General features: G+C 30.9%; 1 long non-coding RNA gene across 1 annotated transcript; it reads left to right on the forward strand.

The window, feature by feature from the left end:
* The first annotated feature begins 18993 nt into the window (after positions 1–18993).
* Positions 18994–44337, forward strand: LOC143237609 (uncharacterized). Its single transcript, XR_013020162.1, has 4 exons — positions 18994–19389; positions 23674–23808; positions 38329–38426; positions 43416–44337. It is a non-coding gene; the product is annotated as an uncharacterized LOC143237609 (long non-coding RNA).
* The last annotated feature ends 27752 nt before the right edge of the window (positions 44338–72089 follow it).

Consider the following 72089-nt stretch of genomic DNA (forward strand, 5'->3'; position numbering starts at 1 on the left):
GACAAATTATACTAAATACTAGATATAATACACTCACTACTAGTTGAAATACATTAAATACCTGACATAATACATTAAATTGCAGATATATTACATTAAACACCAGATATAATATATTAAATACTAAATATAATTCGTTAACTGCTAGATATAATTCATTAAATAATAGATATATTAAATACGAGATGAAATACATTAAATGATAGATATAGTACATTAAATTATACATAAAACATCAAATACTAGATAAAATACATGAAATACTAGATATAATACATTAAGTACTAGATAAAATTTATTAAACAATAGATGATAAAGATACTTAAAGATGCTAGATAAAGTCCGTAAAATAATAGATGTAATACATGAAATACTAGATAAATATTTTAAATACTAGATAAAATATATTAAACACTAGATGATGATGATACTTAAAGATGCTAGATAAAGTCCGTAAAAGAATAGATGTAATACATGAAATACTAGATAAATATTTTAAATACTAGATAAAATATATTACATGCTAGATATTATACATTAAATACTATATAAAGTACATTAGATACTAAATATAATATATTAAATACCTAATACAAATACATTAAGAACCTGATACAATATTTAAAATACTTGACATAATACCTCAAATACTAGAAAAAAATACTTTAAATTCAAGATGAAAAACAATAAATACTACATCAAATACATTACTTGCTGGATAAAAAATAATCAAATACTGGACATAATACATTCAATACCGGATAAAATACCTTAAATACTGGATCAAATACATTACATACTAGATGAGAAACATTAAATACTAGATATATACATTGAAACCTAGATAAAATACATTAAACACAAGATATAATACATTAAATACAACAAAAAACATTTTAACTACTAAATAAAATATATTAAATACAAGATGAAATACATTAAATACTAGGTAGAATATATTAAATACTAGATCAAATACATTTTGTACTGATATAATAGATTAAAGACTAGAAATAATAAATTAAATACTACATATAGTACATTAAACACCTGATATAATACACTGAGTAAAATACAATAAATACCAGATAAATTTGTAAAATACCAGATATGATACATTAAATAATAGATATATATATTAAACACGAGATGCTATACATTACGTAATAGATATAATACATTAAATAGTAGATAAATACATTAAATAGAAGATGTAATATATTAAATAGTAGACACAATCCATTAAATATTACATGTAATACATTAAATACTAAATAAAATACAAAATACTTGTTATAATACATTAAATACTAGATATAACACATTAAATATTAGATAAAATACAATAAATATTAGACAAAATACATTACATACTTTATATAAAACATTATATACCAGATAAAACACCTTAAGTATTATACGAGGGCTGTTCAAAAAAATACGCGGACTGACGTCATAAAACAAAATGTACTTTATTTAGAAGTTACAGGTCTGGAACCCCTTCAAAGTACTCTCCTCCCCAACGCACACATCCCAACGGTGTTTCCACTTGTTGAAACAGTCCTGGTAAGGTTCTTTTGTAATGTCCTCCAGCTCCTTCGTCGTATTTGCCTTAATCTCGGGAATCGTCTTAAATTTTCTTCCTTCCAAGGGTCTTTTGAGTTTGGGGTACAAGAAAAAATCGCAAGGAGCAAGGTCAGGTGAGTAGGGGGGTGGGGAAGAACAGTGATCGAGTGTTTGGCCAAAAACTCACGAGTTCTGAGGCACATATTTCGCAGCAACGCGGTGCATCTTCAATTTTTCGGTCAAAATCTCGTAACAAGATCCAACTGATATCCCACACTCTTCAGCAAGCTCCCTGACAGTCAGACGTCGATTTGCCCGCACCAGGGTGTTGATTTTGTCGACGTGTGGGTCGTCAGTTGACGTGGAAGGACGTCCAGAACGCTCATAATCTTCAATGGACTGTCGACCATTCTTAAAACGTTCATGCCACTTAAAACATGCCGTACGCTTTATAGCAACATCACCGTAAGCCGTGTTAAGCATAGCAAAAGTTTCAGTCGTAGATTTTTCAAGTTTAACACAAAATTTCACAGCAAGTCGTTGCACCTTCAGGTCATTCATTCTGAAATTCGCCAAACGAAAAAATCGCACTTCACTTAAAACCGCGTAGCTAATACACAAATGAAGATATCTGCAATCGGGAAATGACGTCGTAATCAACTGATCTGTGCGAATCTAGCGACACCAAGCGGATTCCCCTGGAACCAACTGGAGCCGCGCAATTAAAACAGTCCGCGTATTTTTTGAATAGACCTCGTATATATAACATTAAATACTAGATATAATACATTAACTACTAGACGAAACACAATAGATACTATACATAATAAATTAAATAATAGATACAATACATTACATACTACATATAATGCATTAAGTTCTAGATTAAACATATTAAATAGTAGATAAAATACATTAAATACCTGATATAGTACATTAAATACCAGATATAAAAATTTAAATACGTAATATAATACATTAATTACTACATAAAATAAATTAAATACTAGAAGAGATACATTAAACACCAGACATAATACATTAAATACTAGACGTAATAAGTTAAATACTGAATAAAATACAAAAATTACTAGATAAAACACATTATGTACTAGATAAAATACATTAAACACCATATATAATACATTTAATATAAGGTAAAATACATTAAATAACTAATATAATACATTGAACATCCCACATAATACAAATATACTATATAAAGTTCGTTAAATAATGGATATAATACATTAAATACTATATAAAGTACACTATATACTAGATATAATATATTAAATACCTCATTATAATCCATTAACAACCTGATACAATATAGAAAATACTAGATGAAATACATTAAACACTAGATCAAAAATTTTTTTCCAGATATAAAGCATTATATACCCAATAAAATACATTAAATACAAAATAACATACTACAAATTCTAGATGAAATACAATAAATACCAGAAGAAATACAATAAATACTAGATGAAATAAATAAATACTAGATCAAATACATTTCTTACTAGATATGAAACATTAAATACTAGATAAAAGACATTAAATACTCGAAAAAACATTAAATTCTAGATATAATACATTAAATATTAGATAAAATACTTTAACTAGTAGATCAAATACATTAATACTAGATATAATACAATACATACTATATGAAAAACATTAAATACTAGATACATACATTGAATATTAGGTAAAATAACTGATTTAATACATTAAACATTTGATATAATAAATTAAATAAAATACAAATTCTGTTAAATAATATATTTAATACAAAAAAACTTTATAGATATATTAAATACTAGATAAAAGACACGTTTGCTAATAGATGTAATACATTAACTACCAGGTAAAATGCATTACATAGTACATAAAATACATTAGACACCTGATAAAATATATTAAATACTACGTAAAATACATTAAATACCTAATGTGATACATTAATTACAAGACAAAATATATTAACTACGTTATATAATACATTAATTACCAAATAAAATATATTAACTACGTTATATAATACATTAATTACCAGACAAAATATATTAACTACCAGATATAATACATTAATTACCAGATAAAATACATTAAATACCTGATATAATACATTAATTACCAGATAAAATATATTAACTACGTTATATAATACATTAATTACCAGATAAAATATATTAATTACAAAACGTAATACATTAATTACCAGATAAAATATATTAACTACTAGATATAATACATTAATTACCAGATAAAATATATTAACTACGTTATATAATACATTAATTACCAGATAAAATACATTAAATACCTGATATAATACATTAATTACCAGATAAAATATATTAACTACGTTATATAATACATTAATTACCAGATAAAATATATTAACTACTAGATATAATACATCAATTACCAGATAAAATATATTAACTACGTTACATAACACATTAAATTCCTGATTGCGCACTAATACTCAGATAATGTATAATTGTCACGTGACTACTTTATATGAGCTGTTATATGAGATTTGTGCATTAAGCCCAGGACTGTATGATAGTGATTAATTACTCTAAGCGATAGCTATCTGTCACAGTGGTATAATTTATAATTTATTTAAATTACATGTCAACATTTTATATTGATAACAAAAGAAACAAAAAAAGAAGCAAATGTTATCTGTTTGGTAGACTGGAAGTTTTCGGAAATTAAGATATTTTGTTTCCTGTTAATGTTTTCAAATTAATTATGAATAAATAAAGATTTTTCAAGCAAAAGGGTAGCAATCGAAAACGAACAAAAATCGAGTACTTCACTTGCTGGACGCCTGCCAAAAGAACATAGCAAAACCACGTTATACAAAATAAATATCTCCCCTTGTTGTTTAGATTTTCCGTGCGATTCACCATTTGGACGAATTTAATAGAGTTGTTTCTTCTGTATCACTGAGTTTTAATCTTAACCTAACGAGCCACAATCTGATTGAAAGCTTACATCTCGTGAAAGACGCCTGGTTAGCTCGGTCCTAGTTTTTCCTTACGGTTTCACCTCCACCTGCTGACGCTTAGAGCCACTAGGCCTAATCATAATGGATGGCCGTGTAAAGGCTGCATTCTGCGCATTAAATCTGTCAACATGCGACATTCTCTATAAAGTTAACTGACTTCAGATTAATCATTGAAATACTTACTCTTTTTTAACAGAAAAGAAGGAAATGTACCAAATAGCTGAATGTTAAAACTAATTAATTTTGAACTACTCCCTATCACGCCTTGTTAGATTATCTTCGTTTAAGAGATGAAGGTGGGGTTCTCCTTTAACTGAGAACTGTATACCAAGTAGCCAATGAATCGAAAGCACGCGGGCTAATCTCGAGAAACACGTGTCACTCCACACAAATGGATAAGAGATTACCTTGAATAATGCTCACTTCTCCTGTGACTAGAACTCATTTTAACACTTTCTTTATTGTTTTATAAACCAATGTTGACTGGTGATTAAGAAGTCATGTTAACTCTTTCAACGAGAGCCAAACATAAAAGAAACACGTGAAAAGATGAAACAGCACACAATCAAATTTAAAGTTAGCTCACAAAGAAAATCCCAGAGGTTAGTATGTTCTAAACAATAAAAAAAAAAAAAATCCCAGAGGTTAGTATGTTCTAAACCGTTAAAGAAAATCCCAGAGGATAGTATATTCCTAACCGTACAAAGAAAATCCCACAGGTTAGTATGTTCTAAACCGTACAAAGAAAACATTAGAAGCAAATACGTTATAAATCGTAAAAGAAAATTCCAGAGGTCAGTAGATCTTAAACCGTGAAAAAAACACAACACAGAGTATAGTAAGTTATAAACATTGAAAAGAACTTTAAAGAGGTTCATACTTTCCACCCAGTATAAACTAAAGTCCAGTGGCTAAATGTGACGATAACTGTACTAAGAGTATCAGCCATGAAGACGTTAAGACAAGTATATATAAACAAACTATTATTATTAGGTGAAGACATCAGATGAGACAAGTATATATAAACAAACTATTATTATTAGGTGAAGACATCAGATGAGACAAGTATATATAAACAAACTATTATTATTAGGCGAAGACATCAGATGAGACAAGTATATATAAACAAACTATTATTATTAGGTGAAGACATCAGATAAGACAAGTATATATAAACAAACTATTATTATTAGGTGAAGATATCAGTTGAGAAAAGTATATATAAACAAACTATTATTATCAGGTGAAGACATCAGATGAGACAAGTATATATAAACAAACTATTATTATTAGGTGAAGACATCAGATGAGACAATTATATATAAACAAACCATTATTATTAGGTGAAGACATCAGATGAGACAAGTATATATAAACAAACTATTATTATTAGGTGAAGACATCAGATGAGACAAGTATATATAAACAAACCATTATTATTAGGTGAAGACATCAGATGAGACAAGTATATATAAACAAACTATTATTATTAGGTTAAGACATCAGATGAGACAAGTATATATAAACAAACTATTATTATCAGGTGAAGACATCAGATGAGACAATTATATATAAACAAACTATTATTATTAGGTGAAGACATCAGATGAGACAAGTATATATAAACAAACTATTATTATTAGGTGAAGACATCAGATGAGACAAGTATATATAAACAAACTATTATTATCAGGTGAATACATCAGATGAGACAAGTATATATAAACAAACTATTATTATTAGGTGAAGACATCAGATGAGACAAGTATATATAAACAAACTATTATTATTAGGTGAAGACATCAGATGAGACAAGTATATATAAACAAACTATTATTATCAGGTGAATACATCAGATGAGACAAGTATATATAAACAAACTATTATTATTAGGTTAAGACATCAGATGAGAGAAGTATATATAAACAAACTATTATTATCAGGTGAAGACATCAAATGAGACAATTATATATAAACAAACTATTGTTATTAGGTGAAGACATCAGATGAGACAAGTATATATAAACAAACTATTATTATCAGGTGAATACATCAGATGAGACAAGTATATATAAACAAACCAATATTATTAGGTGAAGACATCAGATGAGACAAGTATATATAAACAAACTATTATTATTAGGTAAAGATATCAGATGAGACAAGTATATATAAACAAACTAATATTATTAGGTGAAGACATCAGATGAGACAAGTATATATAAACAAACTATTATTATTAGGTTAAGACATCAGATGAGACAAGTATATATAAACAAACTATTATTATTAGGTGAAGATATCAGTTGAGACAAGTATATATAAACAAACTATTATTATCAGGTGAAGACATCAGATGAGACAAGTATATATAAACAAACTATTATTATTAGGTGAAGACATCAGATGAGACAAGTATATATAAACAAACCATTATTATTAGGTGAAGACATCAGATGAGACAAGTATATATAAACAAACCAATATTATTAGGTGAAGACATCAGATGAGACAAGTATATATAAACAAACTATTATTATTAGGTGAAGATATCAGTTGAGACAAGTATATATAAACAAACTATTATTATCAGGTGAAGATATCAGTTGAGACAAGTATATATAAACAAACTATTATTATCAGGTGAAGACATCAGATGAGACAAGTATATATAAACAAACTATTATTATTAGGTGAAGACATCAGATGATACAAGTATATATAAACAAACTATTATTATTAGGTGAAGACATCAGATGAGACAAGTATATATAAACAAACTATTATTATCAGGTGAATACATCAGATGAGACAAGTATATATAAACAAACTATTATTATTAGGTGAAGACATCAGATGAGACAAGTATATATAAACAAACTATTATTATTAGGTGAAGACATCAGATGAGACAAGTATATATAAACAAACTATTATTATCAGGTGAATACATCAGATGAGACAAGTACATATATACAAACTATTATTATTAGGTTAAGACATCAGATGAGACAAGTATATATAAACAAACTATTATTATCAGGTGAAGACATCAGATGAGACAATTATATATAAACAAACTATTGTTATTAGGTGAAGACATCAGATGGGACAAGTATATATAAACAAACTATTATTATCAGGTGAATACATCAGATGAGACAAGTATATATAAACAAACCAATATTATTAGGTGAAGACATCAGATGAGACAAGTATATATAAACAAACTATTATTATTAGGTAAAGATATCAGATGAGACAAGTATATATAAACAAACTAATATTATTAGGTGAAGACATCAGATGAGACAAGTATATATAAACAAACTATTATTATTAGGTTAAGACATCAGATGAGACGAGTATATATAAACAAACTATTATTATTAGGTGAAGATATCAGTTGAGACAAGTATATATAAACAAACTATTATTATCAGGTGAAGACATCAGATGAGACAAGTATATATAAACAAACCATTATTATTAGGTGAAGACATCAGATGAGACAAGTATATATAAACAAACCAATATTATTAGGTGAAGACATCAGATGAGACAAGTATATATAAACAAACTATTATTATTAGGTGAAGATATCAGTTGAGACAAGTATATATAAACAAACTATTATTATCAGGTGAAGACATCAGATGAGACAAGTATATATAAACAAACCAATATTATTAGGTGAAGACATCAGATGAGACAAGTATATATAAACAAACTATTATTATTAGGTTAAGACATCAGATGAGACAAGTATATATAAACAAACTATTATTATTAGGTGAAGATATCAGTTGAGACAAGTATATATAAACAAACTATTATTATCAGGTGAAGACATCAGATGAGACAAGTATATATAAACAAACTATTATTATTAGGTGAAGACATCAGATGATACAAGTATATATAAACAAACCATTATTATTAGGTGAAGACATCAGATGAGACAAGTATATATAAAGAAACCATTATTATTAGGTGAAGACATCAGATGAGACAAGTATATATAAACAAACCAATATTATTAGGTGAAGACATCAGATGAGACAAGTATATACAAACAAACTATTATTATTAGGTGAAGATATCAGATGAGACAAGTATATATAAACAAACCATTATTATTAGGTGAAGACATCAGATGAGACAAGTATATATAAACAAACCATTATTATTAGGTGAAGACATCAGATGAGACAAGTATATATAAACAAACTATTATTATTAGGTTAAGACATCAGATGAGACAAGTATATATAAACAAACTATTATTATTAGGTGAAGACATCAGATGAGACAAGTATATATAAACAAACTATTATTATTAGGTGAAGACATCAGATGAGACAAGTATATATAAACAAACTATTATTATCAGGTGAATACATCAGATGAGACAAGTATATATAAACAAACTATTATTATCAGGTGAGAAACAAACAATTATTTAAAACCAAGATTTCATTATCAGTAAAAACTTGGAACGGAGCAGGGCCGTAGATCCTGGGGGGATGGGGTATACATCCTTCATTTTAGGTGGGGGGTATGGTGCATACAATCATCCCCCCTACAGTTTAGTCTGTTGAATTGTTTTATTGCATCACAGGCCTACAAATTATGTCTTTGTTCTTGTGATTTTCGTGTTCTTACCAATCGAATTACATAATTAGGCCTAGATGTAGGCTTTTTCAGTAGCCGAAAGGTACATCTTTAATATAGGCGTGCTTCTAAGCTTTTCGACCTAAAACAGGGGTCACCAAACTACGGCCCTCGAGATCATTTTGTCTGGGTCGCCAGCAGCTAGCCACTTGGAAATAAAAAGTGACATTTCATCAAATGTCCGACTGTCATAACAAAATAAATCACACCGATGGTTGCTTTAAGCTGGCAAACTTAAGACGCTGTGATAAAAAGAAACAAGGCTGTCACGCGCATTTTTAATCAATAGGAAAATTCTTCTTTCGTCCTTGCTGCCCGTTTATTCATATCAAGGCACATATCTATGAAAGCATTAGGATTTCGAAAACAAGTACATATTTAACCCTCGTCCTATCGACTTGTCTTGTAAATTCAGCGGCCTAAGATTACCGCTTCAGCAAGCTAATTTCTCTTAGTAGTCGGGTTATGCGCTTTTCGTAACTAGTTCTTAGGTAAGTGTCGTGGCAAATGTACGTTTCAATATATTTTGTTTGTGCGTTCTTGGACCAGTACAATACTTTTCTCACAGCGTTCTGTGATTTTCATTTACAGATCCTGTTTTTTTCACCCACCGTTATGGCTGCTTTTAAAAATAAGAAAAGTGGACTCTGAGTGTCGTGAAGAATGGGGAGAAAAGTACTTCTTTGTGGAAACCAGAAAGCTACTTGTGTGATATGCACCGAAAGTGTTGCCGTTTTGAAAGAGTACAATCTTATGAAACAAAACATCTATCACATATTTGAAAGTTTCAGGAAAGTTCCGTTCTGAGAAATTTGAATCCATGATACGTGTTTTTGAATCTCAAAAGAATCTCTTCACGAGAAAGTTTGCTGAAAATGAATCTGTCACTCGTACAAGTTACAAAATAGTGCATAGGATGGCAGAGCGAGGAAAACCTTTTACTGACGGCAACTTCATCAAAGAGTGTATGATGGAAGCAGCAAATGAACTGTGTCCTGAAAAAGCCAATTTCTTTGAAAGTATCAGTTTTTAAGCAACTTCAGTTGTACGGAGAGCAAAAGAACTTGGAGAGAACATCGCATTACAGATACGCCATAAAGCTAGAAACTTCCTACGGTATTCTCTGACACTGGATGAGTCTACTGATCTCTCGAGTACGTCAAACTTCTCGTGCTCATTCGTGGAGTTAATTTGGACTTTCAGATTACGGAAGAGTTTGCATCAGTTTGCAGAATGCACGGAAGAACAACTGGAGAAGACATTTTCATGGAAGTGCATAAAACTTTGCAAGACTATAACCTTCAGTGGAATCAGCTTAGAGGTGTAACAGTTGATGGAGGAAAAAAACATGGCTGGAGTAAAGAAGGGTTTGATGGGGCTGATCAGGAAACAGTTGGAAGATTTTCAACTCCCAAGCGCTCTGTTCATACACTGCATCATACATCAGCAAGCACTCTGTGGAAAAGACTTAGATATTTCTTGTGTATTGAAACCAGTCATTTCTACAGTGAACTTCATTCGGGGTCATGCACTTATTCATCGCCAGTTCAAGGCGTTTCTTGAAGAAATTGATTCGGATTTCTGTGACTTGCCTTATCACACGGCGGTGAGGTGGCTCAAATGCGGTAAAGTCTTGTCTCGTTTTTATAAGCTGAGAAGAGAAATAGATATATTTCTTATCGAGAAATATAGAGCCGATCCACTTCTGTCGGATCCAACGTAGTTGGCAAAGTTGTCATTTTTGGTTGACATCACATCCCACATGAATGAATTGAACTTGAAACTTCAGGGGAAGAATAACCTTGTCTGTGATCTCTATAGAATCATTAAAGGATTTCGTTATTTGAAGCACATTTGGAAGGAAACCTCTCTCATTTTCAGTGTTTCAATGAGTTTCATGCTGGAATCACAAAAGATGTCAACCTGGAGTTTCAGAAAAAGATTATTGGTGATTACAGAATCGAAAGTGACATTCTCCTTTTTCAGAATCATTTTGATTGTGTCATTGATGACGTACCAGTGGAACTTCAGCTGGAGGTCATCGATTTGCAAGGAAATGACTTGTTGAAAGTAAAACACAGAGAGGGGCAGCTTATTGAATTTTACAGCTGCATACCTGAAGATGATTTTCCAAAGCTGAAGCTGTTCGCATCTGGTATAGCATCAATGTTCGGAACAACTTATGTCTGTGAACAAGCATTTTCAAAAATGAAATATGTGAAGTCGGTACAGCGATCAAGGTTGACTGATGAACATTTGAAAGCAATTCTAATGATTGGATGCAGCAATTCAAAACTGAACATTGAAGATATTTTGAAAGTCAAAGGCCAATTTCATAAATCTCACTAACTTTTTTGCGGCTTAGTAAAATTCAGATATGTTCTCACCATGTGCGATGTGACAATTGTTTTTGGTAATGTCACCTTCTTTGATAACCTTTTGGTAAATAAAAATGTTGGTTGTATTTCAGTTTGTTTTTTATTATATTATTGTATAATTAGAACACAAATGGGGCGATTTCCACAGCCTGAAGCCTCTACTCGGATTGTATTGCTAGTTATTGTTTAGGTGTTTTTATTTAATAGACATGGTTATAGATATTATATCACAACGTGTTTGATGAGCTTTAACACGAATATAATATATTTGTGATTGTTTAAGTATTTTTTGATAAACTTACAATTACTTGTGTTGTAACTAGCACACATTATTGTCCCAGCGATGCCCAGGCGGTCAGTCGGCTCGGTAGTCACTGTGAGGTTCGCGCGTTCGACTTAAATACATTGTACAGTTCAGTCCTACTTTCATTCTGTTCTATCTTTATTCGTTGTACGTTAGAGTTTTTCAATAAAGACTGTATTTTAGCCTGTTGAGTCATCTGGGAAACAAATTCCAATTATGACAAGCAACGTCTGAAACTTTCCAATATTAGACAGTTCTGCAAGCCACTTACTAGTACTACAAGTGACAATGCAAATAATCCAACAACCTCAAGCAAAGGAATAGAAACTTCCCATACAGAGGAAATACCATGTTCATCAGAGGATGAGTCTGAAAATGCTTGTGCAACTACTGCACATCATGAACTACCAGATAGTTGTGAAAGAAGTTTGTGCAGTAATGAAAAACCTGGCACTCCACAGATACAGTGTGGAAAGCCATATCATCCAGACGTACAACTAATAACAGGACAGAAAGCAAAATCTCAAAATATCAACTTCCAGGACAAGTGGTTTGATGAATTCCCGTGGCTACACTTTGACAGTCAGACTCAAAAAGTCATATGCTTTCATTGTGCCAAGGCAAAAAATAGAGGTCTTTTTACAGGGAAATTGGAGAGGCCAGTGGAGTATACCATCATATCCACCGGTTTTTGCAACTGGAAAAAGGCAAAACAGAAATTCAACGAACACCAATCCTCCTCTTTTGCTGGACAGATTTGACAAAGGAAAGACATTTTTAGGATTGTTGATGGCTCAGGATCCATTAGCTGCATTAGAGGAACTAAACCGTGCATTCCAAGCAAAATCAGTGACAGTATCTGGCATGATTGAAGCATCTGCAATGACAGTTGAGAAGTTATGGGTATTGCGAAGAGAAGAAAATTACAACAAGATATTTGATGAAGCTGAGAAAAAGGTAACTTCCCTAGATCTGGTGCCTATTGAACTACCACGCATTTGCAAACCCCCCAGAAGGATCACAGGTGATGGCTCAGCACACCATTTGCAACAGCTATAAATTACTACAAAGTCAATATTTTGACTTTGTGGACACAGTCATAGAACATCTGACCACTAGATTCAATGCAGACAACAATGACTTGAGGCAATATCTGGCACTTGAGAACATGATCACATCGGGCAAGACTGACAACTCGGTTATAAACTTCTCTCCAGAAATCTCTACACAACGGCTCGAGTTTCAGTTGCCCTTGTTCAAAGGAACAACAAAAGCAGTATCTCTGAAAGGTGCGAAGGATGCTTACTGTAAAATGCATGAAACAATCCAGCAGATGTTTAGTGAAGTGTTTCTTCTCATGAAAATTTTGCTTGTATGTCCAGTAACCAGCTGCGCATGTGAACGTGGCTTTTCTGCATTAAGACGTGGTTAAGGTCAACTATGTCTCAGTGCCGCCTCAACCATGTGGCAGTTTGTCACACTCACAAAGATGAGGTCGACAAGATAAATATAGAAGAGCTTATGAAAGAATTCATAAACAGATCATCACAAAGGAGGTCTACGTTTGGGAACATTTAGACTAGAGGACTAAATGAATCTTACTTCAATGAAAAGTATGAATAATTATGTGCTACATTGTATTGATGTGTAATTTTCAAGAGTTCGCAAAGACATTTTAATTATTTTTATCAAACAACATGAACAGTTTTTCAGTAGATATAAACTTAACAAGGGTAATTACTAATTTTATTAATATTTGAAAACGTAATTCATGCAATGAAAGTTATTAGTAACCTTGTAAAGTATAATGGTCATACTATGCAGTGTGCAGGAACAAATTCATGTGGCAGTTAATTTATGACACATTTGTCTTTATTCTATTAACATTTTGAAAACTGTTCACAACACCTCACTTATACAAACCTACATGGAAACCTTGAAGTATCGTGGCAACAAGATTACTCTGTGACTGCATGTTTACAGCTTTCAGGTTTACGTAATCAGAGATTACCAATTTGTAAATTGAACAGTGCACATAAGTGGTTACAAAAATCATCCCCTCATCGGGTGTAAAAAATCTACGCCCCTGAAACAGATATATAAAATATTTGTAATATGAGTTTTAAAATATAAAATTTTCAAGTCGAGAGTTTCTACCAAAAGAAATTTCACAATACTTTCTTCAGGGAATTAGTTTGTATCTTCTGTATAAGACAACCACCAATACTGTCTTCAGTGAATTAGTTTATTTCTTCTATATAAGCCAACCAACAATACTGTCTTAAGATAACTAGTTTGTATTTTCTAGACAAGACTACCACGAATACTCTCTTCAGTCAATTAGACTGTGTTTACCAGATAAGAAAACCAACAATACTATCTTCAGTCAATTAGTTTGAACTTTCAAGATAAGAAAAAACAAAACAAAACTGTCTTATGTGAATTAGTTTGTATCTTTTATACAAGACAGTAAAACAATATTGTCTTCAGTGGGTTAGTTTGTATCTTCCATATAAGGCAAACAACAATACTGTCTTCAGTGGGTTAGTTTGTATCTTCTATATAAGGCAAACAACAATACTGTCTTCAGTGGGTTAGTTTGTGTCTTATAGACAAGACTACAAAGAAAACAGCCTTCAATGAAATAGTTTCTATCTTCTAGATAAGACTACCACGGTTACTGTCTTCAGTGAATTAGTGTTATCTTTGTGAAATGTCTAGCAACAGTACTGCCTTCATTTAATTAGTCTGAATTTTCTGAATGGGAAAACCAACAATACTCTCTTCAATGAATTAGAATGTATCTTATAGGTAAGACAACCAAAAATACTGTCTTCAGTGATTCAGTTTCTATATTATGGATAATACTACGTAAAATACTGTATTCACTGCTTTTAGTGAATTATTTTGTATCATCTATATAATGTAATCTAGAATAGTTTTATCAGGGATTTAGCCTGGATAAAACAACCAACAAAACTTTCTTCAGTGCATTAGTTTGTAACTTCTATACAACACAACCTAAAATTATGCATTTAGTGAATTAGTCTGTATCTTCTACATGTGATAACCAACTATACTGTCTTCAGTGAATTAGTTTGTATTCCCCATATAAGAGAACCAACAATACTGTTTTTAGTGAATTAGTTTGTATATTCTATGAGTGTACAGCACAGTTGGATATTGTATAGGATTTTGGTGCACCTTGTACAACACAGTTAGAGATTCTACATGAGTTTGGTGCACCTTGTACAACACAGTTAGAGATTCTACATGAGTTTGGTGCACCTTGTACAACACAGTTAGAGATTCTACATGAGTTTGGTGCACCTTGTACAACACAGAGATTCTATATGAGTGTGGTGCATCGTGTACAACACAGTTAGAGATTCTACATGAGTGTGGTACACTTTGCACAACACAGAGATTCTATATGAGTGTGGTACACCTTGTACAACACAGAGATTCTACATGTGTGTGGTACACCTTGTACAACACAGAGATTCTATATGAGTGTGGTGCACCTTGTACAACACAGTTAGAGATTCTACATGAGTGTGGTACACCTTGTGCAACACAGAGATTCTACATGAGTTTGGTACACCTTGTACAACACAGATTCTACATGAGTGTAGTACACCTTGTACAACACAGAGATTCTATATGAGTGTGGTGCACCTTGTACAACACAGTTAGAGATTCTACATGAGTTTGGTACACCTTGTACAACACAGATTCTACATGAGTGTTGTATACCTTGTACAACACAGAGATTCTATATGAGTGTGGTACACCTTGTACAACACAGAGATTCTATATGAGTGTGGCACACCTTGTACAACACAGAGATTCTACATGAGTGTGGTACACCTTGTACAACACAGAGATTCTATATGAGTGTGGTGCACCTTGTACAACACAGTTAGAGATTCTATATGAGTGTGGTATACCTTGTACAACACAAATAATGATGTTACAGGACTGGATGATGGCGACCCATGTTCACAGTTATATCGCATCTGTTTCTAACAGGTTTATTATGCTGTTTAATGAATATGTATTAAAGAACAAACCTAAAATGTAGATATGAACACCATTGTTGTATAAAACCACCATGATCCAGGTCAGAATATTGATACTGATCAAACAGTATTCTGAGACTTCATATCTGGTTTGTACTGAGATGTCACCTTACTTAGAGAAGTATTTCTTGACACAGGATGTAGACGTTACATTTGTTCGTATGTTCAAACCAAAATGAATGAAATTTTCTTTAAAACTTGTTAGGAAAACGTGAAATACAAAACTTTACTATAGTCAGTTGACTTTATCTGAGAGTTTCTGTGTACACAACATCTTCATCATCATGGGTGTATGAGTCACACATCAACCATCTGTCATGGGTGAGCGAATTCATGCACGTATCTTCTTTAGAATTGTGTCAGTCACACACCCAACACCATCAGGATTGAGTGAAACAGTGACGTAGTATTCCAACGTTTAGATCTTTTTTCCTATCTTGCATAGAAGTAAACTTCAAGGACTAACAATTGACATAACAATGCTGCTGTCTAGTTATCAAACTTCAAGGACTAACAATTGGCATAACAGTGCTGCTGTCTAGTTATCAAACTTCAAGGACTAACAATTGACATAACAATGCTGCTGTCTAGTTATCAAACTTCAAGGACTAACAATTGACATAACAATGCTGCTGTCTAGTTATCAAACTTCAAGGACTAACAATTGACATAACAATGCTGCTGTCTAGTTATCAAACTTCAAGGACTAACAATTGACATAACAATGCTGCTGTCTAGTTATCAAACTTCAAGGACTAACAATTGACATAACAATGCTGCTGTCTAGTTATCAAACTTCAAGGACTAACTGACATAACTGTCTGTCTAGTTATCAAACTTCAAGGACTAACAATTGACATAACAATGCTGCTGTCTAGTTATCAAACTTCAAGGACTAACAATTGACATAACAATGCTGCTGTCTAGTTATCAAACTTCAAGGACTAACAATTGACATAACAATGCTGCTGTCTAGTTATCAAAGCAGAGTATCTGTTTGAAGTTAACTTTGGATATTTAAATATCTCTAGTCATTCTACTGCATTTTGTTTGTGTTTAATGTTAGAATATTTCACCAATTTAACATTGTTTTAATTAACATTGTGAGAAAGTGGGTTGTTTTCTATATGTTCAGTTGCAGCTGGATTAATAATTACAAACCTTTTCTTGTTCATAAAAAACATTATCAAACATTAAATACTTATTGTTAACATAACGGTGCTACCAAACTAAACCACTAAAATACTATTAGGTGTTGAAGCTTATGATCGCATACCACTCGAACTTCTGATCATTAATCATTCGTTCAAACAATGGCCATAACGTATGGTTTCTTTTCTCAACAATATTGACTTCCACAGCTCATTAGATATTTTTATGATAACACAGTTAGTGAGAAATGATTCATTAAAAACCACGTCAATAAAATCTCAAAGTATTCAGTTTGGTTCTCTACTCCAAGTTATTGGTTCCTAGAAGGTTCTGGATTATAATCATTACGTCACTGTACCACCAAGACTGACTTTATCTTTGCTATATTTAACTTTCTTCTCAAATATTCCTTTAGAATAATTTATTTATTTCTATTATTCAGAAAATCTATTACATCATTCCAAAAGATGTTTTATTTCTTTAATTTAACCAGTGAGATAATTTCATTCATAAATGCAGTTCTTACGTCCTTTGAACAAACTATACTCAGGACATAAACAGTCAACGGTTCTATCCAATATATGATATTTAAATATTTACTATTCTTATAGTTTCATTGTTATTTAAATTATTTTATCTTCTTACAAAGCCGATCCCTGTTAACTACTGACAGAGTTGTTTGTTGTTATCTACTGATAGAACAAGGTTATACAGGTCTGTTTGTTGTTACCTACTAACAAAACAAAGTTATGTAGGACTGTTTGTTGTTATCTGTTGACAGAACAAGTTTATACAGAGTTGTTTGTTGTTATCTATTGACAGAACAAGGTTATACAGGGCTGTTTATTGTTACCTACTGACAGAACAAGGTTATACAGGTCTGTTTGTTGTTACCTACTAACAAAACAAAGTTATATAGGACTGTTTGTTGTTATCTGTTGACAGAACAAGTTTATACAGAGTTGTTTATTGTTACCTACTGACAGAACACGGTTATACAGGTCTGTTTGTTGTTATTTACTGACAGAAAAAGGTGATACAGGTCTGTTTGTTGTTACCTACTAACAAAACAAAGTTATATAGGACTGTTTGTTGTTATCTGTTGACAGAACAAGTTTATACAGAGTTGTTTATTGTTACCTACTGACAGAACACGGTTATACATGTCTGTTTGTTGTTATTTACTGACAGAAAAAGGTGATACAGGTCTGTTTGTTGTTACCTACTGACAGAACAAAGTTATACAGGGTTGCCTGTTGTAAACTCCTGAGAGAACAAGGTTATACAAGACTTCTTTGTTTTGAATGTAATTTTATTATGACACTAGTCTTTTTTATGTAAAAAAATGTAGAACGTTAGTAAACCATAACGTTTGACAATATTCACGAGTCTAAGCTGAATAATAATGTATTAGAAATTGGTGCGCCTAGATAACTATCTCACGATATAAATGTTCTCAAGTTGTAAGGTTCAGAATAAGTTTAATCTTAGAAACGTTCAGAAAGACGAAAACTGGTCTTAAATATGTCTTTTCTTAGTGAGATTCTGTCCGTTTCTTTTGATTAGTTTGTTCTACTTGACACTGTAGGGAAGAGAAAGGAAGTGATCAGAAAGTAACACGTGTCTTTATTTCCTGTCACGATTTCTTAACTTTGAGAAATCCGGAAGAATTTTCCGCTGTAACTGTAATCTCGGTCGGTTCTAGTTCTGATTAAAACTGTGTCTTGTGAGATGGACTACTTTGTAAATATGTAGTGACAAGTTCAGGAAATAAGTTTTTGTATGTGTTGCCCTCGTGTTGGGTGGGCACATGCTTGAATAACATGAACGAGATTATATTCATTATTCTGTAGTTGACATATAGGATGGATGTGAATACAAAATAACCTCTCTTATTAAGCATGGATGTAGAATATAAATATAGAATACAGTTAAGCTTGGATGTGGAATATAATTATAGAATACCGTTAAAATTGGATGTGGAATATAAATACAGAATACAGCTCAGTATCCGATATCCTCACGTGACACCAATGTCGCATTGCAGAGAGTCACGTGACATTTTGAAACATATCGATCAGACTTCATCTGTTGCAAAGAGAGGAAGCTCGTGCGGTGGGGTCGGTGGGTGGGTTTCCGCTGGGTGATTCGGAGTTGATTACAAAGTGGTTAACACCAGAAAGATCAAATACCCGTAAAAAGGTAAAGAAACGACACAGTAAGAGTCACTTGGAGAGTTTTATCTGCTAAAAAACAACTATAACCTCTTCCTTCCAGTCTTACTTGTAAATTGTAAATGAGGATTATCTCCACACATTTTATTATTATTACAATGGAGTTTAATATCACATATTTTATTATTATTACAATGGAGTTTAAAATCACACATTTTATTATCATTGAAATGTAGTTTAATATGACATATTTTATTATCATTGAAATGTGATTTAGTATCACATATTTTATTATTATTACAATGGAGTTTAATATCACGTTTTATTATCATTGATATATAGTTTAATATCACATATTTTATTATCGTTGAAATGGAATTTAATATCACATATTTTATTGTTATTACAATGTAGTTTAATATCACATATTTTATTATAGTTGAAATGCAGTTTAATATCACATAGTTTACTATTATTACAATGGAGTTTAATATCACATATTTTATTATTATTACAACGGAGTTTAATATCATGTTTTATTATCATTAATATATAGTTTAATATCACATATTTTATTATCGTTGAAATGGAATTTAATATCACATATTTTATTGTTATTACAATGTAGTTTAATATTACATATTTTATTGTTATTACAGTGGAGTTTAATATCACATATTTTATTATTATTACAATGGAGTTTAATATCACATATTTTATTATCATTGAAATGTTGTTTAATATCACATATTTTAGTGTTATTACAGTGGAGTTTAATATCACATATTTTATTATCATTGAAAAGTAGTTTAATTCCACATATTGTGTTATTATTACAATGGAGCTAAACTAATATTCTTTTATTATTACAATGTAGTTTAACACCACATTTTTTATCATTAGTACATTGTATTTTAACTGTACGTATTTCATCATTGTTACAATATAGTTTAAACTCAAATATTTTATTATTATTATAATATAGATTAAGTCCACGAACTTATTAATTATTACAATGTAGTTTAACTTCATACATGTTATTATTACTATCACTATGTGGTTTGACTCATATTTTATTTTTATAACTACGTAGTTTAATTCCGCGTATTTTATCATTCTTACAAAGTAGTTCTACTCCAGATATTTTATTGTTATTACAATGAAATTTAACTGAAATGTTGTTATTATTAGAATATAGTTTAACTTCATATATGTTATTATTTTTATTACAATGTAGTTTCATTTTACATATTTTATTTCCATTACAATGCGGATTAACTCTGTATATTTTATTATTATTATAGTGTAGTTTAAGTGATATTTTGCCACCCAGTGACTTAACGGTATATCTGCGGACTTACAAAACTAAAAACCGGGTTTCGATACCCGTGCTGGGCAGAGCACAGATAGCCCATTGTGTAGCTTTGTACTTAATTCAAAACAACAATTGATATTTTATTATTACTACAACGTATTTTAACTTCACATATTTTATTATTATTACAATGTAGTTTAACTACACTTATTGTAACATTATTACAATGTAATTTAACTGATACTTTATTCCTATTATACGTAATTTAACTCATATTTTATGATTATTACAATGTAGTTTAACTCCACATAGTTTAACACTATTACAACGTGGTTTAACTGATATTTTATTATTATTACAATGCAGTTTAACTCCGCACACTTCATTGTTATTACAATGTTGTTTAACTCCATATATGATATTATTACTACTGCAATGTAGCTTAACTGATATTTTATAATATTATAAGTTAGTGTAACTCCAGTTCTTATATTATTATTACAATGTAAATCAATTAAAATTTTATCACTATTACAATGTAGTTTAAGTAATATTTTGTTATTATTGCAAAGTACTTTAATTTCTCATATTTTATCAGTATTACAGCGTAGTTTAACTCTGCACATTTTATTAATATTACAATGCAGTTCAATTCCACATATTTTCTAATTACTACTATGTAGTTTAACGCCACATATTTTATTATTATTACAATAGTTTAACTAATATTTTATTATTATTACAATGTACTTTAACTCCAAATATTTTATTAACACAAAAATTTAGATTAATTCCTCATATTTTATTATGATTACAGTGTGGGTTCACTGATATTTTAATACTATTACAATAATCTTTAACTGAAAATTTATTATTATTACGATGTATTTTAACGCAATATATGTTATTAATATTATTACCATGTAGTTTGACAAGTATTTTACTATTATAACTATGTAGATTAATTCCACCAACTTTATTTTTATTACAAATTAGTTGAAGAACATATCTGTTTTTATTATTATTACAATATAGTTTAACTCCACGTATTTTATTTTTATTGGAATGTAGTTTAACTCCACATATTTTATTATTATGACAATATAGTTTATCTCCATATATGTTATTTTCTCTACAATGTTGTCAAACTTGTATTTTATTATTGTCACTACGAAGTTTAATTATACATATTCCATTATTATTATAATGGAGATTAACTCATATTTTATTATTATTGAAATTTAGTTTAACTGAAATGTATTTACTACAAGGTAACTTGATACCGCATATATTATTATTATTATAATGTAGTTAAACTGCACATATTTTATTATTAGTACAATGCAGTTTAACTCCACGTATTTTAATATTATTACGATGTAGTTTAATTCCACATATTTTATTATTATTATTAGATGGTGGTTTAACTGATATTTTAACATTATTACAATGTGTTTTAAGTGATATTTTGTTATTACTACAATGTGTTTAACTCCACATATATTATCATTACCATAATGTAGTTTAAACCCACATATTGTAGTGTTAGTAGAATGTAGTTTAACTCCATATATGTTATTATTACTATAATATAATTTAACACATCTTTTATTATCATGACATATTATTTCCACATATTTTATTATTATTACAATGTAGGCCCGGCATGGCCAAGCGTGTTAAGGCGTGCGACTCGTAATCTGAGGGTCGCGGGTTCGCATCCCCGTCGCGTCAAACATGCTCGCCCTTTCAGCCATGGGGGCGTTATAATGTAACGGTCAATCCCACTATTCGTTGGTAAAAGAGTAGCCCAAAAGTTGGCGGTGAGTGGTGATGACTAGCTGCCTTCCCTCTAGTCTTACACTGCTAAATTAGAGACGGCTAGCACAGATAGCTCTCGAGTAGCTTTGTGCGAAATTCAAAAACAAACAAATTACAATGTAGTTTAACTACTCTAATTTTAATATTACTACAAGGTAATTTAACTGATATTTTTTACTATTGCACGTAATGTAACTCATATTTTTATTATTATAATATACTTAAAGTTTACATACATAAATATTATTACACGTAATTTAACTTCACATATATTAACATTCTTACAATGTAGTTCAACTTATATTTTACTATTATTACAATATAGTTAAAGTGATATTTTATTATTATTAGAGTATACTTTAACTCCATGTATTATATTATTGTTAGTACAATGTAGTTTAACTGACAGTTTATTAATATTATAAAGTACCGTAACTCCACATATTTCATTATTGTTACATTATATTTAGCTCTATATATGTTACTCTTATCTTTACAATGTAGTTTGATTCATATTTTGTATTTTAACTATGTAGTTTAATTCCACATATTTGATCATTATTAGAATGTACTTTAACTCTACACATATTATTTTTGTTGCAATGTAGTTTAACTGATAGTTTATTATTATTAAAATACAGTTTAACTTATATTTTATTATTACTGAAAGTAGTTTATATCCTTAAGGTAATTTAACTGATATTTTTAATATTACACTTAATTTAACTCGTATTTTATTATTATTATAATGTGGACTTAAAAGTACATACATTTTCTTATTTTTACAATGTAGTTAACCGACACATATTTTATTATTATTACCAAGTAGTTTAACTGATATTTCATTATTAGTACATTGTAGTTTAACTCCACATATTTTAATATTATTATGATGTAGTTTTATTCCACACATGTTATTATTATCAGACGTTGGTTTAACTGATATATTAATGTTATTACAATGTGCTGTATCTGATATTTTGTTACTATTACAAAGTGTTTATCTCCAAATATTTTATCATTACTACAATGTCGTTTAACTCCATATATGTTATTTTTATGACTACAATGTAATTTAACTCATCTTTTATTATCATTACAATGCAGTTTAACTGATATTATATTACTATTATGATGTAGCTTAACTACATATATTTTATTATTCTTACAATGTAGACCCCCGCTAGTACAGCGGTATGTCTCTGGATTTACAACGCTAAAATCAGGGATTTGATTCCCTTCGGTGGGCTCAGCAGATTGCCAGATGTGACTTTGCTATAAGAAAACACACTACAAACACACATTTACAATGTAGGTCAACTCATATTTTGTTATTATTAGAATGTATTTTAATTTCACATACTTTATTATTATTACACTATAGTTTAACTCGAGATATTTTTTATTATTAGAATATAGAATAATTTAAATATTTTAGTATTATTACAATGGAGTTTAACTCCTATATATTGTTGTTATAGTGTGGCCTAACTCCACATATTTTATTATTGTGACAAAGCAGGTTAACTCCATATATTTTATTGTTATTACAGTGTAGTTTAGGTCCACATATTTCACTATTATTACAGAGTAATTTAACTGATATTTTACAATTATTACAATGTAGTTAACTAAACATATTTTACTATTATTACAATGTAGTTTAACTGAAAATTTTCAATTATTGCAATATAGTTTAACTTCACATATTTTAACATTATAACAATGTTGTGTAACTGATATTTTATTATTAATAAAAGGTAGTTTAACTCAACATAATTTATTTCTGCTACAATCAAAATAACTCAATGTATTTTATTATTATTACAATGTGGTTTAACTCCATATATTTTACTCTTATTATATGTAGTTTAACTGATATTTTCTTATTATTACAATGTAGTTTAACTCAACATATTAAATATTATTATAGTTCAGTTCAATTCCACAGATTTTATAACTATCAGAAAGTAGTTGAACTCCACATATTTTGATAGAGTTAAAATATGATTTTTTATTGTTATTACAATGTAATCTAACTCCCCATATTTATTTATTATTACAAAATAATTATCTCCACATACTTTATAACTATTAAACTGTAATTTCATTGATGTTTTATTATTATTAGAGTGTAGTTGAACACATTTTTATTATTATTACATTGTAGTTTAAGTACACATATTTTTATTGTTACAATGCAGAATAACACAATGCTTTTTTCATTATTCCAATGTAGGTTAGCTCCACATATTTTAATATTATTACAGTGTAGTTTAACTGATATTTTATCATTAACACAATGTACATTTACTCATATTTTATTATTACTAGAATGTTCTTTTTCTCCACATATTATAATATTATTACAACGTATTTTAACTGGTATTTTATTATTATTTATTGTAGTTTAAGTCCACATATTTTATTATTACTACAATGTAGATAAACTGATGCTTTATTATTATTACAATGTAATTTAAAACCACATATTTTATTATTATTACAATGTAGTTTCATTTAACATATTTTAATATCATTACAAAGTCACGTAACGTAACTCTTATATTATTATTATTACAATGTAGTCCAACTCTGCATATTTTAACATTATTACAATGTAATTTAACTGATATTTTATTATCATTGGAATGTAGTTTAGTATCACATATGTTATTATTATTACAATGGAGTTGAATATCACATATTTTATTATCATTGAAATGTGGTTTGTATCACATATTTTATTGTTATTACAATGGAGTTTAATATCACATATTTTATTGTGTTTACAATGGAGTTTAATATCACATATTTTATTATCATTGAAATGTTGTTTAGTATCACATATTTTATTGTTATTACAATGGAGTTTAATATCACATATTTTATTGTGATTACAATGAAGTTTAATGTCACATATTTTATTATCATTGAAATGTAGTTTAATATCACATATTTTATTATTATTACAATGTAGTTTAATATCACATATTTTATTGTTTTTACAATGTAGTTTAATATCACATATTTTATTGTCTTTGAAATGTAGTTTAATATCACATAATTTATTGTTGTTGAAATGTAGTTTAATATCACATATTTTATTGCCACTGAAATGTAGTTTGACTCCATATATGTTATTGTTATTATTACTATGTAACTTAACTCCATATATGTTATTGTTATTACAATGAAGTTTAACCTATCTTATTATTATTACAATTTAGTTTAATTCCAAATATGTTATTACTTAGTGTAGTTTGATTTAACATGTGGTGTTGTTATTATTACAATGTTCTTTGATGTTACATATGTTTCTATAGTTACGGTGATTCTAGGAAGCTTAAAATTAAGGGAACGAATATTTTGATGTTTACTACTATGCATATAGTTTAATAAAAAATAACAAGTTATAGTGAAAACCGAACCAAAAACGCTTGTTTTTTTCGTACTTGCTTAAAGCATGTTTTATTAGGGTAGTGATTGGGTTCGAATCTTCCTATATTTTAATTTTCGCTTCTGCAGAAAACATTCTAACTGTAGGATGGAAAATTACATTTTTGTCAGTTAATTCATACATAAAGATGTTTTTTGCTTTATAAATGAAACTGAATATTTTAGTTCTTACTTGATAAACTGGTTTATTCTCAGTTCTAAGAGTTGCACCGTGTTAAGTTCGAACCTTGTATTTTAATCCAATTTGTTTTGTATAAACATAAGTTATGTTGGTTATTAATTAATTAAACTAAAGGCGTATCAGTCTCCGTGCAACATTTATCACGAGCTCGAACGACCATGGTGTGCGAATTGTGGTATGTAAGACCTAACGGTAGGGCTAACACGTCTCATGTTAGCTGGTGTGTTTAATTACCGTGTAAAATTTCCTTAACACGTCTTAGAAAACGAATTACTCATTACAGTTGGCTTGTAATCATGTTAGACATATGGTTGGCGGAAAATAACTTTCGATATTCTGTAACATTTACTGTTGAACTTTATAAGAGTAAACCCAGTGCTTCTGTTTATACAGTCGCCAATAACAAATTAACATTAGTTTGGTACTTAGGAAATTCTTAAACGTTTTTGAATAACGTTTGCGAGATTATATGAGTTGTTAAATAAAATAATACCAGTCTAATTTACGAGCAACCACTTATCACTGAGTCTTAGCGATCTAGGTATTTCCAGTAACCCTGGGTAAAGATAACATGAAAAAAAAATCTAAATTCAATATAGTGCTGGACTTTACTATATTAAAAATGGTCGAGTCTAGCCACTGCTTAGATTAACTCTCTCAGTTAGAATTTTTTTTTTTTCAAATGATAGTTGTATTCATTGCAGAAAAAAGTTTGCGAAAGAAGATAAAACTATTTGAGTACAGATAACAAACGTATTGGCCTCTCAGAAATTTTCGTCGAAAATCACAATACCCTTTCAATATTTCATAGACGAAGATTTCTTACGCCCAGACATAAAGACACTGTTAGTGACTGTTACTAAGAAACCATTACAATGGACGAGGAGCTCTGAAGATATAAAAAGGCAAACGTGAAACTTTTCTTTACCTAGCACTGTTGAAGAAGGTATGAACAGAAATTGTATTATATGGATGTTCTTATCAGGAAACAAGTCGTACAACAATATGGTTTTTTTTTGGAAAACGACTTATCTCCAGAGGGAGCTCTTGTAATAATGCATTGGAGCGAATGTTTAGCAACCTCGATTGTACTATCATTACCAGGATATTTTCTATCTTTATATCATAAGCTGTCTTATCTTACGACAGAGTTACTAGCTAGAGAGAAGAGCTGCTGAATTCCTGGCTATCGAAAAACGTTTACAGAAATGCTTTACTTAGCTGTTCTATACGCTATCTCAGGTTTTCCTCTCGTTAACTTCTGAAGTTTGAGACATACGAAAGGAAAGTGTAAACAAATTGTTTGTTTCAACAACAGATATTATTATAATCTTGTATAACGACTTTCAGTCTTAAGGTAAAAGATCCATCTTGAGGCAAAAGTGATACTCAAAACTATGATAAGTTCGGATTTTCAACTACGTAAGGAAAAACGTTTTATTTTTCAATAGTTATATTATATATACACTTTAAGCCTAACAGCATTGTAGTGAAACAAATATTCCCACGTTCAAGCAGGAACCAATAATAGTACAGTTTTCCCAACATTAGTAAACAATAGAATACTGTTCTTACTAAATGGTCAACTATTAGAGTATAGTTCTTACTAGAAAATAAACAGTTATAGTAGAGTTCTTGTTAGATAGTAATTAATTAAAGTGCGGATCTTCCAAAATGGTAAACAATTAGAGTATAGTTCTTACTATATAGTAAACAATTAGAATACAGTTCTTACTAAATAGTAAAAAATTAGAATACAATTCTTATTACATAATAAACAATAAGAGAACAGTTTTTTACTACAGAGTAAACAAACAGAGTACAGTTCTTACTAAATAATAAACAATTAGAGTACAATTCTTACAAAACAGTAAACAGAGTGCAGTTCTTAGTAGATAGAAAACAAATAGAGTACACTTCTTACTACATAGTAAACAATGAGAGTACGGTTCTTAATATATAGTATACAATTAGAGTACACTTCTTACTACATAGAAAACAAATAGAGTACGGTTCTTAATATACAATATACAATTAGAGTACACTTCTTACTACATAGTAAACAAACAGAGTACACTTCTTACTACATAGTAAATAAATAGAGTACAATTCTTACTAAATGGCAAAGAATAAGAGTACAGTTCTTACCTAGTAGTAAACAATTAAGGTACAGTTCTATTGTATCAGAACTAATTAGAGTACAGTTCTTACTAAATAGTAAATACAATTAGAATACAGTTCATATTAGATAATAAACAATTAGCGTATAATTCTTATCACACAGTAAACCATTAGAGTACAGTTCTCACAAAGTAGTAAACAATTACAGTACAGTTTTAATTATATGGAAAACAACTGGAGTACAGTTCTTATTGTATACCAAACAATTAGAATACAGTTCTCATTATATCACAAACAATTAGAGTACAGTTCTTATTAAATAATAAACAATTAGAGTACAGTTCTTATTATACGATAAACAATTATAGTGTAGTTTTTAGTAGATAGGAAACACTTTATTCCTACCTACGTAAAACCGACTCACGCACACCACAAATATACGGCATCCCCAAACCTCATAAACCAGATTGTCCATTACGACCAATAATGTCCACATATGAATCGTTTAATTACAATCTTGGTAAATACATAACATGGGCATTCTCCAAATATGTAACATCAGCCAGCTCATTCATCAAAGACTCTTTTAATTTCAAGTCTAATCTAAATCAACTTAATCATAAAGCCTTAATGGGCAGTTTCGATGTTATATCCCTCTTTACAGAAGTTCCAACCACAGAAGCCTGCAAGATAGCCTTAGAACTCTATATCCGAGACCCTAACCCAACTATAGACGTTCCCAGCAATCAATTAGCAACCCTCATAGAATTCACCACGATAAAGACAAACTTCATGCTCAACAACCACAACTATATACAAACAAATGGCCTAAGCACGGGCAACACAGTATCACCAGTTCTAGCCAATATTTTTATGACACAAGTTGAAACACAAACAATTAACACAGCATTACATCCACCACTATACTGGTACAGATATGTAGATGACACGGTTGCGGGATTCAAATCTACAGAACACACCCTTAATTTTTTCAATCACATTAACTCTATACATCCCAACATTAACTTCACATGTGAACAGGAAGAAGCAATCAAATATCATTTCTTAACCTCAAAATTACAAGAACCGACACACAATTTAAAACAGAAATCCACCGAAAATCACCGATACTGGACTATACATTCCTTGGGACTACGCCCATGAAACAAAACAAAAACTCAACATACTAAGAAACCAAATAAACACAGCCATAAAGCTATGCTCACCAGATAAAATTAACGTTGAATTAGACAAAATAAAACAATACTTCATCAACATCAATAAGTTTCCTCCACAAACCGTAGAAAACATTATACGCACACACCTAGACTATAAAGCAAAATCAACCAACAAAAGTAAATATATCTCACGAATCAAAAAATCACGAAACCACATACTGCTGCATACCATATATTCCCGACATCAGCAGACATATAACCAACATTTGGTAAAAACTAGTAACAAAATATGACATTCCAGTTAATACCAAATTTATTCAAAACCAGGCACAAAACTGAGGTCTATACTATGTAAAACTACACTGACAAACACCACACCAACATTATTTATAAAATACAATGTAATAACTGCCACGACTTCTATATTGAGAAACAAGTAGAAAATGGAAACCAGATTCAAAGAACATAAAAGTCACCTTCACACGTTTTCGAACACTGCAAGTCAAATAAACACAACATAAACATAGAAAACACGCTAATACTAAATAAAGAAACAAACATAAACAAACGGAAAATTAAAGAAATCTTACTTATACAACAACTCAAGCCCAAAATAAACCAATACAAAGGAACTGCTTTATACCTGTATTAATAAATATATTCAAACATCTAAGCACGCCCTCTACATTCCTACACTCAGTTACACAACCCCCTTCAAACATGTGGTCATCTATCGGTCAGTTCCCTCTTTATTTGTTTGTGAACCTGACGATGACCGAAGAAGGTTGAAACGTTGTTCGCTCCTCTACATAAAATTTTTCTCAACCCTAAACAGCTGTTTTTACATATATATACTTTTCTCTACAAGTGGGTTTTTCGTCATCACAAAGTATTAGACTACAGGTCTTACTAAATGGTAAACGGTTAGAGTACAGTTCTTATTAGATGATAAGTAATTATAGAACAAATTCTTATTACATAGTAAACATATTACAGTTCTTATTAGATGATAAGTAATTATCGTACAAATTCTTATTACATAGTAAACAGAGTACAGTTCTTATTAGATGATAAGTAATTATAGAACAAATTCTTATTACATAGTAAACAGAGTACAGTTCTTATTAGATGATAAGTAATTATAGAACAAATTCTTATTACATAGTAAACAGATTACAGTTCTTATTAGATGATAAGTAATTATCGTACAAATTCTTATTACATAGTAAACAGAGTACAGTTCTTATTAGATGATAAGTAATTATAGAACAAATTCTTATTACATAGTAAACAGACTACAATTCTTATTAGATTATAAGTAATTATAGAACAAATTCTTATTACATAGTAAACAGACTACAATTCTTATTAGATGATAAGTAATTATAGAACAAATTCTTATTACATAGTAAACAGAGTACAGTTCTTATTAGATGATAAGTAATTATAGAACAAATTCTTATTACATAGTAAACAGAGTACAATTCTTATTAGATTATAAGTAATTATAGAACAAATTCTTATTACATAGTAAACAGAGTACAATTCTTATTAGATGATAAGTAATTATAGAACAAATTCTTATTACATAGTAAACAGAGTACAGTTCTTATTAGATGATAAGTAATTATAGAACAAATTCTTATTACATAGTAAACAGAGTACAATTCTTATTAGATTATAAGTAATTATAGAACAAATTCTTATTACATAGTAAACAGAGTACAGTTCTTATTAGATGATAAGTAATTACAGAACAAATTCTTATTACATAGTAAACAGAGTACAATTCTTATTAGATTATAAGTAATTATAGAACAAATTCTTATTACATAGTAAACAGACTACAATTCTTATTAGATGATAAGTAATTATAGTACAAATTCTTATTACATAGTAAACAGAGTACAATTCTTATTAGATTATAAGTAATTATAGAACAAATTCTTATTACATAGTAAACAGAGTACAATTCTTATTAGATGATAAGTAATTATAGTACAAATTCTTATTACATAGTAAACAGAGTACAGTTCTTATTAGATGATAAGTAATTATAGTACAAATTCTTATTACATTGTAAACAGAGTACAGTTCTTATTAGATGATAAGTAATTATAGAACAAATTCTTATTACATAGTAAACAGAGTACAGTTCTTATTAGATGATAAGTAATTATAGAACAAATTCTTATTACATAGTAAACAGAGTACAGTTCTTATTAGATGATAAGTAATTATCGTACAAATTCTTATTACATAGTAAACAGAGTACAATTCTTATTAGATGATAAGTAATTATAGAACAAATTCTTATTACATAGTAAACAGAGTACAGTTCTTATTAGATGATAAGTAATTATAGTACAAATTCTTATTACATAGTAAACAGAGTACAGTTCTTATTAGATGATAAGTAATTATAGTACAAATTCTTATTACATAGTAAACAGAGTACAGTTCTTATTAGATGATAAGTAATTATAGTACAAATTCTTATTACATTGTAAACAGAGTACAGTTCTTATTAGATGATAAGTAATTATAGAACAAATTCTTATTACATAGTAAACAGAGTACAGTTCTTATTAGATGATAAGTAATTATAGTACAAATTCTTATTACATAGTAAACAGATTACAGTTCTTATTAGATGATAAGTAATTATAGTACAAATTCTTATTACATAGTAAACAGAGTACAGTTCTTATTAGATGATAAGTAATTATAGTACAAATTCTTATTACATAGTAAACAGAGTACAGTTCTTATTAGATGATAAGTAATTATAGAACAAATTCTTATTACATTGTAAACAGAGTACAGTTCTTATTAGATGATAAGTAATTATCGTACAAATTCTTATTACATAGTAAACAGAGTACAGTTCTTTTTAGATGATAAGTAATTATAGAACAAATTCTTATTACATAGTAAACAGAGTACAGTTCTTATTAGATGATAAGTAATTATAGTACAAATTCTTATTACATAGTAAACAATTAAAGTACAGTTCTCAATAGATAGTAAATAATTAGTGTACGGTTTTAATTATAAAGTGATTAATGAGAGTACAGTTCTTGTTATATGCTAAACAACTGAAATACAGTTCTTACTTGATAGTAAGTTATTGAAGTTGTTACTAGACAGTAAACAATTAGAGTACAGCTCTTATTAAATAGGCATGAATTAGATTACAGTTCTGACGAAATATTAAACAATTAAAGTGTAGTTTTTCTAATATTAGATACAATTAGAGTACTGTTCTTATTATACAGTAAAAATTAGAATATAGTTTTTATTATATAGTAAACAACTAGAGTTCTTATTATATAATAAATAATTATATTACAGTTTTTACTAAATAATAAACTCATAGAGTACATTTTCTCTTGTATAGTAAACAGTTTCATTTTTATTAGATAGTAATTTATTAGAGTACATTTCTTACTTAGTAGTAAAGAAATAAATTACAGTTCTTATTATATTATAAACAGTTAGCGTTCAGTTCTCATTATATTGGTAACAATTAGAGTACAGTTCTTATCAGATAGTAAACAATTAAAGTACAGTTCTTATCAGACAGTAAACAATTAACTACAGTTCTTATGCGATAATAAACAAATAGAATACAGTTTTATTAGATAGAAAACAATTAGAGTATAGTTCTTACGAGATAGTAATGAATTAGAGTACAATTCTTAATAAATTTGAAAAAAATGAAGTACAGTTCTTACTAAGTACTAAACAATTAGTGTACAGTTATTATATAGCAAACAATTAGAGTGTAGCTCGTATTATATATTAACAATTGAGGTACAATTCTTACTGTATAATAAACAATTAGAATACAGTTATTATTAGATAATAAACAATTGGAGTACAGTTCTTATTAGATAATAGACAATTAGATTACAGTTCTTATTAGATAATAAACAATTAGAATACAGTTCGTATTAGATAATAAACAATTGGAGTACAGTTCTTATTATATACTAAACAAATAGAGTACAATTCTTATTAGAAAATAAACAATAAGAGTACAGTTCTTATTAAATGGTAAACAACTAGAGTACAGATGTTATTAGATAGAATCTGTGGTTCGATTCCCCTATGTGGACTCAGTAGATATCTTGAAGTGGCTTTGGTATAAGAAAAAGTCCGCACATTCACAACATTTACTATATTGTAAATAATTTGAGTACAGTTCTTACTATCTTAAACTCAACATTTCTGATTCATGCGGTACACAAGACTATCGTAAGAACTAGTAAGAAATAGAGATGACACGTTGTTGTGATGACTAAAGAGTGCAGGGTGGTTATTTTTTTAATGTTAAAGTTATATATGGATGGTTGAGTGACAAGTGGCGAATTGAATAAAAGTCTGAACTTCGAAATTACCAATAGTATTTTGAAGATATTTTCTACCTTAACTTTTTATAATAATGAATGAATAGCACCAGTGTTACATATTATTGATATCCAATCTAAATAAGTATATGATCTATTTGTTACTATTCCAGGTTACCGAGAAGGACTGGTCTTTTACTTTCAGTCTGTAATAAATATTAAAATAGTAACGTGGTTTACGTTACACTATAGTATCGCCATCTAGTACTAAAAACCGTAATAACATGCGATTAAATTTATAATTTTTATATCACTAATAGAGAAATAAAAACTTCAGTAATTTAGATGAGAAATGAGTTCAACATATTCAAGAAATATGATGGGAAAATTTTGTTTTCAAAACAAAACAAACCAGTTAGAACAGCAACATCAATGCGAACCAAAGACTATTAATAACGTTCTGACAACAAAACGAAAACAAAACAAACCAATTAGAACAGTAACAACAAAGCGTACCAAAGACTATTAATAACGTTCTGACTACAGAACGTTTGTTTGTTTGTTTTGGAATTTCGCACAAAGCTACTCGAGGGCTATCTGTGCTAGCCGTCCCTAATTTAGCAGTGTAAGACTAGAGGGAAGGCAGCTAATCATCACCACCCACCGCCAACTCTTGGGCTACTCTTTTACCAACGAATAGTGGGATTGACCGTCACATTATAACGCCACCACGGCTGGGAGGGCGAGCATGTTTTGGCGCGACTCGGGCGCGAACCCGCGACCCTCAAATTACGAAGCGCACGCCTTAACGTGCTAGGCCATGCCAGGCCCCACTACAGAACGAAAACAAAACAAACCAGTCAGAACAGCAACAACAAAGCGAACCAAATAATAATCATTGATGTCGAGAAAACCCACTTGTATAGAAATATATATGTAAAAACGGCTCGTTTGGGTTGAGAAAATATTTTACGTCGAAGAGCGAACAACGTTTCGACCTTATTCGGTCATCGTCAGGTTCACAAAGAAAGAAAAAGGTAACTGACCGGAAGCTGACCATAAGTTTGGAAGGGGTTGTGTAACTGAGTGTCGGAATGTAGAGGGCGGTGTTAGATGTGGAGGAAACTTATTGATGTTGATAAAGTATTGTTCTATTTTGTCTAATTCATGGTTAATTTTATCTGGTGAGCATAGTTTTATGGCTGTGTTTATTTGGTGACTTAGTATGTTGAGTTTTTGTTTTGTTTCATGGGCGTAGTCCCAAGGAATGTATAGTACAGTATGGGTGATTTTTCGGTGGATTTCTGTTTTGAATTGTGTGTCGGTTCTTGTAATTTTGAGGTTAAGAAATGATATTTGATTGCTTTCTTCCTGTTCACATGTGAAGTTAATGTTGGGATGTATGGAGTTAATGTGATTGAAAAAATTAAGTGTGTGTTCTGTAGATTTGAATCCCGCAACCGTGTCATCTACATATCTGTACCAGTATAGTGGTGGATGTAATGCTGTGTTAACTGCTTGTGTTTCAACTTGTGTCATAAAAATATTGGCTAGAACTGGTGATACTGGGTTGCCCATGCTTAAGCCATTTGTTTGTATATAGTTGTGGTTGTTGAACATGAAGTTTGTCTTTATCGTGGTGAATTCTATGAGGGTTGCTAATTGGTTGCTGGGAACGTCTATAGTTGGGTTAGGGTCTCCGATACAGAGTTCTAAGGCTATCTTGCAGGCTTCAGTGGTTGGAACTTCTGTAAAGATGGATATAACATCGAAACTGTGTTAAGGCTTTATGATTAATTTGATTTAGATTAAACTTGAAATTAAAAGAGTCTTTGATGAAAGAGCTGGCTGATGTAACATATTTGGAGAATGCCACCAGATTCAAAGAACATAAAAAGTCACCTTCACACGTTTTCGAACACTGCAAGTCAAATAAACACAACATAACCATAGAAAACACTCAAATACTAAATAAAGAAACAAAGAAACGCAAAATTAAAGAAGCCTTACTTATACAACAACTTAAACCCAAAATAAACGAATATAAAGGAACGCCTTTATACCTATATTAAATATAACAATATAAAATTATATATTCAAACATCTAACACCGCCCTCTACATTCCGACACTCAGTTACACAACCCATTCCAAACATGTGGTCAGCTTCCGGTCAGCTACCTTTTTCTTTCTTTGTGAACCTGACGATGACCGAATAATGTCGAAACGTTGTTCGCTCTTCTACGTAAAATATTTTCTCAACACAAACGAGCCGTTTTTGTATATATAAAGCGAACCAAAGACTATTAACAACGTTCTGACTACAGAACAGAGAACAGTGTTTGAAAATGTAGTGCTTTCTTTTTAAGAAACATTGAAATATATTCAAAATCGAAAACGAAAAACAGCTAGAAGAAACAAATATCGATTTTTTGTTACGTAAGAGTGTTGTGTAATCTTTCAAGTGATTTCGTAAGAGGAATATCTGATTGGATTGGCTATTGTATTACGTTCAACTAATAAACCCAGCCTGAGAATTCTTTTGTTATTTATCGTGAGACCGAAACGTTTTTTTTGTGTGTGTGTCCAACTAAAATAAGTCTTTTGTTCTGACTTTATATAGTTCACTGAGTCCAAACTTAGTTCTGGGGTAAGAGTCGGGATAATTAGAAAAAACAAAGAAAGGATGCTCGAGATTCTAATTAATTCCGCGAGCTCTGGGTCTCCATGGAAACATTCTAATCTCGCGCCGAGTGATTTGGGTATTAATTATTAATAGTACAGACGTAAAGTGGACTGAATGTAGCAGTAGGTTTTGTTTGTAGCTTTAACTTGACAACGTGGGCATTGGAAGCTACAAAGTCAATAACCAAGACGAATAGTGTTAAACGCTATCGTACAGGATCTGTACTGGATCTAATATTCATGAAGCAAAACTTTCTATTTCGAGAAAAATCATTTGGGAATTTAGCTCAGTAAAGCTTTAGGGACGATTCAAGGTGGGAGGTGAGGACAGCGTTCTAATAAAACTCTTACACTTGTAATTGCTAGTGCGATTTTTACGCTGTAGATGGAACTGTCGTGTTTGTTTGTTTGCTTTTTGGTTTGTTTTGAATTTCGCGCAAAGCTACTCAAGGACTATCTGCGCTAGCCGTCCTTAATTTAGCAGTGTAATACTAAAGCGAAGGCAGCTAGTCATAACCACCCACCGTCAACTCTTGGGCTGCTCTTTGCTATGTGGGATTGACTGTAACATTATAACGCCCCCACAGCTGAAAAGGCGAGCATGTTTGGTGTGACAGGGATTCGAATCCGCGACCCTCGGATTACGTGTTGAGTGCCTTAACCACCTGACCATGCAGGGCCTCACTCTTGTTTTTACCAAGCGATAAGAGTGAATTAGGATTTGAATGTGAACCATCAAACAAAGAGAAATGTGATTGTGTTTGCAGTGAATAACTTGTAGATTTAATTTAGAGAAGTGACATATATCTTATTTTTCAAATTACTGATTTCTCAGGACGGATTAATCAACATTTGCATGACAACAAATGATCTTAAATTCATTTATTTATTCGTATAGCAAATACAATAATAAAGATGAGATGTGATAATTAAAGTAACCGAACTAATGTATAGAGGCCACCAGTAATATTAGAGTAATTAACAATTTTGTTTAAGATATACGAACAAAATTTCAAGTTTAATTAATAAGAGATTAATTAGCAACCGTGAGTAAGAAGAACTGTACATCATTCATCAATCCTGACTACCCCCTCTAGTGTCGGTGGGAAATATACTCTCAAAGCAGGTCCATCGTTTACGACTCTCAGAGCAGGAGTTAAAAGCTGAAATATTTCGTCACTAAAACAAACGCTATACCTGACTGAGCGAGTCGGGCTTGTATAAAAGTTCGAAACTGTCGCTCTCTTGAACTGGGGAATTTACCATCTAAGAGTTGGAGGCAGTCATCCTTCACGGTTTTACGATCAATTACAGAATGAATGGTTTATAACCTGAGTCAGTTACAGAATGAATAGTTTATAACCTGCGTCAGTTACAGAATGAGTGATTTATAATTTGGGTGTTGCTGGGTTATTACTATCTCTGTATCAAAGGGTTGTTTTTTTTAACTGTATTGGCGATTACACTTAAAACACATAATTGACGTATGTCACGTGACTTTATTATAGTTAAAATTTTTTTTTTTCTTCAGAAAGTAATGCCTAGTAATGGAATATATGCAGTGCTGTATCTATAAATATGTGTCCGAGACAACGTGGTTAATGTTTCTCGTTAGGTTTGGTTTTTCTAAAGACAATTAAACATTATATAATAAAATTATGATTTCGTTAGGTTTGTAGAAGTTTATTTTTGTTGGAAATACTCTTCGACAGTTTCTGTAAAACAAACTTGGTTGATATAAAATAGAGCTTTAGTTATCTGAATAATATGTGCTGCTCCTGTCACAATCACTAATTGATAACTGTTTAATTAAATAGACCAGCTGTTAAATTAGTTGTGAAATTTTTTTTCTCTAGGATGTACAAATTTAGTGAAGTAAAGAATTTACGGACGACAAATAATCTTTCTCTATACACAAGTTTCGCCAAATTGAGGAAGTGGAAGTGGTCTACTGGTAAGAGTATGTTTATTTGTAGTCAAATTAAAAGATTGCCTACCCACGATCTGTCAACTAAGCGTTTCGATACCCAGTTTTTATTGTCATAAGCCAACAGACCAGTGAGCTCCTTGAGTATTACTGCATTCTAGTGAATAAAAAGGATAAATTAGGCCTAGTAATCCGTGGTTAATTAATATATTTTTTCAGCGAAATAAAACATTTTAGTGTAAAAAAGAAAATAATCGTAATTAAAATAGTAGACGTCACTTTCTGTTTATATTAAGAAATATATGTATATTCACTTACTCGCTACAGCAATGGTATTTTGTTCCCAATAAAAAATATAAAATAATACACGCCACTAAATTTTGTACTTCCTGCCATCTATTGGTAGGAATGTGCACTATCTTTATTCTTCTAACTTCATAAATTGGATGGTTTATAAGCCCAATTTACACGAGCCTCTTGAAATTTACATAAAACTATGGTTTCTCGAATTAATAGAACTTACGCCACAGTATACATTGGAGAGAAAGTAACAGATTGTTTCTGTGGAACTATAATCCAACAATGGGATGGTTAAGTAATATTGAGTTCGAAACTGGAAACCTTCAGATTTCTTTATCAAAGCAGTAAAATTCGCTAAATAAAGCCGATAGCGTTGCAAAAATGTCACCTCAAATAAATCCAGAGATATATATGCAAAAACGGCTCGTTTGGGTTGAGAAAATGTTTTACATGGAAGAGCGAACAACGTTTCGACCTTCTTCGGTCATTCTCTTTCAGAAAAACCTTTAGGGCAAATACCTCCCTTTTTTATTCAGAAGGGACTAAAGGGACTTGCTGGCTCTCCAAAGTCAGTAAAGAAGCTTCCATCTGGAGACATATTGGTTGAAACATCCACATCCCAACATAGTGAACTCCGCTTACATTGTGAACCTGACCATGCTACCTTGAATTCATCACGAGGAGTTATTGTTGAGAGAAATTTGAAGAATGTTCCCGAGTCAGAGATTCTCGCTGGTTTCTCCACTCAATGAGTTTCTGCAGTGAGGCGCAGCTCCACTTGCAAAGATGGAGTCACACTGCCAGCAAATATCCACGTTTTGACATTTACATCACCACGTGCACCTTCCACCATCAAGGCAGGTTATCTAAATTGTAGGGTACTGCCCTTAGGTCATACCATCTCTGTTTGTTCTCTCTACCTGTCCCCTGGAGAGACATATGATCAATCAGACCTTGATGCTCTCGTTGAACAGTTGCCATCTCCCTTTCTACTCCTGGGGGACTTTAATGGACATAATCCCCTCTGGGGAAGTGCTGTTATTGATAGGAGGGGTCGCTCTGTAGAGTGTATGCTCTCTGATCACAACCTTTTTCTTTTCACTACTGGTTCTTCAACTTATTTTCATGCAGCTAGTCAGTCCTTTACTGCTACTGATCTCTGAATTTGCTTCCCTTTACTATTCTCCCATTTTTCATGGAGGGTTGACAATAATCCACTAGGCAGTGATCATTTTCCTATACTTTTGAGAGAGACTGGCCGTGGCCGATGCAACGCAACCCGCTTGTCCCGGTAGAAGCTGAGTCAGGCAGACTGGTTCACTTTCACTGCTCTTGCAGAACTTGATCCTTCCATCGTCAGTCAGCCATCAATAGACGATTGTGTAGCAGCAGTAACTGACTGTATTATACAAGCAGTTGCTCAATGTATTCCTAAAATCTCGACACCTTTTCAACTATATCCTCGTCCGTGGTGGAATCCTGCTTGCCACATGGCACGAAAGGCTCAAAAACGGGCCTGGGATACTTTTCGTAGATATCCCACACTTTCAAACAGCATCGCTTTCCAACGGGCTCGGGCACATGCAAGGTAGGTAAGACGTCAAAGACAGAAGGAATCTTGGATTAAGTTCACAACCAGCATATCTTCTACTACCACTTCCAAAGTCATATGGGACAATACTCGAAAGGTCAGTGGGCAGTATAATTCCGTCCCCCTCTCGATCTTTCTCTCTGACGACCAGAAAGTAACTGATACTCGGAACATCACTGATACTCTAGGTGAAAGTTTTTGCCGGGTATCTAGAACTTTTGCTTGTTCTAGATCAAGACTTTCCTTTCGAACTGACTGTCTCTTTGACTATAATCGTCCCATTACACTGGTGGAACTGAACATGGACCTTCATCGATCTGGCAGTACATCTGTTGGACCTGATGATGTACACTACAAGATGCTGCACCATCCATCTCCTGCTTCTCTACAAGATGCTGCACGATTTATCTCCTGCTTCTCTTGATATTCTTCTAATTGTTTTTAACCAGATCTGGCAGGAGAATGGTTTTCCTGATGCCTGGCGCCAGGCTATTATCTTACCTTTCTCTAAGCCTGGGAAAGATCCCAAGATTCCTTCAAACTACTGTCCAATTGCTTTGACAAACTGTCTCTGTAAGACCTTATTGAGGATGGTTAATGCTCGTCTTGTTTGGTTCCTCGAATCAAACAACCTCCTCTCGCCCACCCAGTGTGGGTTCCGACGACAGCACACAACCACGGACCACCCAATTCGACTTGAAACATCAATCAGAGAAGACTTTCTCAAACGACAACATCTTGTATCAATATTCTTTGACATTGGGAAGGCTTATGACACAACATGGAGGTATGGCATTTTGCGAAACCTACATACATATGGGTTAGTGACCATTTACTCATGTTTATTAATTTTTTTAATCGACAGAAGATTCCAAATTCGTGTGGGTTCGACACTTTTCCGTTCTTTTATACAGGAACTTGGAGTCCCTCAGGGCTGTGTTTTGAGTGTCACACTTTTCAGTATAAAGATAAATGCCATCACTGAACAACTCCCTCTCACTATTGCAAATGGGCTGTATGTTGACGACTTTCACATCTCATGTCAGTCGTCGAACATGAGTTATATTGAGCGGCAACTACAAACTGTCCTCAATCGTGTACTTTAGTGGATTGTGGTGAACTGCTTTAATTTCTCTCTTTAAACCGTTTGCATCCACTTTTGCTGCCAATGGGGTATTCATCTTGATCCTGAACTCCGTATCGGTGAAGTTTCGCTGTCAGTGGTCCCTGAGACCAAGTTCTTGGGGCTTATCCTTGACCTTAAGCTGACCTTTATACCACACTTAAAGTAGTTACGGGTCAAATGCACAAGAGCACTGAACATCCTCTGTGCCCTCTCTACCACCAGTTGGTGAGCAGCTCGATGTTCTATGTTAAAGATATATCGTGCTCTTATTCGACCAAAACTTGACTATGGATCACTGGTCTGTGGCTCAGCCAGACCCTAGACCTTAAAGATGCTGGACCCCATTCATCACTAAGAACTTCTACTTTGCCCCAGGACTTTTCACACTTCCCCAGTTCAGAGCTTATACACAGTCTCATGCATGAATCTTCTTTGCACCTCTCTTTACAATATGCTTTGAAACTTCGTTCCTTGCCAAAGCATCCCACCTGGGGTTGTGTTTTCTTTCCTCGGTGGGCCATACGTTTTCAGAACAGATGATCTGCCATTGCTCCTTTTGGCCTTCGTATTCAGGCGCAGTTGGATGAGTTGGGTCTGTCGTTGGATAACATTGCAGTATCCACTGGTCAGTCCATCCCACCATGGCTTATTACAGTCCCCAAATGTGACCTTTCTTTAAGTCATCTGAGGAAAGCAGATACTCTCGATTGGAAATATCATCTTTTATTTACTGAACATTTTTTGAACTATCTTTCCATTCCAATTTATACGGATTCAAATCAGGCGACTCTCTGGGCTCTGCCATGGTTTGTTGTGGTTCGGTGGTTGCAAGAAGAATCCCATCTAGAGCTTCTGTGTTCACTACTGAACTGTATGCCATTTCTCTTGCTCTATTCACATAGAAGCTAAGCAGTACTCAAACTGCACTATTTATACTGACTTGCTTAGTTCTCTACTAGCCCTGGGATTTCTTCATGTTAGTTCACACCCTGTTCTCACTTATATTCAAAACCGACTGTCCCATTTATCTTTAACATCTACTTCTATCCAGTTTTTCTGGATACCAGGCCATGTTGGTATTTGCTTGAACGAGCTTGCAGACACGGCAGTTAAATCTATCTCCTCTGGCGCTATCACCACTGTGCCTATTCCATACATGGACTGTGGTCCTGTATTCAAGGCTCGGCTCCGTGCCAGCTGGCAGTCGACTTGGAGTGAGCAACATGACAACAAGCTTTTCCAAATAAAACACTTTATTGGGCTTTGGCCATCTAGGTTCCGTAATGTTCGGAAGGAGGAAGTTGTTCTCACTGGACTACGTATTGGTCACAGTTTTTTAACTCATCGTTTTCTTTTATCTGGAACTGATGCACCAGTGTGTAGTTTGTGTAACACTCAAATCACTGTAACCACATTTTACTTTCTTGTCATCATTACGACTCTCAAAGACGGCACTATTTTCAACATGTTCTGTTTGTAACATTGGACAGTATTATTGGTGATGGTGACACTGTCCACCTTGATAACGTTTTTACTTTTTTTAATGGTCATTAATCTTTTTAACCTCATATAAGTGTTTGATATTTATTCATTACACCTTTTTAATTGTCGTTCCCTTTTAAGAGTCTCAATCTCTCTAGTTTGATTTGAAATTGGAAAATGGCCATAACATTAAAGAACTCAAACCAGGACTGAAAAGGCCAACTTCAGGTGACTAACGCTTCTGTTTGAACTTCCCGTTAGTCATCCTGGCGAGTTGTTATTACAATTTTGCTGTATGTCATTTAACACTTTTATTACTTTACTTTTTGATACTGACCATAATGACACATAACCCGGAACCAGGACTGGTTCTATTACTGTAATTTCTCTCTTAACATTTTAGACTGGATGTCAACATTGGTTTTGTGCTTTTTGTATTTTTTAATGATGTTTTGTTTTACCTTCATCTCCTTTTATGAATTTTACTACATTTACTTTATTTTTACCTTTTTACCAGATATTTGGTGCAGATAGGCCTAGCTGCTTTGTGACATAAAACACTAAATCAACCAACCAACGTTAAACAGTGATTTACAAATGCTAAAACTCACATGTCAAAAGACCAAAGCTTCAAGTCATTTAAAGATAGTAAGTTCCAAAACACACTTCGAAGTGAACTCCTGTTTTATGAGATAATTAGGTGAAGAAATTGGATTCACAGCAGTTCCACTGACCAGAAGCCCGTCCAACATTTGGGCCTACCAAAACTTGTCTTAGAAACTTACAATGGCAAAAGTGTGTGAGCAATCGTTGGAACTTATCGGGAAATCATGGCCATCAGACTGACCACTACTGACGTAACAGGAAGCAGTTTCAGTGACCAAGCGGCTCCTACAAAGCACTATAAACAAGGTTATACCCTACCGTACCCATTATGACGAAGCGGCTCCTACAAAGCACTATATACAAGGTTGTACCCTACCGTACCCATTATGACCAAGCGGTTCCTACAAAGCACTATATACAAGGTTGTACCCAACCGAACCCATTATGACCAAGCGGTTTCTACAAAGCACTATAAAGAAGGTTGTACCCTACCGTACCCATTATGACTAAGCGGCTCTTACAAAGCACTAGAAACAAGGTTTACCCTACCGTACCCATTATGATCAAGCGGCTCGCACTATAAACAAGGTTGTACCATACCGTACCCTTTATGACTTAAATGTTTTATTCCTGCCCTAGAGTCATTGGACAGTTGAAAGTGGACAACTTACTGTAAACAGGAATGAATAAATTCTGTTAATCAGGTCATTGTCCAGACAGAAATATAATTTTTTTATTCTATACGAAAATTTGTTATGATTTGTTGTGCTGTTCATTAACTCGACTTGTGAAAAGTCAAAAATGTTGGGTAAATAAAACTATCGCTTACTGTCTGTTTAGGATGCGTAAAAATTTCTGTTCGAAATTTAAACCTCAGACTAAAGATTTGCGTTCATTTCACGAACACGTCAAAACCTGTTTGAACAGATTATACAGTATTTTATTTTCATATTTAAACTAAATCCGCCTTCATGTCATTGTCAGAATTGTATCTAATGCATGAGCACATTAATTAACTTTCATTAAATTTGTTCCTAGCTAACAGAGTTACACAAAATACAACAAGAAGAAAATGCATCTAAAACCAAACAACTCGATTTCGTGTTTATTTTTACAATAATGGCTGCTACGAACAAAGAGCTTTTAATTAGTTAATTGGTTCTAAAAGCAACCGTTAGGATGTGCTTTAAAGATAAGGCATTCAGAGAAATTTAACTTTTCCTTCGATAAACAAATCTTACTAAAGTTAATTTGATTTGCACTTTATCACATCGAAATTAGTAAGATATTTTTTGTTAACTGTTTTGAAAATCTTCTGTTCAATTGTTTCTTCTTTTCAACAGTTCCATTACTAAGGGGTTTCTTTCATTTTCTTTATGCCTCACTAACTTCACATATTATTGCTAAGGCCGTCTTGCATTGTAAAAATGTCTAAATCGAGACCGAGGACACGTCAATAGTGAGGTACTTGTTACGTTAAGTTATTTTAAGAAGTATCAGTTCTGTGTTGTTACAAACTGTTATGTTTTACAGTGTAAAAAAAACAATTTTTTGCTTAATACACTTGTATTTCTTAATGAGAATTATATACATATGTATCTTCAGCTTGAAATGTAAGGAAGGATCTAACAGTAAACTAAGTAGTCACTTACAAATATAGTAGCAACCTAGTGAGAACTGGTGAAAAGCTGAAGGGACACTATTAATGAATGATTTATCATTGTTATAAGAATATTTAATTTTAAAGTTACTATGAACAAATAACTTTGTGATTGTTGTGAGAACACTGTAAGTTATTTATTAAGCCAAGGTTCCAGTGAGATGTGATATTTAATATAATCTAAATTCTTTAATAAGCCAAGGTTCCAGTGAGATGTGATATTTAACATAATCTAAGATTTTAATAAGCCAAGGTTCCAGAGAGATATGATATTTAATATAATCTAAGTTATTTAATAAGTCAAGGTTCCAGAGAGATGTGATATATAATATAATCTAAGTTTTTTAATAAGCCAAGGTTCCAGTGAGATGTGATATTTAACATAATCTAAGTTTTTAATAAGCCAAAGTTCCAGAGAGATGTGATATTTAATATAATCTAAGTTATTTAATAAGCCAAGGTTCCAGAGAAATGTAATATTTAATATAATCTAAGTTCTTTAATAAGCCAAGGTTCCAGTGATATGTGATATTTAACATAATCTAAGTTTTTTAATAATCCAAGGTTCCAGAGAGATGTGATATTTAACATAATCTAAGTTTTTAATAAGCCAAAGTTCCAGAGAGATGTGATATTTAATATAATCTAAGTTATTTAATAAGCCAAGGTTCCAGAGAAATGTAATATTTAATATAATCTAAGTTCTTTAATAAGCCAAGGTTCCAGTGATATGTGATATTTAACATAATCTAAGTTTTTTAATAATCCAAGGTTCCAGAGAGATGTGATATTTAATATAATCTAAGTTTTTTAATAAGCCAAGGTTCCAGTGAGATGTGATATTTAACATAATCTAAGTTTTTAATAAGCCAAAGTTCCAGAGAGATGTGATATTTAATATAATCTAAGTTATTTAATAAGCCAAGGTTCCAGAGAAATGTAATATTTAATATAATCTAAGTTCTTTAATAAGCCAAGGTTCCAGTGATATGTGATATTTAACATAATCTAAGTTTTTTAATAATCCAAGGTTCCAGAGAGATGTGATATTTAATATAATCTAAGTTTTTAATAAGCCAAAGTTCCAGAGAGATGTGATATTTAACATAATCTAAGTTTTTTAATAAGCCAAGGTTCCAGAGAGATATGATATTTAATATAATCTAAGTTATTTAATAAGTCAAGGTTCCAGAGAGATGTGATATATAATATAATCTAAGTTTTTTAATAATCCAAGGTTCCAGAGAGATGTGATATTTAATATAATCTAAGTTCTTTAATAAGCCAAGGTTCCAGTGAGATGTGATATTTAACATAATCTAAGTTTTTAATAAGCCAAGGTTCCAGAGAGATGTAATATTTAATATAATCTAAGTTCTTTAATAAGCCAAGGTTCCAGTGATATGTGATATTTAACATAAGATATTTGTTTAGCCAATGTTACAGTGAGATATGATACTTAACATAATCTAAGATATTTGTTTAGCCAATGTTACAGTGAGATATGATACTTAACATAATCTAAGATATTTGTTTAGCCAATGTTATAGTGAGATATGATACTTAACATAATCTAAGATATTTGTTTAGCCAATGTTACAGTGAGATGTGATACTTAACATAATCTAAGATATTTGTTTAGCCAATGTTACAGTGAGATGTGATACTTAACATAATCGTTTAATATGATAAAACTTGCTTGCCATAACTATCACACACGTATACACACACACACACACAATTTCAACATGTTCAAAAGGATTTATAATAGTTATCATAATCATCACTAGATGACACTGCGTATATTAACAAACCTTAACTCTTAACATTCTTCGTGGTGATTTTTATAAATTTAATAATTAAACTAACATAATGTGTGTGTGACGTATGATGAAAGGACAGTCCAGGGTCAACATCACTTCCATATTCCTGTTTGTCCTGGAAGAATCAGTCCTTAGATCTATAAAGTTTTTGTAAACATTCTGCCCCATCAGTAGATATTTCACAACATGCCACTTGGTGCACCTTAAGAAATGCTCAGACTACAAGGTCCAGAGTTCAAGCCTCTCAAAATATAATATTACAAGCGGCGAGTTGTCCTGATAAATACAGTGTAACTAGTGGCTAGTTGGTCTTATAAATACAGTGTGTGTGCAAGTTGGCGAGTTGGTCTTATAAATATAGTTTAACAAGTGGCGAGTGTAGTTGAGAATTAATAGTTTACATAACAGTATAGTTGTAATTAAATAGTTATATGACAGTCTAGTTGTGGGTTAATAGCTACCAGGACAGAGTGGTTGTGGGATAATAGTTTATATGACAGCGTAGTTGTGGATTAATAGTTTACATAACAGTGTAGTTGTAATTAAATAGTTATATGACAGTCTAGTTGTGGGATAATAGATTACATGACAGTCTAGTTGTGGGTTAATAGCTACCAGGACAGAGTAGTTGTGGGATAATAGATTACATGACAGTCTAGTTGTGGGTTACATGACAGTGTAGTTGTGGGTTATTGGTTTACATAACAGTGTACTTGTGAGTTAATAGCCACCAGGACAATGTAGTTGTGGGTTAATAGATTGCTTCCTAGTGTAATTGTGGGATATTACTTTACATAATAGTGTAGTTGTGGGTTAATATTTTACATAACAGTGTAGTTTGGGTTAAGAGCTTCAAGGACGGTGTAGTTGTGGGTTAAAAGTTTACATTACTGTGTAGCTGTGGGTTAATATGTTATATGACAGTGTAGTTGTGAATTAATAGTTTACATAAAAATATAGTTGTGATTTAATAATTTACATGAGAGTTTTGTTGTGGGCTAATAGCAACCACGACAGAGTAGTTGTGAGTTAGCAGTTATCAGGACAGAGTAGTTGTGGGATAATAATTTACATGACAGTGTAGTTGTGGGTTGTAGTTTATATGGCAGACTAATTGTGGATTATAGTTTACATGACAGTCTAGTCGTGGGTTAATAGTTTACAGGACAGTGTAGTTGTGAGTTAATAGTTTTTATGAGAGCATAGTTCTCGGTTAATAGTTACCAGCACATTGTAGTTGTGAGTTAATAGGTTACATGAGAGTGTAGTTGTGTGTTATTAGCTCCCAGGACAATGTAGTGGTGAGTGTTAATTTACATAACATTGTAGTTGTGCGTTAATAGCGACCAGGGCAGTGTAGTTGTGGGTGAATAGTTTACATGACAGTATTGTTGTGGGTTATAGCTTACCTCACAGACTAGTTGTTATTTAATAGTTTACATAACAGTGTAGTTGTTGGTTAATAGTTTACATAACAGTGTACTTGTAGGTTATTGGTTCACTCACAATGACAATGTAGTTGTGGATTATTAGGTAATAGGATAGTGTAGATGTGGTTTAATAGCTACCAGGACAGTATAGTTGTGGGTTAATAGTGTACTTAACAGTGTAGTTGCGGGTTAGTTTTGCACGTAATATTGTAGTTGTTGGTTACTATTTTAATGACAGTGAGGTTTGGGTTAATAGTTTATGTGACAGTGTAGTTTTCGTTAATAGTTTACATCACTGTGTAGTTGTGGGTTAATAGCTACCAAGACAGTGTAATTGTGGGTTAATATCTACCGCGACAGTGTAGTTGTGGGTTAATAGTTTTCATGAAAGTGTAGATGTGGGTTATAGTTTGCATGACTGTGTAGTTATGAGTTAATAGTTTCCATGACTGTGTAGTTATGAGTTAATAGTTTCCATGACAGTGTAGTTGAGGATTAATATTTTACATAGCAATGTAGTTCTGGGTTAACGGTTTACATGACAGTGTAATTGTGGTTTAATAATTTACGTGACAGTGTAGAGTTGGATTAATAGCTTGTTTGATAGCGTAGTTGTGAGTTAAAAGTTTACACTACAGTGTAGTTGTGGGTTAATAGCTACCAGGACAGAGTGGTTGTGGGATAATAGTTTATATGACAGCGTAGTTGTGGATTAATAGTTTACATAACAGTGTAGTTGTAATTAAATAGTTATATGAGAGTCTAGTTGTGGGTTAATAGCTACCAGGACAGAGTAGTTGTGGGATAATAGTTTACAGGACAGTGTAGTTGTGGGTTAATAGATACCAGGATTGTGTAGATGTGGGATAGTTTACATCATAGTGTAGTTTTTTATTAATAGCGAAGAATACAGTTTAATTATGTGTTAATAGCTACTAGGACAGTGTAGTTGTCGTTAACAGCTTCCAGAACAGAGTTGTGAGTTAATAGTTTACAGAAGACTGTATTTATGGTTTCATATTTCTAGTAGTACTCACAATATTCAGTCACGATTTAATCTTTTAAAGCTAAAGGGGAGAAAAACGGTTCGACCATTTGAATGACGATGTACTCTAATTAATTCGTTGAATTCACATTTTAAACCTTGCTTGTTGTGCTCTATGTAATGTAATGTAATGTAGTAGCTGTGAACACAATTCAATACTTTACTTTTGGAGTGAGAAGTGAATGTCACATTTAGTTTTCATTAGACTGTTTCACACACAGAACGGCTATCAAATTACTATTAGGCTAATGACAAAGAGATACTGCAATGTACAGGCTAATGGTAATGGATACTGTAATGTTGAATGTTAATGATAAATAGATACTGTAATATTGAAGTCTTATGATAAATAGATGCTGTAATGTTAATGGCTCATGATAAATAAATACTGTAATGTTGAAGGTTAATGATAAATAGATACTGTAATATTGTTGTCTTATGATAAATAGATAATTGATCACTTTAATAACATACCATAACACTCAGTGTTTAACCTTTTGATCACCTTAATAACATACCATAACTCTCAGTGTTTAACATTTTGATCACCTTAATAAAATACCATAACACTCAATGTTTAACCTTTTGATCACCTTAATAACATACCATAATTTAGTGTTTAACCTGTTTATTACAATCACAACATACCATAACTCAGAGTTTGAGAGTTTAATGGTTTTTTTCTGGATAAAACTAGTAAATACGACATGGTTAAATAGCGAATTCAGATAAACAGGACGTCTTAAGGTATTGCCAGGCAAGAAACTATTCTCCAATGTATTATATCTTGTTTTAGGAGTTCGGAACTAAACTGGGTTTGTTCGACATTATAAAATCCGTTAAGTGTTATCACAAGATATGAAGGTTTGATTTAAGAACCAATTCTGAATTCTGTTGATGGTATCACGAATTGAATAAATTTTAGTGGTTTCTACCTTTAAAATTTTGGGACTAGGACTCGTTTTAAAGAAGTAGTAAATATTAGTAATTACTGTTTTCTTCCTACTCCAAGATCACTCGTATCAAACATGAAGAGCCCTATTAGTAATTACTGTTTTCTTTCTACTCCATGATCACTGGTATCAAATATGAAGGGCCTCGCATGTCCAGGTGGTTAGTTATCTCGGCACGTAATCTGATGATCGCGGGAACGAATCCCTGTCAGACCAAACATGTTTGCTCTTTCATACATTGGGGCGTTATAAAGTGCCAGTCAATCCCACTATTCGTTGGTAAAAAGTAGCCCAAGAGCTGGTGGTGGATGATGTTAACTGGCTGCTTTCCCTCTAGTCTTACTCTACTAAATTATGGATAGGTAGCGCTGATAACCCTCGTGTAGCTTTGCGCGAAATTAACATACAATTAAACTTGACGTGTTGATGACGTAGATTTCTTGTAATTTTCTTTGATTCGTTGTTCTTTAAGTTATCAGAATATCTTGGTAATATAAGTTACAGAAATATGCACTTGAGTTGTTAGATGAAATAATCTTTTTTATTGGTATTTCACTAAAAATACTCGTGTGTCATTTCGTGTTCCTTATGAAAATTTTGTAATCTTTAAAGTTAAGCTTATTTTGTGAAGACGTCGAATAGAATTGTCGAAATTCAAGCAATCTTTACTTAACAAGAAATGTAGAAAGAAACGATGCGTGATAGATTTTCAAAAAGAAAAGTTTAAAGAAAAGACTTATAACAAAACTGTCAGTAATGAAAATATTCCTTAGTAATTTATTCATCATCAGACTGTCAAAACTCGAACTCAAGATAAATCAATGGTTTCCTTGAATATTTCTTTACACAAACATCAAGTTTTCCATATAAATTTCTTTCTTTCATTTCTCAGATTTCTGTATAATCAGTTTTGGTCAGTTTCCAAAACTTTGGTTTGTTTTTCTTTGGATGAAATTAAAAAACAAACAAACATTAATTTCAAAATGTGCCACTAGAAAATAATTATTAGCTGTAAAACTCAAAACAACTTCTCAAACATAAAGACTAAAGCATGTTTTATGAACGAAGTTAGGAAAAACATTTAATTTAATAAGGAAGATAGCCAAATACTCTAGTGTCTTCATTTATACCTTTATAAATATGTGGAGTAGAGTTTAAAAATAAAATAAATTACAAACAAATTAATGTTCAGAGAAATCGCATGCTATTAATTATGTTTATTTGTAAGTTACGTCAGTATCACAGTTTGAATATACACTGCTGGCCAAAATCTTAAGGCCAGTGAACATAAAGAAAAAATATGCATTTTGCGTTGTTAGACTCAACCACTTATTTGAGTAGAGCTTCGAAAGATGAAAATAATAAAAGTGAAAATAAAAATAAAAAATTTTTAGCATTTAATAGGGAAAATGTGAACGCTATGAAATTACACCAAATACTAGTTGGTCAAAAGTTTAAGACCATACTGAAACGAAGCGTTATTCAGTAAACAAGTAACGAAATTTAGTCATTTGTGTTCAAGCGTTAGCGTTGTCAACATCTCACACTGACATCTCCTGTGTTACATTGGTTAAAAACATGGCAAAGGCTAAAAAGTTGATAGAATTTAAACATGGCAGAAATGTCGAGCTGCAAAAGCAAGGTCTCTCTCAACGTGCCATCGCTGGTGAGATTGGACGTAGTAAAACAGCTGTTGGAAATTTCTTAAAAGAACCTGAGGGACACGGAAGGAGAATTTCAAGTGGTCGGCCCAAGAAAATTTTGCCAGCGTTGAGCAGGAGGATTCAACGGGTTGTTCGGCAAGACACCAGCCAATCGTTGAACCAGATTAAGGCCCTTACAGACGCAGAATGCAACTCATGAACAATAAGACGGCATCTACGAGAGAAAGGCTTTAAAAACTGTAAACGTCTTCAAAGGCCATGCCTCCTTCCACACCAAGAAACAGCTCGGTTAACTTTGCTGAGAAGCACCAAACATGGGACATAGAAAAGTGGATGAAGGTTTTGTTCTCTGATGGGAAAACATTTAATCTGGATGGTCCAGATGGCTTCCAACGTTACTAGCACGATAAGGATATCCCACTGGACACATTTTCTACACAACACAGTGGAGGAGATTCCATCATAATCTGGGGTGCTTTCTCCTTCCATGGAACAAAAAATCTTCCGGTTATACAGGGGTGGCAAACAGCAGCTGGCTACATTGGCATGTTGGAGGGAGTAACCTTATTAACTGAAAACCCTTGCTTGTGTAGAAATTACTGGATCTTTCATCAGGACAACACTGCAATCCTCAACGCGCGCAGAACAAAAGACTTTTTCATTACGAATAACATGATTCTTTTGGACCATCCAGCGTGTTCGCCTGAACTGAACCCCACTGAAAATGTTTGGGGGTGGATGGCAAAGGAAGTCTATAGAAATGGATGTCAATTGCAAACAGTGCATGATCTTTGTGAAGCCAAATTCACCACTTGGAATAACATTCCAGCTAGCCTTCTACATGCGCTTATATCGACTATGCCAAACCAAATGTTTGTATTTATTCGCTATGACGGCCGTGCAACTCACTACTGAAATCTCTTGTTGGGCAAGACTCTGTTTAGGACGTCTTTTTGGTATGGTCTTAAACTTTTGACCAGCTAATATTTAGGCTAATTTCATAATGTTCACATTTTTCCTATTAAACACTAAAAAGTTTTTATTTTCCCTTTTCAAATTTTCATCTTTAAAATCTCTACTCAAATAAGTGATTGAGTCTAACAACGCATAATGCATATTTTTCTTTATGTTCATTGACCTTAAGGTTTTGGCCAGCAGTGTATGTTGTGTTTATTTATCAGTTACGTCAGTATCACTGTATATCTTGTGTTTGTTTATCAGTTAAGTCAGTATCACTGTTCTAATATTTTTGTGTATATTTGTGAGTTACATCAGTATTACAGTTTTATCATTTGTTGTGTTTATTTATGAGTTACGTCAATGTCACAGTTGTAATATTTTTGTGTTTATTTGTAAGTTACGTCAGTATTAGTTTTATTCTTGTTTTTTGTAAGCTACGTCAGTAACACTGTTTTAATATATGTTGTATTTATTTATCAGTTACTTCAGTGTCACAGTTTAAATGTGTTGTGTTTGTTTATAACTTACGACAGTGTCACAGTTTTATTATTTATTGTGTTTATTTGTAAGTTACGTCAGTATCACAGTTTTATTATTTGTTATGTTTATTTATGAGTTACGTCAGTATCGCAGATTTAATAAATGTTGTGTTTATTTCTAAGTTACGTCAATATTACAGTTTTACCATTTGTTGTGTCTATTTATCAGTTTCGACAGTATCGCAGTTGTAATATTTTTGTGTTTATTTGTAAGTTACGTACGTCAGGATCACAGTTTTATTATTTGTTGTGTTTATTTATAACTTACGACAGTGTCACAGTTTTATTATTTAATTTGTTTATATATAAGTTACGTCAGTATCACAGTTTTAATATCTGTTGTGTTTAATTGTAAGTTACGTCAGGATCACAATTTTTATCATTTGTTGTTTTAATTTATAAATTATGTCGGTATCACAGTTTTAATATTTGTTTTGTGTATTTGTAAACGTCAGTATCACAGTTCTAATAGATGCTGTGTTTATATATAAGGTACGTCAGTATCATAGTTGTAATATTTTTGTGTTTATTTACAAGTCACGTCAGTCTCACAGTTTTAATATACGTTGTGTTTATTTATAAGTTACGTCAGTCTCACAGTTGTAATATTTTTGTGTTTATTTATAAGTTACGTCAGTATCACAGTTTTAGTATACGTTGTGTTTATTTATAAGTCACGTCAGTCTCACAGTTTTAGTATATGTTGTGTTTATTTATAAGTTACGTCAGTCTACAGTTTTAATATCTGTTGTGTTTAATTGTAAGTTACGTCAGTCTACAGTTTTAATATCTGTTGTGTTTAATTGTAAGTTACGTCAGTATCACAGTTTTATGTAATTTGATTCTTGGAACATGTGACTCTTTCTTCATCAGTTATCTAATAAGATGTTAATAATAACACGAGTAATTAATACAAACAGTAATATGTTCTTGCCTTACTTGACAAGAGAAATCTAAACGTGTTAAGCCATTAAAGAGAATTACATAGAATCTTTGTGCTTACTGGCACGTGGAATGTTAACTGTTTGTGGATATGATCAAGTACATTTGTTATTACATTTTCTTACGTTTCTGTTATTATTACTTGGAGAGTAACGACAACGTGTTTGTAACTTGTGTGATGTTTTGTTTCCATGACTGCCAAAAGTATCGCAGAATTTTATAAATCAGAAAACTCAAGGGACTTGAGTGACGTGAGTAACTCATAACATGAGTTTCAAAAATATCTTCTTTTTACTACCTTTAATATAAGTGACTTTCTGAGAACATATCCTTCGTTTTTATGTACCTTCAACAGGAGTGAGTTTCTGAGAACATATCCTTCGTTTTTACGTACCTTCAACAGGAGTGACTTTCTGAGAACATATCCTTCGTTTTTATGTACCTTCAACAGGAGTGACTTTCTGAGAACATATCCTTCGTTTTTATGTACCTTCAACAGGAGTGACTTTCTGAGAACATATCCTTCGTTTTTATGTACCTTCAACAGGAGTGACTTTCTGAGAACATATCCTTCGTTTTTATGTACCTTCAACAGGTGTGACTTTCTGAGAACATATCCTTCGTTTTTACGTACCTTCAACAGGAGTGACTTTCTGAAAACATATCCTTCGTTTTTACGTACCTTCAACAGGAGTGACTTTCTGAGGACATATCCTTCAACATGAATGTGTTTCTGAGGACCAACCATAAGTTTTTATCTACCTTAAACATAAGTGTTTTTGTGAGGACCTACCATAACTTTTTATCTACCTTCAACACGAGTGTGTTTGTGAGGACCTACCATAATTTGGAAAGAAATGAAGAACGTACACATTTTCAGACAGCAACAGCGACATAATGAAGGTTAAGATAATATTTTTTTATTGTTTTGAACACTTAATGTCTACAAATAATCCATAAAACAATAGCGTATTTATAAAACAATAATTTCATTTGATTGCATTATTTTATTGAATTCGAGTTGCTTCTTGTTTAGGTCTCAAATGTTCGGAACTAGTTTTACAACCAAGTTCAAGTCGTAAAAAGTAAAAATCACGACAATATGTGTACAACAGTATGTGAAAAATACCGCGTCAACGAAGAAAAGAAATGCAACAGTAAATACAACGAAATGTAAACAGTAAACACATTATGTATAAGATTAATTCTGTCTCCGATAAACACCTGATATTAGTGATTTCTAGTAGATTACACATTACTATAGTAGACTATATTTCTTAACAAAATAGTACTATAAAAAACTATAATTTCATATCGTGTTTAGGTTTAAAACGATTCTATTATAAATGTCTGTACCTTAACTTCACTGCAGTAATGTAGTTAGTTTATATATTTAATGTCAAAAACCGAAACGGTGAAAATATTTTTAAATTATTTAAAAATCGAAATAATTACGTATAAAATATGGAAACAAAATACTCTAAAATATAAAGATTTTATGCTCGTAACTAGAACTAACTGTAAGCAGGAAAATATCTTCCGCCGTATAATAAACCTATCTCTCGAAGCAGAACATGGAAGATACAAGAAAGTAGAAATAATGTGGAATATTCTTCAGATCCCAGTTTTCACTAAGTAACTGTTTTACATTCACAGCGCAGCTGTTTAATATGAACATCACTGTCGAACAACACTATCAGTAATTAGGGCTGAACACTTTCTGTAACATTAGTTTGTTTATACATACGAACTGGTTTCTCAGATATATTTCCTTGTTTCCAAATAAGCTTCATTACCCACATTCTAATGCCCACCACAGATATTGATAGTAACCTATGACCGTAAACTCTCGCTGCTTTCGTTTGAGATGTAACATACATCGTTATATCAAACAATATAGAGCTACAGTCATGTGAAAAAGTTAGGACACCCCCACGTTTATTCCCACTTAAAATGGCTAAACTCACACACAGGTGTTTCACACCAGGTGCACATGATTAGAAGATCGTTACTCAGCATTTTGAATGAGGCTTGTCCTATTTAAGCCTCAGATATTTAGTTGGTGTGCTCCTGATTGTTGAAGTGAGAATGAGCACCATGGTGAGAGCAAAAGGGCTGTCTGAGGCCTTCAGAAAAAAAATTGTAGCAGCTTATGAGTCTGATAAGCGATTTAAAAAGATCCCAAAAGATTTTGAAATCAGCCATTCCACTGTCCAGAAAACAGTCAACAAGTGGAGGGCTTTCAAAACAACTGCCAACATGCCCAGATCTGGTCATCTTATCAAGTTCACTCCGAGAGCAGATCGCAAGATGCTAAAAGAGGTCTCCAAACACCCTAACATGTCATCACGGGACCTACAGCAGGCTCTGGCTACTGTTGATGTGAAAGTGCATGCCTCCACAATCAGAAAGAGACTGCACAAGTTTAACTTGCATGGGAGGTGTGCAAGGAGGAAACCTTTGCTCTCTAAGAGAAACACCAAGGCCAGACTGAAGTTTGCCAGAGAGAATGTAAACAAAGACCAGGACTTCTGGAATAATGTTCTTTGAACAGATGAGTCCAAAATTGAATTATTTGGACACCAGAACAGAGGACATGTTTGGAGTAAACTATATATAGCATTTCAGGAAAAGAACCTCATACCAACTGTGAAGCATGGAGAGGGAAGTGTCATGGTTTGGGGCTGCTTTGCTGCAGCAGGACCTGGACAGCTCACAATCATAGAATCCACCAAGGACTGGCTGAAAACTAAGAAATGGAGAGTCCTGGAATGGCCGAGTCAAAGTCCAAATCTTAATCCCATTGAGATGCTGTGGGGTGACTTGAAACGGGCTGTACATGCAAGAAACCACTCAAACATCTCACAGCTGAAAGAATTCTGCATTGAGGAGTGGGGCAAGCTTTCTTCAGACTGATGACAGAAACTGGTAGATGGCTACAAGAAGCGTCTCATTGCAGTTATTTCAGCCAAAGGTGGTAACACTAGCTATTAGAGGGTAGGGTGTCCTAACTTTTTCCTCAGTTAGAATATGCATTTTTGTAGAATTACATTTACAGAAGATCTTGAAAAGTCTTTTCTTGAGGTTTAATTGTTTAGTTGTATTCCTATAGTATCTCAGTATTATTGAAATTGTTATTAAATATCTATATATCCAAACATGTTACAAAATACACAGGCTTTCATAGGGTGTTCTAACTTTTTCACATGACTGTAAATGATATGTTGTACCAGAAGCACAGTGTAGACAAAGTCATTGAACTAAACCTACACAGTTGCACAGTACTGTTTTTTGCCTGGCCAGTTTGTTAGATATATGTGTCACACGGTATTATGTCTCACCTTTCTAGCTGGTTAGTTGTGTGTGTCACACAGTATTATGTCTGACCTGGTTAGCTAGTTATATTTTGTGTTACACGGTTCTTATAGCTGACCTATTTAGGTCGTTAGATTATGTGCCATATGGTATTTATGTCTGGCTTGGCTAGTTTGTTAGATGTATGTGTCACACAGTATCATGTCTGGCATTGATAGTTTGTTAGATTATGTGTCACACAGTATTATGTCTGGCCTGAGTAGCTAGTTAGATTGTGTGTCATATGGTATTGTGATTGGTCTGGCTAGCTAGTTAGATTGTGTGTCACACAGTATTATGTCTCACCTGGTTAGCCAGTTAGATTATATGTCACATGGTTCTTATATCTGACCTGTTTAGCTAGTTAGATTAGGTGTCATATGGTATTTATGTCTGGCTTGGCTAGTTTGTTAGATTATGTGTCACACAGTATAATGTTTGGTCTGGTCAGTTTGTTAAATGTATATGTCACATATTTATAACAGCTGACCTGGCTAGTACTAGCAGTAGATTATCTCTCAAACGTAAAATAAATGATGCTGTCAAAACGATGAATTTATATTTGGTTTAGTTAAGGGACTGAAACATTTATTTTGAGAATATACAACAGTTGTACCATAATTTTAATGTTTACTTATTGGTAAACAGTATAGAACATAAATTATACTGAACATTTAATACTGAAACAAGGAGTGGAATGTATCGAGTTTGATTCTAATAACACTACAAGATTGTGTTTGTAAAAATAAGTTCCTGATATATGTAAAAACGGCTGCTATGGATAGAGAAAGCTCTATGTAGAGGAGCAAACAACTTTTCCACCTTCTTCAGTCATCGTTAGGTTCACAAAGAAAGAAAGAGGTAACTGACCAATAGATGATCACATGTTTGAAGGGGTTGTGTGATTGAGTGTAGGAATGCAGAGGGCGTGCTTAAATGTTTGATTATATTTATTAATATAGGTATAAAGGTGTTCCTTTATATTGGTTTATTTTGGGCTTGAGTTGTTGTATAAGTATGGTTTCTTTAATTTTGCTTTTGTTTATGTTTGTTTCTTTATTTAGTATTTGGGTGTTTTCTATGATTATGTTGTGGTTATTTGATTTGCAGTGTTTGAAAACGTGTGAAGGTGACGTTTTGTGTTCTGTGAACCTGGTTTCAATATTTCTATTTGTTTCTCCAATATAGAAGTCGTGGCAGTTATCACATTGTATTTTATAAATAATGTTGGTGTGGTGTTTGTCAGCATAGTTTTTACATAGTATAGACCTTAGTTTTGTGCCTGGTTTTTGAATAAATTCAGAATTAACTGGAATGTCATATTTTGTTACTAGTTTTTACCAAATGTTGGTTATTTGTCTGCTGATGTCGGGAATATATGGTATACAGCAGTATATGGTTAAGTGATTTTTTGATTCGTGAGATATATTTACTTTGGTTGGTTGATTTTGCTTTATGTCTAGGTGTGAGCGTATAATGTTTTCTACGGTTTGTGGAGGAATCTTATTGATGTTGATGAAGTATTGTTTAATTTTGTCTAATTCATCGTTAATTTTATCTGGTGAGCATAGTTTTATGGCTGTGTTTATTTGGTTTCTTAGTATGTTGAGTTTTTGTTTTGTTTCATGTGTTGAGTCCCAAGGAATGTATAGTTCATTATGGGTGATTTTTCAGTAGATTCCTGTTTTAAATTGTGTATCGGTTCTTGTAATTTTGTGATTAAGAAATTATATTTGATTGCTTTCTTTCTGTTCACATGTGAAGTTAATGTTGGGATGTATGGAGTTAATGTGATTGAAAAAATTAAGTGTATTCAGTAGATGTGATTCCCGCAATCGTGTCATCTACATATCTGTACCAGTTTAGTGGTGGATGTAATGCTGTGTTAGTTTCTTGTGTCATAAAAATATTGGCTAGAACTGGTGATACTGGGTTGCCCATGCTCATGCTATTTGTTTGTGTATAGTTGTGGTTGTTGAACTTGAAGTTTGTCTTTATCGTGGTGAATTCTATGAAGGTTGCTAATTGGTTACTGGGAATGTCTATAGTTGGGTTAGGGTCTTGGATATAGAGTTCTAAGGCTATCTTGCAGGCTTCAGTAGTTGGAACTTCTGTAAAGAGGGATATAACATCGAAACTGGCCATTACGGCTTTATGAATAAGTTGATTTAGATTAGACTTGAAATTAACAGTCTTTGATGAACGAGCTGGCTGATGTTACATATATGGAGAATGCCCATGCTATGTATTTACCAAGATTGTAATTAAACGATTCATATGTGGACATCATTGGTCGTAATGGACAATCTGGTTTATGAGGTTTGGAGATGCCGTATATTTGTGGTGTGCGTAAGTTGGTTTTACGTAGATAGGAATAAAGTGTTTGTGAAATTGTGTTGGTTTTTTTCATCTGTAGTAGTAATTTGTTCAGTTGTGTCTCGTGTGTCTTTGTTGGATTTATGTGTATTGGTTTAAATTTGCTCGTGTCTTGTTCATGTTCATTATGACTACAGCGTTACCTTCATCTGCTTTTAGTATTTTTATGTTTTTGTCTTGTTTTAGGTTTTTAATGGAATTAATGTTTATTTTTGTAAAATTGTTTTTAGCTTTCTGTTTTGTGAAATTATATTGGTAGTTTTGTGAGAAAATTCTTTGAAAAAATCGTTTAAGATGTTGTTTTTAGATGTTTCTGGAAAATATTAATTTTTAATTTTTCCTGGGAAGTTTGGCTGTTGGATGACAATAAAATTGTCAAAGTTGTCTTCTTTCTGTTTTTTTTCTGAAGAATGTATCACAAATCGCCTGGCTAGTTCTTCTAAACAAGTTTTAATTTCTAAGGTTGGAATGCACCTAGGTGCTGTTGCGAAGTTGAGTTCTTTGTTAAGTAGATGTATCTCGTCTGTGTTGTGGGTTTTCCCGTCATCACGAAAAATAAGTTTCTTGTTCTTATGAATAAAAATACATCGGGAAAAATTTGTACATCAACACGCAGAATGATTCCTGTCGCCATTTTAATAATAAAATAAGTTATTAAAGTATTATTTAAATTTAATTTGTATTTATTAAAAGAAACAACAACCCATTACTGGTTAGAGTAAATAATAAAACCAATGTTTAGGGTTCGACACTATTGTAATTATATAATGAAAGGGTGATTTATTAAATATCTTCTGAAAAACTAATAATTTTCTCATTATTGTTACGATAAAATTTTAAACCATATGTTTTCAATAATATACATAATTAATAACATTTTTGTGTTGAAAGAACAATAAATCAACAAAATAATTCAACACTTACCTTAAAGAATACAATATAGTTGGTTTTGTGGTTAGAATATTTATAATCTGAATACAGTATAGTTGGTTTTGTGGTTAGAATATTTATAATCTGAATGCAGTATAGTTGGTTTTGTGGTTAGAATATTTTTAATCTGAATGCAATATAGTTGGTTTTGTGGTTAGAATATTCAAAATCTGAATACACTATAGTTACTTTTGTGGTCAGAATATTTATAATCTGAGTGCAGTTTAGTTGGTTTTGTGGTTAGAATATTTATAATCTGAATACAGTATAGTTGGTTTTGTGGTTAGAATATTTATAATCTAAATACAGTATAGTTGGTTTTGTGGTTAGAATATTTATAATCTGAATGCAGTATAGTTGGTTTTGTGGTTAGAATATTTATAATCTGAATGCAGTATAGTTGGTTTTGTGGTTAGAATATTTTTAATCTGAATGCAGTATAGTTGGTTTTGTGGTTAGAATATTTATATTATGAATACAATATAGTTTGTTTTGTGGTTAGAATATGTATAATCTGAATACAGTGTAGTTGGTTTTGTGGTTAGAATATGTATAATCTGAATACAGTATAGTTAGTTTTGTGGTTAGAATATTTATAATCTGAATGTAGTATAGTTGGTTTTGTGGTTAGAATATTTATATTATGAATACAGTATAGTTTGTTTTGTGGTTAGAATATTTATAATCTAAATACAGTAAAGTTGGTTTTCTTGTTTAGAATATTTCTAATCTGTAAGCAGTATAGTTGGTTTTGTGGTTAGAATATTTATAATCTGAATACAGTATAGTTGGTTTTGTGTTTAGAATATTTATAATGTGAATACGATATGGTTGGTTTTGTGGTTAGAATATTTAAAATCTGAATACACTATAGTTAGTTTTGTGGTTAGAATATTTATAATATGAATGCAATACAGTTGGTTTTGTGGTTAGAATATTTATAATCTAAATACAGTATAGTTGGTTTTGTGGTTAGAATATTTATAATCTGAATACAGTATAGTTGGTTTTGTGGTTAGAATATTTATAATCTGAATACAATATAGTTGGTTTTGTGGTTAGTTTTGTGGTTTTGTGGTTAGAATATTTATAATCTGAATGCAGTATAGTTGGTTTTGTGGTAAGAATATTTGTAATCTGAATGCAGTATAGTTGGTTTTGTGGTTAGAATATTTTTAATGTGAATGCAATATAGTTGGTTTTGTGGTTAGAATATTCAAAATCTGAATACACTAGAGTTACTTTTGTGGTCAGAATATTTATAATCTGAGTGCAGTTTAGTTGGTTTTGTGGTTAGAATATTCAAAATCTGAATACACTATAGTTACTTTTGTGGTTAGAATATTTATAATCTGAATCCAGTATAGTTGATTTTGTGGTAAGATAATTTTTAATCCGAATGCAATATAGTTGGTTTCGTGGGTAGAATATTTATAATCTGAATACAGAATAGTTGGTTTTGTGGTTAGAATATTTATAATCTGAATTCAGTATAGTTGGTTTTGTGGTTAGAATATTTATAATCTGAATACAATATAGTTTGTTTTGTGGTTAGAATATTTATAATCTAAATACAGTATAGTTGGTTTTGTGGTTAGAATATTTAAAATCTGAATACACTATAGTTACTTTGTGGTCAGAATATTTATAATCTGAATGCAGTATAGTTGGTTTTGTGGGTAGAATATTTATAATCTGAATACAGAATAGTTGGTTTTGTGGTTAGAATATTTATAATCTGAATTAAATATAGTTGGTTTAGTGGTTAGAATATTTATTATCTGAATACAATAAAGTTGGTTTTGTGGTTAGAATATTTATAATCTGATTACAGTATAGTTGGTTTTGTGGTAAGAATATTTATAATCTGAATACAGTATAGTAGGTTTTGTGGTTAGAATATTTATAATCTGAATTCAGTATAGTTGGTTTTGTGGTTAGAATATTTATAATCTGAATACAATACAGTTTGTTTTGTGGTTAGAATATTTATAATCTGAATACAGTATAGTTGGTTTTGTGGTTAGAATATTTATAATCTGAATGCAGTATAGTTGGTTTTGTGGTTAGAATATTTATAATCTGAATACACTATAGTTAGTTTTGTGGTTAGAATATTTATAATCTGAATGCAGTATAGTTGGTTTTGTGGTTAGAATATTTATAATCTGAATACAGTATAGTTGGTTTTGTGGTTAGAATATTTATAATCTGAATACAGTATAGTTGGTTTTGTGGTTAGAATATTTATAATCTGAATACAATATAGTTGGTTTTGTGGTTAGAATATTTATAATCTGAATACAGTATAGTTGGTTTTGTGGTTAGAATATTTATAATCTGAATACAGTATAGTTGGTTTTGTGGTTAGAATATTTATAATCTGAATACAGTATAGTTGGTTTTGTGGTTAGAATATTTATAATCTGAATACAGTATAGTTGGTTTTGTGGTTAGAATATTTATAATCTGAATACAATATAGTTGGTTTTGTGGTTAGAATATTTATAATCTGAATACAGTATAGTTGGTTTTGTGGTTAGAATATTTATAATCTGAATACAGTATAGTTGGTTTTGTGGTTAGAATATTTATAATCTGAATACAGTATAGTTGGTTTTGTGGTTAGAATATTTATAATCTGAATACAATATAGTTTGTTTTGTGGTTAGAATATTTATAATCTGAATACAGTATAGTTGGTTTTGTGGTTAGAATATTTATAATCTGAATACAGTATAGTTGGTTTTGTGGTTAGAATATTTATAATCTGAATACAGTATAGTTGGTTTTGTGGTTAGAATATTTATAATCTGAATACAGTATAGTTGGTTTTGTGGTTAGAATATTTATAATCTGAATACAGTATAGTTGGTTTTGTGGTTAGAATATTTATAATCTGAATACAGTATAGTTGGTTTTGTGGTTAGAATATTTATAATCTGAATACAGTATAGTTGGTTTTGTGGTTAGAATATTTATAATCTGAATACAGTATAGTTGGTTTTGTGGTTAGAATATTTATAATCTGAATACAGTATAGTTGGTTTTGTGGTTAGAATATTTATAATCTGAATACAGTATAGTTGGTTTTGTGGTTAGAATATTTATAATCTGAATACAGTATAGTTGGTTTTGTGGTTAGAATATTTATAATCTGAATACAGTATAGTTGGTTTTGTGGTTAGAATATTTATAATCTGAATACAGTATAGTTGGTTTTGTGGTTAGAATATTTATAATCTGAATACAGTATAGTTGGTTTTGTGGTTAGAATATTTATAATCTGAATACAGTATAGTTGGTTTTGTGGTTAGAATATTTATAATCTGAATACAATATAGTTGGTTTTGTGGTTAGAATATTTATAATCTGAATACAGTATAGTTGGTTTTGTGGTTAGAATATTTATAATCTGAATACAGTATAGTTGGTTTTGTGGTTAGAATATTTATAATCTGAATACAATATAGTTGGTTTTGTGGTTAGAATATTTATAATCTGAATACAGTATAGTTGGTTTTGTGGTTAGAATATTTATAATCTGAATACAGTATAGTTGGTTTTGTGGTTAGAATATTTATAATCTGAATACAGTATAGTTGGTTTTGTGGTTAGAATATTTATAATCTGAATACAGTATAGTTGGTTTTGTGGTTAGAATATTTATAATCTGAATACAGTATAGTTGGTTTTGTGGTTAGAATATTTATAATCTGAATACAGTATAGTTGGTTTTGTGGTTAGAATATTTATAATCTGAATACAGTATAGTTGGTTTTGTGGTTAGAATATTTATAATCTGAATACAATATAGTTGGTTTTGTGGTTAGAATATTTATAATCTGAATACAATATAGTTGGTTTTGTGGTTAGAATATTTATAATCTGAATACAGTATAGTTGGTTTTGTGGTTAGAATATTTATAATCTGAATACAATATAGTTGGTTTTGTGGTTAGAATATTTATAATCTGAATACAGTATAGTTGGTTTTGTGGTTAGAATATTTATAATCTGAATACAGTATAGTTGGTTTTGTGGTTAGAATATTTATAATCTGAATACAGTATAGTTGGTTTTGTGGTTAGAATATTTATAATCTGAATACAGTATAGTTGGTTTTGTGGTTAGAATATTTATAATCTGAATACAATATAGTTGGTTTTGTGGTTAGAATATTTATAATCTGAATACAGTATAGTTGGTTTTGTGGTTAGAATATTTATAATCTGAATACAGTATAGTTGGTTTTGTGGTTAGAATATTTATAATCTGAATACAATATAGTTGGTTTTGTGGTTAGAATATTTATAATCTGAATACAGTATAGTTGGTTTTGTGGTTAGAATATTTATAATCTGAATACAGTATAGTTGGTTTTGTGGTTAGAATATTTATAATCTGAATACAGTATAGTTGGTTTTGTGGTTAGAATATTTATAATCTGAATACAGTATAGTTGGTTTTGTGGTTAGAATATTTATAATCTGAATACAGTATAGTTGGTTTTGTGGTTAGAATATTTATAATCTGAATACAGTATAGTTGGTTTTGTGGTTAGAATATTTATAATCTGAATACAGTATAGTTGGTTTTGTGGTTAGAATATTTATAATCTGAATACAATATAGTTGGTTTTGTGGTTAGAATATTTATAATCTGAATACAGTATAGTTGGTTTTGTGGTTAGAATATTTATAATCTGAATACAGTATAGTTGGTTTTGTGGTTAGAATATTTATAATCTGAATACAGTATAGTTGGTTTTGTGGTTAGAATATTTATAATCTGAATACAGTATAGTTGGTTTTGTGGTTAGAATATTTATAATCTGAATACAGTATAGTTGGTTTTGTGGTTAGAATATTTATAATCTGAATACAGTATAGTTGGTTTTGTGGTTAGAATATTTATAATCTGAATACAGTATAGTTGGTTTTGTGGTTAGAATATTTATAATCTGAATACAGTATAGTTGGTTTTGTGGTTAGAATATTTATAATCTGAATACAGTATAGTTGGTTTTGTGGTTAGAATATTTATAATCTGAATACAGTATAGTTGGTTTTGTGGTTAGAATATTTATAATCTGAATACAGTATAGTTGGTTTTGTGGTTAGAATATTTATAATCTGAATACAGTATAGTTGGTTTTGTGGTTAGAATATTTATAATCTGAATACAGTATAGTTGGTTTTGTGGTTAGAATATTTATAATCTGAATACAGTATAGTTGGTTTTGTGGTTAGAATATTTATAATCTGAATACAATATAGTTGGTTTTGTGGTTAGAATATTTATAATCTGAATACAGTATAGTTGGTTTTGTGGTTAGAATATTTATAATCTGAATACAGTATAGTTGGTTTTGTGGTTAGAATATTTATAATCTGAATACAGTATAGTTGGTTTTGTGGTTAGAATATTTATAATCTGAATACAGTATAGTTGGTTTTGTGGTTAGAATATTTATAATCTGAATACAATATAGTTGGTTTTGTGGTTAGAATATTTATAATCTGAATACAGTATAGTTGGTTTTGTGGTTAGAATATTTATAATCTGAATACAGTATAGTTGGTTTTGTGGTTAGAATATTTATAATCTGAATACAGTATAGTTGGTTTTGTGGTTAGAATATTTATAATCTGAATACAGTATAGTTGGTTTTGTGGTTAGAATATTTATAATCTGAATACAGTATAGTTGGTTTTGTGGTTAGAATATTTATAATCTGAATACAGTATAGTTGGTTTTGTGGTTAGAATATTTATAATCTGAATACAGTATAGTTGGTTTTGTGGTTAGAATATTTATAATCTGAATACAGTATAGTTGGTTTTGTGGTTAGAATATTTATAATCTGAATACAGTATAGTTGGTTTTGTGGTTAGAATATTTATAATCTGAATACAATATAGTTGGTTTTGTGGTTAGAATATTTATAATCTGAATACAGTATAGTTGGTTTTGTGGTTAGAATATTTATAATCTGAATACAGTATAGTTGGTTTTGTGGTTAGAATATTTATAATCTGAATACAGTATAGTTGGTTTTGTGGTTAGAATATTTATAATCTGAATACAGTATAGTTGGTTTTGTGGTTAGAATATTTATAATCTGAATACAGTATAGTTGGTTTTGTGGTTAGAATATTTATAATCTGAATACAGTATAGTTGGTTTTGTGGTTAGAATATTTATAATCTGAATACAGTATAGTTGGTTTTGTGGTTAGAATATTTATAATCTGAATACAGTATAGTTGGTTTTGTGGTTAGAATATTTATAATCTGAATACAGTATAGTTGGTTTTGTGGTTAGAATATTTATAATCTGAATACAATATAGTTGGTTTTGTGGTTAGAATATTTATAATCTGAATACAGTATAGTTGGTTTTGTGGTTAGAATATTTATAATCTGAATACAGTATAGTTGGTTTTGTGGTTAGAATATTTATAATCTGAATACAATATAGTTGGTTTTGTGGTTAGAATATTTATAATCTGAATACAGTATAGTTGGTTTTGTGGTTAGAATATTTATAATCTGAATACAGTATAGTTGGTTTTGTGGTTAGAATATTTATAATCTGAATACAGTATAGTTGGTTTTGTGGTTAGAATATTTATAATCTGAATACAGTATAGTTGGTTTTGTGGTTAGAATATTTATAATCTGAATACAGTATAGTTGGTTTTGTGGTTAGAATATTTATAATCTGAATACAGTATAGTTGGTTTTGTGGTTAGAATATTTATAATCTGAATACAGTATAGTTGGTTTTGTGGTTAGAATATTTATAATCTGAATACAGTATAGTTGGTTTTGTGGTTAGAATATTTATAATCTGAATACAGTATAGTTGGTTTTGTGGTTAGAATATTTATAATCTGAATACAGTATAGTTGGTTTTGTGGTTAGAATATTTATAATCTGAATACAATATAGTTGGTTTTGTGGTTAGAATATTTATAATCTGAATACAGTATAGTTGGTTTTGTGGTTAGAATATTTATAATCTGAATACAATATAGTTGGTTTTGTGGTTAGAATATTTATAATCTGAATACAGTATAGTTGGTTTTGTGGTTAGAATATTTATAATCTGAATACAGTATAGTTGGTTTTGTGGTTAGAATATTTATAATCTGAATACAATATAGTTGGTTTTGTGGTTAGAATATTTATAATCTGAATACAGTATAGTTGGTTTTGTGGTTAGAATATTTATAATCTGAATACAGTATAGTTGGTTTTGTGGTTAGAATATTTATAATCTGAATACAGTATAGTTGGTTTTGTGGTTAGAATATTTATAATCTGAATACAATATAGTTGGTTTTGTGGTTAGAATATTTATAATCTGAATACAGTATAGTTGGTTTTGTGGTTAGAATATTTATAATCTGAATACAGTATAGTTGGTTTTGTGGTTAGAATATTTATAATCTGAATACAGTATAGTTGGTTTTGTGGTTAGAATATTTATAATCTGAATACAGTATAGTTGGTTTTGTGGTTAGAATATTTATAATCTGAATACAATATAGTTGGTTTTGTGGTTAGAATATTTATAATCTGAATACAGTATAGTTGGTTTTGTGGTTAGAATATTTATAATCTGAATACAATATAGTTGGTTTTGTGGTTAGAATATTTATAATCTGAATACAATATAGTTGGTTTTGTGGTTAGAATATTTATAATCTGAATACAGTATAGTTGGTTTTGTGGTTAGAATATTTATAATCTGAATACAGTATAGTTGGTTTTGTGGTTAGAATATTTATAATCTGAATACAGTATAGTTGGTTTTGTGGTTAGAATATTTATAATCTGAATACAGTATAGTTGGTTTTGTGGTTAGAATATTTATAATCTGAATACAATATAGTTGGTTTTGTGGTTAGAATATTTATAATCTGAATACAATATAGTTGGTTTTGTGGTTAGAATATTTATAATCTGAATACAGTATAGTTGGTTTTGTGGTTAGAATATTTATAATCTGAATGCAGTATAGTTGGTTTTGTGGTTAGAATATTTATAATCTGAATACAGTATAGTTGGTTTTGTGGTTAGAATATTTATAATCTGAATACAGTATAGTTGGTTTTGTGGTTAGAATATTTATAATCTGAATACAGTATAGTTGGTTTTGTGGTTAGAATATTTATAATCTGAATACAGTATAGTTGGTTTTGTGGTTAGAATATTTATAATCTGAATACAGTATAGTTGGTTTTGTGGTTAGAATATTTATAATCTGAATACAATATAGTTGGTTTTGTGGTTAGAATATTTATAATCTGAATACAGTATAGTTGGTTTTGTGGTTAGAATATTTATAATCTGAATACAGTATAGTTGGTTTTGTGGTTAGAATATTTATAATCTGAATACAGTATAGTTGGTTTTGTGGTTAGAATATTTATAATCTGAATACAGTATAGTTGGTTTTGTGGTTAGAATATTTATAATCTGAATACAGTATAGTTGGTTTTGTGGTTAGAATATTTATAATCTGAATACAGTATAGTTGGTTTTGTGGTTAGAATATTTATAATCTGAATACAGTATAGTTGGTTTTGTGGTTAGAATATTTATAATCTGAATACAGTATAGTTGGTTTTGTGGTTAGAATATTTATAATCTGAATACAGTATAGTTGGTTTTGTGGTTAGAATATTTATAATCTGTGGTTAGAATATTTATAACTGAATACAGTATAGTTGGTTTTGTGGTTAGAATATTTATAATCTGAATACAATATAGTTGGTTTTGTGGTTAGAATATTTATAATCTGAATACAGTATAGTTGGTTTTGTGGTTAGAATATTTATAATCTGAATACAGTATAGTTGGTTTTGTGGTTAGAATATTTATAATCTGAATACAGTATAGTTGGTTTTGTGGTTAGAATATTTATAATCTGAATACAGTATAGTTGGTTTTGTGGTTAGAATATTTATAATCTGAATACAGTATAGTTGGTTTTGTGGTTAGAATATTTATAATCTGAATACAGTATAGTTGGTTTTGTGGTTAGAATATTTATAATCTGAATACAATATAGTTGGTTTTGTGGTTAGAATATTTATAATCTGAATACAGTATAGTTGGTTTTGTGGTTAGAATATTTATAATCTGAATACAGTATAGTTGGTTTTGTGGTTAGAATATTTATAATCTGAATACAGTATAGTTGGTTTTGTGGTTAGAATATTTATAATCTGAATACAGTATAGTTGGTTTTGTGGTTAGAATATTTATAATCTGAATACAATATAGTTGGTTTTGTGGTTAGAATATTTATAATCTGAATACAGTATAGTTGGTTTTGTGGTTAGAATATTTATAATCTGAATACAGTATAGTTGGTTTTGTGGTTAGAATATTTATAATCTGAATACAGTATAGTTGGTTTTGTGGTTAGAATATTTATAATCTGAATACAGTATAGTTGGTTTTGTGGTTAGAATATTTATAATCTGAATACAGTATAGTTGGTTTTGTGGTTAGAATATTTATAATCTGAATACAGTATAGTTGGTTTTGTGGTTAGAATATTTATAATCTGAATACAGTATAGTTGGTTTTGTGGTTAGAATATTTATAATCTGAATACAGTATAGTTGGTTTTGTGGTTAGAATATTTATAATCTGAATACAATATAGTTGGTTTTGTGGTTAGAATATTTATAATCTGAATACAGTATAGTTGGTTTTGTGGTTAGAATATTTATAATCTGAATACAGTATAGTTGGTTTTGTGGTTAGAATATTTATAATCTGAATACAGTATAGTTGGTTTTGTGGTTAGAATATTTATAATCTGAATACAGTATAGTTGGTTTTGTGGTTAGAATATTTATAATCTGAATACAGTATAGTTGGTTTTGTGGTTAGAATATTTATAATCTGAATACAGTATAGTTGGTTTTGTGGTTAGAATATTTATAATCTGAATACAGTATAGTTGGTTTTGTGGTTAGAATATTTATAATCTGAATACAGTATAGTTGGTTTTGTGGTTAGAATATTTATAATCTGAATACAGTATAGTTGGTTTTGTGGTTAGAATATTTATAATCTGAATACAATATAGTTGGTTTTGTGGTTAGAATATTTATAATCTGAATACAGTATAGTTGGTTTTGTGGTTAGAATATTTATAATCTGAATACAGTATAGTTGGTTTTGTGGTTAGAATATTTATAATCTGAATACAGTATAGTTGGTTTTGTGGTTAGAATATTTATAATCTGAATACAGTATAGTTGGTTTTGTGGTTAGAATATTTATAATCTGAATACAGTATAGTTGGTTTTGTGGTTAGAATATTTATAATCTGAATACAGTATAGTTGGTTTTGTGGTTAGAATATTTATAATCTGAATACAGTATAGTTGGTTTTGTGGTTAGAATATTTATAATCTGAATACAGTATAGTTGGTTTTGTGGTTAGAATATTTATAATCTGAATACAGTATAGTTGGTTTTGTGGTTAGAATATTTATAATCTGAATACAGTATAGTTGGTTTTGTGGTTAGAATATTTATAATCTGAATACAGTATAGTTGGTTTTGTGGTTAGAATATTTATAATCTGAATACAGTATAGTTGGTTTTGTGGTTAGAATATTTATAATCTGAATACAGTATAGTTGGTTTTGTGGTTAGAATATTTATAATCTGAATACAGTATAGTTGGTTTTGTGGTTAGAATATTTATAATCTGAATACAATATAGTTGGTTTTGTGGTTAGAATATTTATAATCTGAATACAGTATAGTTGGTTTTGTGGTTAGAATATTTATAATCTGAATACAGTATAGTTGGTTTTGTGGTTAGAATATTTATAATCTGAATACAGTATAGTTGGTTTTGTGGTTAGAAT

This window comes from Tachypleus tridentatus, chromosome 13 (genome assembly GCF_004210375.1).
Source record: "Tachypleus tridentatus isolate NWPU-2018 chromosome 13, ASM421037v1, whole genome shotgun sequence".
In the NCBI taxonomy this organism is placed as follows: domain Eukaryota; kingdom Metazoa; phylum Arthropoda; class Merostomata; order Xiphosura; family Limulidae; genus Tachypleus; species Tachypleus tridentatus.